The 67,953-nt window shown below is 51.0% G+C and overlaps 13 protein-coding genes across 13 annotated transcripts, besides 1 other annotated feature; 10 read left to right on the plus strand and 3 right to left on the minus strand.

The window, feature by feature from the left end:
• Positions 1-3,548: 3,548 nt before the first annotated feature.
• ETH_00020455 (uncharacterized protein) lies at positions 3,549-4,710 on the plus strand (the record flags this gene model as incomplete). Its single annotated transcript, XM_013377644.1, has 4 exons — positions 3,549-3,619; positions 4,009-4,147; positions 4,321-4,509; positions 4,615-4,710. The coding sequence occupies 4 exons, from the start codon at positions 3,549-3,551 to the stop codon at positions 4,708-4,710; spliced, it is 495 nt and encodes a 164-aa protein (XP_013233098.1).
• A 523-nt stretch (positions 4,711-5,233) lies between these two features.
• ETH_00020460 (uncharacterized protein) lies at positions 5,234-9,955 on the minus strand (the record flags this gene model as incomplete). The annotated part of the gene is made up of 4 exons (XM_013377645.1): positions 5,234-6,646; positions 7,061-7,274; positions 7,438-9,251; positions 9,359-9,955. 4 exons carry the CDS (start codon positions 9,953-9,955, stop codon positions 5,234-5,236), a joined length of 4,038 nt encoding a protein of 1,345 aa, XP_013233099.1.
• A 3,352-nt stretch (positions 9,956-13,307) lies between these two features.
• Positions 13,308-18,821: a repeat region.
• A 4,542-nt stretch (positions 18,822-23,363) lies between these two features.
• ETH_00020490 (uncharacterized protein) lies at positions 23,364-29,344 on the plus strand (the record flags this gene model as incomplete). The annotated part of the gene is made up of 6 exons (XM_013377646.1): positions 23,364-24,146; positions 24,335-24,607; positions 24,754-26,770; positions 27,021-27,317; positions 27,524-27,730; positions 27,903-29,344. The coding sequence occupies 6 exons, from the start codon at positions 23,364-23,366 to the stop codon at positions 29,342-29,344; spliced, it is 5,019 nt and encodes a 1,672-aa protein (XP_013233100.1).
• Positions 29,345-30,028: 684 nt separating this feature from the next.
• ETH_00020495 (uncharacterized protein) lies at positions 30,029-30,876 on the minus strand (the record flags this gene model as incomplete). The annotated part of the gene is made up of 2 exons (XM_013377647.1): positions 30,029-30,360; positions 30,585-30,876. The coding sequence occupies 2 exons, from the start codon at positions 30,874-30,876 to the stop codon at positions 30,029-30,031; spliced, it is 624 nt and encodes a 207-aa protein (XP_013233101.1).
• An 816-nt stretch (positions 30,877-31,692) lies between these two features.
• On the plus strand, positions 31,693-32,614 carry ETH_00020500 (ribosomal protein L34, putative; the record flags this gene model as incomplete). Its single annotated transcript, XM_013377648.1, has 3 exons — positions 31,693-31,851; positions 32,269-32,372; positions 32,491-32,614. The coding sequence occupies 3 exons, from the start codon at positions 31,693-31,695 to the stop codon at positions 32,612-32,614; spliced, it is 387 nt and encodes a 128-aa protein (XP_013233102.1).
• A 929-nt stretch (positions 32,615-33,543) lies between these two features.
• Positions 33,544-35,320, plus strand: ETH_00020505 (ribosomal RNA large subunit methyltransferase J, putative; the record flags this gene model as incomplete). The annotated part of the gene is made up of 5 exons (XM_013377649.1): positions 33,544-33,786; positions 34,126-34,356; positions 34,594-34,785; positions 34,908-35,020; positions 35,200-35,320. 5 exons carry the CDS (start codon positions 33,544-33,546, stop codon positions 35,318-35,320), a joined length of 900 nt encoding a protein of 299 aa, XP_013233103.1.
• Positions 35,321-37,035: 1,715 nt separating this feature from the next.
• Positions 37,036-38,240, plus strand: ETH_00020510 (mRNA cleavage factor-like protein, putative; the record flags this gene model as incomplete). The annotated part of the gene is made up of 2 exons (XM_013377650.1): positions 37,036-37,719; positions 37,872-38,240. 2 exons carry the CDS (start codon positions 37,036-37,038, stop codon positions 38,238-38,240), a joined length of 1,053 nt encoding a protein of 350 aa, XP_013233104.1.
• A 1,287-nt stretch (positions 38,241-39,527) lies between these two features.
• Positions 39,528-40,811, plus strand: ETH_00020515 (uncharacterized protein; the record flags this gene model as incomplete). Its single annotated transcript, XM_013377651.1, has 4 exons — positions 39,528-39,716; positions 40,051-40,167; positions 40,291-40,482; positions 40,650-40,811. 4 exons carry the CDS (start codon positions 39,528-39,530, stop codon positions 40,809-40,811), a joined length of 660 nt encoding a protein of 219 aa, XP_013233105.1.
• A 5,244-nt stretch (positions 40,812-46,055) lies between these two features.
• On the plus strand, positions 46,056-47,848 carry ETH_00020520 (uncharacterized protein; the record flags this gene model as incomplete). Its single annotated transcript, XM_013377652.1, has 2 exons — positions 46,056-47,133; positions 47,403-47,848. 2 exons carry the CDS (start codon positions 46,056-46,058, stop codon positions 47,846-47,848), a joined length of 1,524 nt encoding a protein of 507 aa, XP_013233106.1.
• Positions 47,849-48,938: 1,090 nt separating this feature from the next.
• Positions 48,939-52,059, plus strand: ETH_00020525 (WD domain, G-beta repeat-containing protein, putative; the record flags this gene model as incomplete). Its single annotated transcript, XM_013377653.1, has 9 exons — positions 48,939-49,051; positions 49,366-49,489; positions 49,630-49,719; positions 49,961-50,049; positions 50,410-50,513; positions 50,631-51,051; positions 51,317-51,464; positions 51,574-51,694; positions 51,872-52,059. The coding sequence occupies 9 exons, from the start codon at positions 48,939-48,941 to the stop codon at positions 52,057-52,059; spliced, it is 1,398 nt and encodes a 465-aa protein (XP_013233107.1).
• Positions 52,060-58,322: 6,263 nt separating this feature from the next.
• Positions 58,323-59,904, plus strand: ETH_00020530 (glycoprotease family domain-containing protein, putative; the record flags this gene model as incomplete). Its single annotated transcript, XM_013377654.1, has 2 exons — positions 58,323-59,420; positions 59,635-59,904. The coding sequence occupies 2 exons, from the start codon at positions 58,323-58,325 to the stop codon at positions 59,902-59,904; spliced, it is 1,368 nt and encodes a 455-aa protein (XP_013233108.1).
• Positions 59,905-63,193: 3,289 nt separating this feature from the next.
• ETH_00020535 (vacuolar ATP synthase 16 kDa proteolipid subunit, putative) lies at positions 63,194-64,686 on the minus strand (the record flags this gene model as incomplete). The annotated part of the gene is made up of 6 exons (XM_013377655.1): positions 63,194-63,261; positions 63,375-63,458; positions 63,624-63,707; positions 63,859-63,891; positions 64,043-64,201; positions 64,602-64,686. The coding sequence occupies 6 exons, from the start codon at positions 64,684-64,686 to the stop codon at positions 63,194-63,196; spliced, it is 513 nt and encodes a 170-aa protein (XP_013233109.1).
• Positions 64,687-65,302: 616 nt separating this feature from the next.
• On the plus strand, positions 65,303-67,626 carry ETH_00020540 (tricarboxylate carrier, putative; the record flags this gene model as incomplete). Its single annotated transcript, XM_013377656.1, has 4 exons — positions 65,303-65,630; positions 65,842-65,992; positions 66,358-66,529; positions 67,450-67,626. The coding sequence occupies 4 exons, from the start codon at positions 65,303-65,305 to the stop codon at positions 67,624-67,626; spliced, it is 828 nt and encodes a 275-aa protein (XP_013233110.1).
• Positions 67,627-67,953: the final 327 nt, after the last annotated feature.

Below are 67,953 nucleotides of genomic sequence, written 5' to 3' on the forward strand. Positions count from 1 at the left end.
GGGGCTTCGTGTTTGCTCAATACGGGCATAATGAGAGAGAAAGACACCAACGATAAGTCCATGAACAGGACCCAAACTGGATCCCAAAATGGGTTCCTTTTGTAAATCATTGTCGAACAGGCGTTGGCTGTGCAAACCTTTTGCGTGGAGCAGTGTCATAAAGCGACCAAAGAATCGCTCGATGCGGAATGCTTGGGGAGTCCACTGTTGGTGCAGCGGTCGCGACAGAGTTCGCAACGCCTGCATCTCAAGGTGAGTTACTAAAAGGGGTTAAAACCAGGATTTGAAAAGTGTAATAATTTTGAGCAGCTGGTTACCTAATTTTGTTGCCTGGAACCGTGGTGGTGTTCTCGAGTCACTTTTGGACGATGGCGTTGCCGCTTTCTTTGCTCCACCATATACAATTGTTTACGTGCCTGCTCCCGGTAAACGTTACTATTGAATAAGGATGTGTGCCTATACTACGGCATACATGGGAAGTTGTGTTCACTGCGGTTTCAAATTCGTCACAGAGAAACCAGCCAGACTGCTCCGACCGTTACTCATCCCGTGTCGCTGCTGGAGTCATATCAGTGTATGTTTACTCACCGACCTGCCTCGCATCGCTCCAAGCCCCGACTCTACTTGATATGATTGTAGAGTCCTTAAGCAAAATGGCCTGCTTGATTCCAAGAGCGAAGCTGTTGACAGGAAGTGGCACTCATGAGCCGCTTGCGGGCGGTCATACTCGCTATCAAGACCTCCCTTACATATTATCTTCCACCAGGACCCTCCATTCCAGTGTGCCATCTGGACACCAATTGTGCAGCCAATTCAGCATCAACTGAGCCATACGTTCTGTTTACCTTTTTCAGAGAGACTGGTAAACTGAACGCCTGAATCACGAGTTGGAACAAATGCTCCGCATATATATTCAGTTAGATAAACAGAACTGGGGGCTTCTTTCAGCCAGTGAAGTAGTATAGTACTCGGCTCACTCTGGTGGCCGTACTACGTATGTTTCAGCCTCCATCTAATGCTTATGAAAATATAAACGCTAAGACCCGATTTTTTACTCTCCGGAAAAAAAAGAGTCCAAAAATCCCAAATTATGTCCCTCAACGCTTGAGTAATCAAAAGGGGACCTCTGGGATAGATCTGAATATCTGAGAGCCTTCCGATGGGCCAGCGCCCTTGCGACATCTCGCCCGGGCCAGTGCTGGACCTAGGGCACCCACTACGGGGTCTGCAGCCCTCATGTAACCTATCCAACAAGCCTCTTACTCTGTGCTATCATTGACCTCTTACAGCCACGTGGAGGACTCATTGTAGTGCCCTTGCATTACGAGTAACCTGCAAACCAATAAATCACTCTTTAATTATATGAGGATTTTGGGACTGGAACTGAGGCTGTAGTGCACACCAGCGCAGCGTGTTCAAGAAATGGCCTCCATGGTCACAGAATTACTGTAAGAAGACGAAGGAATTATGCAAGGGTACTTGGTCCTTTGGTTATCAGGCCCAGTGAAGCGTGCAAAGATATGCTTAAAGAGCGAGCAACCTTAATCCCGCTGCTCTGTTTTTTTCACTGTATATCCGTCATGTTTGCTCTGGAGCCACCATCCATTGACACCACCATCCCAGTATCGCGGGCTCCCGAGCACGGGAGTCCGCAGTATGGCAATGCAGCGCTCCTTTTGAAACCGCATCGGCTGTTTGTTCCAAAACACTTTCCAGGCAAGCACGCTGGCCTGCATGTACATTCGCATAATGCATAATATACCAAGGCTGTAATGAGTAGCACTACATGATTGTACCAGTACAACTCCATGAGCTTGCAGCATTTATTACTCTACAAATGAAACACTATTAAAAATTATATAGCTAGAAAAACTTAGCTTTTGCCGCAGACTTAGCCCAGGTTGTTCGTCTGGAAAGAAAGGAACTGGATAGCTGTGTCACCGGTGCAGCGTTGGGGGGATGTGGCTGACAGTGGAGCCGCACCGTTCATCTCAGAAGTAACACACATGAAATTGCATACCAAAACACCAGTGCTGTTCGAAGTGGCGCATTGGTTGAAATGACGACTTTTCGAGCCACTAGTTCTTCTAAGGTGTCGAAGAGCCCTTGACCATAATAAGTTCGCTAGTGGACTTTGTAAATCTCTTTCACTAAAATTCTGCCCAATTTGGATGCCTTTAATTTCTCTTAATCGCCATTTCAATGAATAACAGCTTTTCACAGGGATTTTCCCAATTGTGTGCAACCGTCGCCCGTTCGTGTTACTGAGTTGGTGCTTTTCTTCTGTCCTTTGAAACACCCATCCCAACCACATTATTGGTATCTGTGGAGCCAATATACAATAAATAGCAGCGATCAGAGCATGCACTCAGAGCATACTCGCTCACTTGCCCTCTTCGCAGAGGGGAGCACACCAAAACTACCCCCTTTTCACTTGGCTGCATCCCCCCGTATTAATATGCCCGTTACATGCAGCGTCATGTCTTGTCTCAATCGACTGCCTTTTGGCGCTAAAAGTGCTGCGAAAAGTTTTTGCCCTCCAGTTGCTCACATGAAGTCGTGTACAACCAGTGTCCGATCAGATCAGAGTTAAGGTGATTTTCACGACCGTCACCGGTTAGCCACAAACATCCACAGCTACGTTACAAATCCTTTACTTTGTTACATGTTGCGGTCTGCATTATGGATAGGATAGGGCTATCTGCAAAGCCATCTCTTTTAGGCAGAGGGCACCTTGTGGGCCTTCCTGTTGCCCGTTTGCGAGTAGATCTCCAAGGACCTCCAAGCTCTACCAAAGTGTACTGCATAGTTTCATATGTTGTTTAATGCTATAGAAAATGAGAGAAGCAAAATGTTGCAACGTTGAACCCGTGGTTCCGCAGCTATCCTCGTGCCACAGCAGGCCAGCGGGACCTTCAGCCCTAGTAGCAGCGTCCGTAAGCCACCTAGATGCCGTCATGACCGAGAAAAAGGTCAAAATGTCGATTTTTTTCCACTGAGGAGCGCGCAGCATTCGTTCTTTTGGGGGCTACAGAATAGAGACTCGGGCCATGATGAAACCGCGTTTCTACCCGTTTGTTCAGGGCGTATTCCAACTGTTTATGCACAGGAGTAGCAACTTTACGCCTGACCACAATATTTGTGAGAAAAGCGAGCAAAAAGTGCCTCCACACAGCATCCGAGACACTTTATGTGGAAGTTGCTGTAATGGAATTCCATCATGTGAAAGCCGGAGTCGCCTCTCTACCACTAATATTACCAGAGGTGAGCCGCCCATTCGTAGTCGGCACATGCAGCGATATGACTTCAGTTATCAACCAAAATGCTAGTTTGCACTTATTGCAGAATTTCATGCCAACATACCACAATGAAGCGGAAGGCGAAAATTAGAAGGGCTGCATGCCCATAGGTAAACTAGGGCACCACTGGCGTGGCTTGCGTTTCGTTGTTTTCTAATTGCGTTTTGATGAGAATGTTTCGTGGAAAGTTCATTTGTCATAAATATCGTTTTTTGCAGTAGACACCCTCCTACTGGTCGTGGTGCCGTGATGGGGAAAAACAGGGGCTTCAAGCCCCAGGGTCTCCAGTTAAATCCCATAAAACGCGTTGCGAGTGGCGGGTGAGCACTAAATGACTATATGTACATATTCTTCACATCAACCAAACCGGGAGTACCCTCAAAGTTGCCCAGCATCCTTGCTTCGGATGGTGACTAGTCCGCGACTCTATCTGTATTCTTTCTGTTGGCCGTTACCACAGAGCAGGTAGCGGGCCTAGCCCAAAAGGTTAATAGAGGGGGGATTCAATATCCACGCAGGAAACTATCTGACAAATTGCTAACATTCACTTTCGGGTGTACGAGCATGTGGAGCAGCCCACGCGCTTCAGAAGCCTACGCGTGCTGACTACACCTTGAGATGGCTTCAGGGACGCTACGAGTCATTTACATGTGCCATTTGGTCAAGCTGATTACGCGGTTATCTCGCGGCACCACTGTGTTCTGTTCAGGCCGTCGCTTCTTGAGAAACTAGGAAGAAATTCGCGGCCAACATGGGACCAGCTGCATAAGATGCTAAAGAAGAAGGAAGCATCAAATAGCGAGTTCCTAGAAAAGTATGAAAATGAATGCTTCAGTAGAGAACTACAGGTACGTCACGCGTTGTTGGAGGGATGTTTTGTTATCCGCCGACAGCATCTCCGTTGCTTCCTATTATTTCGTATATGAGGCCCCCAAGTGCTGCGGGCGAGGCTGTGCGGAACGACTCTGAACCCAGGAATTGATTTGTACACCTAAGAATTTCCACGGCTCTGTCTGCGTAGAATTTTCGGAATGCGAAGATTGAAGAACAGGAGCGGCAGCACTTGGAAGCAGTAAAGAAGGAGGCTAAGAAGAGACAGCGCCGAGACAGCTCCAGCAGTGACAGCAGTTCAAGCAATTCCGAAAAATCCCACAAAAAAAAGCGCAAGAGAGAAAAAGACAAGAAAAAGAAGCAGAAGAAGCAAAAGAAGGTAAGGTGCACTCCTGCACAGCGCGTTCTCTGCAGGGCCAGGTAGTTCTGTGCCGGTGATACGTACTTCATGCTCCACGTGCTTCGTGTGGATGGCTACCTGCAGGCTAAGACGGCAAAGCATTCCGAAGAAAGCACGGCTGAAAGCGTGACTCACAACCCCTTCCGCCTTTCTACTTTCTTCGGGATGGAAAAAGAATAACAAAACACGGCATCCAATCAATACGTGTACAGGCTAGTCTGTAGCGCAGTGAAAGGTCATGCATGTTGGTAACCGCCATACCAGCAGACTTATTTGCTCTGTGGCTTGATTTCAAGAGGCCTTTGGAGCGGGAGCCAGTGTGAAGGTGCCGCGCTGGTTCGTTAGCAGCTGAACAGCAGATCCCTCAAATGCCCCGTCTGCCAGAGCCTCCTAACAGCGGTGGATGTGCTGCCTAATCTTCAAAACCGGAAACTTCAAGGCTGTCCAGCAGGTGTCTTCAAGAAGCGGGTAGTTCGCAATTTTTTTGGTAGCTGGTTGCCTTTTCCCCATGCCGCCTAGAGCGGCACGCGTAGCTAGCGATGTGGAGATGTCAACTATTCTCCTCGCATGACCTGGACGATTACGTAATTTTTGACTCAAACTTGGCCGCTCCTACAGCTAAAGGATTCTATACACACGGGCTGCACGACTTGCTGTACACCAAAACAGTTTCATAGCATGGGAGCACCCCATTTTCGATTGGTTAGGGCACATTTAGACTCATGCATTTTGCATCTATTCTGGGTGGTGTCTTCCTTCCGCTGCACTGCGGAGAGGCCGCCTGCAAGTGATGATCAATGACTGGATGCTGCGTAACCCCCTGTTTAACGTGCATCGGAAGGGAACACACTGCAAAATTTTGCACTGCCACTTGTGAGCTTCCGAGATTGGAGGTGAAGGCATGCAGGTGTGCTTTAAGCGGAGTGTACAGCGCCTGTTGGGGTTGATGGGCACATTGCTGCAGCAGCTGCTGTCTGTGAGTGCGTTGTCTGTTGACGTGGTCCCGAAGCTGTTGCCCTCTTTGAAGCACAGTGGCGCTTTGCGGCATGAACACACGAAGCTGCTGAGCCTCCAAAGCGGTCTGCAAAGTATTACCATCGCGTACCCGTTGGAGCACATTGGCACGTTGTGGCTTTCCAGAAGGCTGCCCTATGCAGTGTTGGCATACTACTGAAGCGTCCCGCGGCCCACTTGCAAGGGATGCAGAACACTGTTGCAACGGCGGCTCTCTCTCCAACCGAGAACTTGGAAGCGGCCGTAAAGGCGTATTAGCAGCACTACCGTGGACCTCATTAACTGGCTGGGGACATTGCGGGCTACTAGAGCTCTTCTGATCCACTGGTGAACGATCCTGTTTCTCTATGCAGTCATCAGGTTGGCTGCTAATGCTGGCTGTATGCCTTGGCAGGTCTTGTGACAAGCGCTGCAGGGGAGCGAAGGCTGCACCTTCAGCAGGGGGGTGGCGTCGGACTTCTGCCGTTCGTCCCAGTGGCTCTTTTCCGTCTATTCCTTTTAATGTATCACGCATCCCCTGAAGTTTCCTTAGGGCCCACGTGCCGAGCTGTGGTATGGGCGCCAGTTGCGCTAGCCCAGCAGAACTTTCTTCACGAGAAAGACTCTCTTCTGTTGTGGCATGCTTCAGGATGCCGACTAGCTGTTGGTCAACCAGCAATAGCTGGTGCTCAAGATCCTTTGTTCTCTCCTTATTCGCAGTTAGTTCGTTTTGCAATCTCGCTTGCACTTCTTCAGCGCGGACTTTCGCTGCCGCATGCTCGGCAACGAGCATCTGTAGATGAAGCCGTTCTCGATGATAGTTGTCGATTTCTTTCTGAAGTTGCCGCTTCTCGGCATCTTCCACAGAAGACGAGTCGGAGTTTTTCCTTTTACAGCCTTGCTCCTTAAGCTCCTCTTTCAATTCAGTGACCTGCTGACAGAGGGCGCTGAGCTCCTTATTATGGTTCTCTTGCTCCTCAACAGAACGCCGTTCAAGGTGCCGACACCAATTGTCTCTCGCCTGCACTTGTTGCTGCAGCCGTTCGACGAGCTCTACCAGCTCCTTGACTTCCTGCTTATCGTCGTTACCTCGATAATCATTGTCTTGATGCCTCTTTTGTTCCTGCAAATGGTGCACAACACGAAAAGAGTAGGGCAGACGTAGAAGGAACAAAATACGGGCACCGTAGCTGACACTAAAAACAGATGGCCAAAGTATGCTATGGTAGAAAGTAGGGTTGTGTTCACTTCAGCACGCTCAGTGTTTCATATGATAACAGTTGATGATTCCATTATCTGTGCCCCGTTGGTGGATTTGAAGCAACGGCCATGTAAAAGCCCACTGAGCCACTGGGCCTTTGCGGTGGTGCCCGCGGACTTTTTGTCTTGCAGCACGCAGAGCTACCTCTGGCCGTAAAAGCTGAAAACAAGTATCCTGTCTACGAACGATATAGCAAGCGCAACCGCCACGTGGCTTAACAATTTGGCCGTATGGCCCAAGTGCTGTGCGTCGCCATGTAAATTGTATTTAGTTTACCTCGTTTGTTGATCTGCACAGCAGTTCCTGTTTTGTCTTGAATTGACAATTTATTGCATGAGCTCTGAATGCTAGCCAACCACGCTGAAGAAGATGATGATATTGTGAAGTTCCACGGGAAGCACCAGGAAAAATAGCTGCCAAACGCAGCAACGCTATAATACGCCGTTGGCGTTGTAGCAGGGCCTTTTGTGCCCAGATCCTTAAAACAAATCTGCGGAGTCAATCAGCAACAGTTGGACGCACAAGGGGTCATCCACTACAGAATAGGGAGGCAAATGCCGAGAGGACAAAACTGACACAAAGACACAAATGAAGCAAAGAAGGGGCCTGCGAACTACGTCAAGGCGCATCAACAGACTCATCGGTCCGCTCACTTTCTCGTAAGTGTCTTTTCCCGGCTGGCAGACGCAGCGGCTAACCACTTGAAAACTTTCGCTCTGGAGGGGACTTTCCGCAAATCATGAGGGTTCTGTATTATTTGCATGGAACTACCTGATGAAGGGCTTTTCGAATCAGCTGGCTTTTCTGAATGAGCACGATGAGTTGTTGGGTCCGGTCGCTCTACTTCTTTAGTTGGGACTGCGCATAAGCTATTGTCTCCGGCTGCACGGAAATGCAGGGCTTTACAATATTCCTTCTGCAATTCTGGTTCAAAGGTATCTCCTCTGAAGGACGGGATGCTCTGCGCGTGATCAGTCTGTCTGTGTAGAAACGACTGGTAATTTGAATGAGTTTGTTGATGACTCTCTTCTTGCGACTGCCGATGGCGTCTCTGGTTTAAGAGCAGCTGAGCACGGGTCATCAGACAATCAAGTCTTCGAATGCTCGTTGACAAGGTGCTCTTGCGGTCATCCAAGATGGAGGAGCCAAGGCGGGCAGCGCAATCTACCACAGCAGGGCGATTAACCAGCAGGCAACTGGCTGCAACATGGTTTGCGGTAGCTGCTCCAGCTTTGTGGTTTTCTTCTCCACGGACAGAAACGCTGTCATCTGGAGAGACCTCAAACTCACCAGTTTGCTGAGCAAGTTGACGGTCCGTCACTGCTGTGGAGGGAGAGTCCCTGCGGTGCTGCAAATCTGATATTTGCACCAGACCTAGTTCATGTGGCTGTCCACTCAGGAAGCAATCATTTTGCTGTCGGCTAGTCTGGTTGGCAGTCATAACACCACACGTACTCGAAGGCCTTTGGTTGTTCTTCATGCTTAGCCCTGAAAGTAGCTTTTGGGGTTGCTGTAGCTTCCGCGAAACAGAACTGCGTGAACTCCGATCCCTTTCACCCCTTGCCGCGGCGGCGATTGCTGATGCAGCCAAAACTGCCGCTACAGAAAGCTCCTGTTGGCGTCGTTGATGGCGTCGCCATTGGCCGTCCTTTGATTGCAGGTTTGATGCAACACTGTCGGTTGACTTAGTGAAGTTGGTTGTGCAACGCTGCCCACAGCTTGGTGGCGACAAGTGTTGTGTATCCCGCCTCTCACTCTTCAGTTGGAGAACATCTGAATTATGAGAAGCCATTCCAGGGCTAGGTGGTGAATCGTCATCGCAAGGTTGAAGAGCACATGAGTTATGAGCCTGTCCTCGCTTGGCAGCGGATGCAGCTTCATTGCCCAGGGCAGTTCCTGTCCCCAGAGTCTCTCCTTCCCCGCCTGAGTATTCAACACCGTGAATGCTTTGCTTGCTCACTTCACTTTCTTGATACTGGAGAGGGGTTATAGATCTCTGTAAGGCTGTGGAAGCCACTGAAGGAGCTACTGGGGAAGCCAGTTTAGCCCCCGAGGCATGTAAGGAAGACCCGCCGCTGCTGTTTAGACGAAATAGCATCACGTTACACCGGTTGGCTCCGGTCGTGTTGAAAGTGAGTCCAGCTATGAAAGCTTTCTCCAATAAATCCAGAGAAGTCACTGGGCTCAAGACGGCAGCAAGTTCCCGCTCTCCTTTAGCACAAATTTCGACATTGAATGCATCATCCTCGTTTGATGTGGGCGAGGGGATTGTCACAGGGAGCCTCAGCTTGACTTCGTGCTGCTGTTCTGTGATGTGAACGCAATGCAGAGGGACGTGAAGAACACCAAGCAAATCATCGGGGCTTGGCGGCTCTGTTGAGGGATTCTTTGTCTGGTTGCTGCTTCCGCAGTAATGAGTAGAAATGGCGGAAGTTGCCGAGTTACGGAATACCCCTACAGCCAAAACCTGAGAGACAGAGTAATGAGTTCAGCATTCAGTTTGCTAAGGGATGTTTTAATCTTGAGAACTTACTGCAGTTGAGATTTTTGCGCGACGACAAACAGACAGCTTACAAAGTACGACTTCAATCCATCGCATTTGTGTGAGCCTTCATCTTCGCAACCTTCGTCCCTTCCACCCGCATGCTTTTCAAGAACAGGTACGCCGTCAATGACCAGCGGCCCCTGCCCCCAAGCGCTAGACACAAGCGTTGGCGGCGGCAAGGGGCGAGAGGCATTATCTGATGAACAAAAAAGGGCCCGTTCACTGGCGCAAGAGCCATGAGCCACTTCTTGAGCGAAGTTATATTTGTAAACTGCACAGTATAGAGATGGCATTCCGTAAGAACCTGTGTTGCCACGCCATCTTGCTGGGCCAGTAATCACTCCCCGCATAACGCGCGTTTTGACGGTACCCTCAGAATCCAGCTGAAATGCTGATGAAGAAGGTTGAGGCCGCCCCCTTGCAACGTAGTCATCTATGTGTTGCACTGCGTAATGAAGGTCCTCCAAATGAACGCCCCATTGACGGCTGTGTGAAGACGCGCTGCAGCGGTAATGCGGGGTTGATGGACGCAGAGGCGTCGGAGCTGGCGTGTCTCTTGCAAATCTGAGCGGAGCCTCTGACATTGCCCGCTGAGAGCGCAGGCTCGAAGGCAGATGCCGAGCCATTGAGCGATGGGCGGTGGAGTGCTCGGCACCGGAGTGACCAATGAAATCACGATTTAACTTTCATCATACAGATGGTCTCTCGGTTCCACAGACCACTTGCTTTAGCACCTCTGGTAATTAATGGCGGTGTTCGGTTTCTCGGTGAATTCTAGGAGGCAACACACCCATGACCACTGGGCCAAAAGGCCCAGAGACCAATCCGCCAAAAAACTGTACTCTAGCTGGAGCTTGAAGAATTCCCCTCAAAGCAGTTTGTGTTTGCGCCTTACAGGCTCTTTGTTCCAGGAGACAGTCGTGCTACCAGTTACGCTCCTGAGTCAACACAGCTTCGCAGGGGTGGTTATGAGCAAGCAGTGGAGGACAGGCTGCCGTCCTCATTCTAATGGCCTTCATGAGAAGCAAAAGTCATTCTATATATTGTGGAAACAAGAAGACAAACAAAAGGTCTCCTGTGCCCCCATGAACAGTGTGCCTTCAAATGTGCGCCGTTCTCAGGCGGCCTCATGACCATTCGGCCCCTCTGTAGGAAGCACTGCAGAAAGGAAACGAGAAGTCTTCTAGTTCTACGCCTGCATCAACGTGTAATATTCAACAACACATCAATGCCTATTGCGTATTTCTACCGTAGAACTTCTTTGATGGCCTAGGCTCTCCGACCACCCGCTTCCTTCTGTACCCTGTTGTGCTTGCTATCAGATGCTCCATAGTTTCCAACGCCACAAGGGGACCGGAAGAAGCATGTATAGAAAACGTTATCCTTTCAAGCTGAGAGGGGTCATATGAAGTATTCGTGTGGAGGCTTCAACCATTCTTGCCCCAAATTTATCGTCGCGCTTGTGAGAGAACGAAATAGAGGATCCACACGGCCTCATCCTCCTTCAAAGCAAGTAACTGAAAGCTCTTGGTAGAACTTGTCCAAGGAGGCATTTACGCACCTATTTTAACTGTATCTGATGAGGGCAACATCCATTCCAGTACTCATGATAAAGTGCGGAGGCTTACTGTTCGCCCAGATCAGAAGGGACCTTAAAATTCCCGGAAATTTCAAGTGCACATCATACTAAAGTCCTCAGTATATTGTCGATTTGCGTACTAAATCATATTTGTCATCACAAAGACTTTTTAGTTCAGGCCAGAACACGTGGGACTCGCAAGGAAATTCATCTCCTCGCAGCCCACTGCATTGTCAGGGCTTGCAGAAGAGTATGCTTAGAAGTTCCTCTACAGTACAAGATTCCACAGAGAACTTGAGAAGGCTTACTGAGCTTCTTTCATGGCGTTCGTCACGGCTCAGGACCCGAGTTCTTGGCCTGGGTAGTGGTGCTCGATTGAGCCAATAAAGGCTAACGTGTTGTATGGTCCACACCGTCGTTGTATCTCCTTTTGAGGATGTCAAAAAATGACAACTATAAGCAAAGCAAAGGAGGATCTATGTTGCTCTTCTTTCCGTTTCGGCACCAATGTGGAAAAAGTGCAGCAAAACAGCCAATAGGCGCCGGCATTCCAACCCTGAGCAAAATGTCCTCACCTTTGAAGATAAACTACTCAGCTTACCTACCCATGAAAGAATGTCGGAAAAAGCAAACAAGACAGCTTGGATAATTAAGATTGAAGAATACAACAACCACGTCGTACTTTTTCACCGCATTAGTCGCACACCCACTTGTTTTTCACCGTGCAACAAGATCTACACCACGGAAGGATTACATAATTCTTGAAACGAACCAGACTCACCAATGTCATCGATGCCTTCTACTTGCCTTCTACCAACAATATTCATGTAAAAGCAGCCCCTGTACTGCTGTGCACTTGGGGGCTATCGCATGGCATTCGGAAAACTAAGCACAGTGACATCGCAAAACACTAGAGGATTTACTTGCGAAAACAGAAGTTTTAGTTTTGTGCGCACTTCAGGACCAAACTGTTGCTTCTTATCGTAGAACCAGTTGGTGCAAGCAGCATGCTTGAAAATGTACGGAGAGGGATCTTGTCATACCCTAAGGTAAATTAATCGGCAATTTTTAACAACACAAACTCCTCAAGAGCTTGTCGAAGAAGCAAAAGTATTAGATTCGTTGACAAGTGCGGGTGACCTTGGTCGTTGATTCGATGACGCTGTGGGAGACAACCCGGGCTGTACTGTGGCTGTGATCAGTTCAGCATCAGTCACCATCGACACGTTCCCTTGTATGACTGGACGCAAGGGCGGCTAAAGTGTAGTGCGCAGGCACTACAATAGAGCTTGTAGGTGACCTTAAGAAGACAGCTAGCTCGCGACATCTAAGAGGTTAAGTTGCTAAGACGCTGATCGAGCGCGGAAACTTCTTACTAGTAACAAAGATAAGCAATTTATCAGCAAAATAGCATGCATAAACTAGAAGTGTCTGTGAATACCCTAAAACTGGGGTTGGGGATAACGCTGGCACCGGTGCGGGTCACAGCTCAACCGGGCCAAGAAAGCAAGAACTACGAGTGTGCGACTGTCAGGAAAATCGGATTGAGAATGCGAAGGATAACTACTTTTGTTGACACATTGGTATTTGTATAACGAAATATGCGTCTAATGTAGAGGGCACTTTATTTGTGGGTCACGTAGCAACGTAACAAGTGAGACCACTTATCCAGGGACATGACCAACGCCAAGAGTTCTTGGTTGTAGATCGAATATTTCTGCTGGGTGGGGCTCATGACTTGGCTGAGGAAACCGATGGGCCTCCCGTTTTGTTCCAGAACCGTTCCAATTGTATAACCGGAGGCGCCCGAAAATCGATTTCAGAACTTGAGAGATGACTGTTATTATTGCTATTTTGATATTTGTCATAGGGCACCCTATTCTTGGCCCAGGCAGCAGCGTAGCCACAGCTGCAGGTGCTGTGGCCTACGTTGCGGGGCTGATCCGGGAAGAAATTTTCTTCCGAACCTGAGAGTAGAAACTGTGGTGCACAGGCACTTCAACAGGGCTTGCTGGTGACCTATAGAAGATAGCTAGCTAGCGACCTACAAGGGGTCGCCACACTGGAGGAGGACAGACCCTCCTACTAGGGTCAAAGTAAGGCAATTTGTCTGCGAATTAACATGCATACGCTAGAGGTGCCTGAAAATGCGTGGAGGCTGGGGCTGGCGATAGCGCCGGCACCAGTGCAGGCCTCCTCCCCACAGGGCCTACGAGGCGAGAACCAAGAGTGGAAGGGATTTTCAAGATAACAGATTTTGGAAAACTAAAAATAACTGTATTTCGATATATATAAGCTACTGTTTCAAGGAAATGGGCCAACCTTAGATGCCGAGCATAGGCCCTGCTCGAGGGGCAGCTAGCAGCAGCGTAGTCGCAGCAGTAGGCGCTGTGCACTACAGTGGCCGCATGGGCATAAGGAGGCGTCCCCGCAGGTGATACCTATGACCAATATTATGCCAGGGGCCAGTCGCTTCGTCACGTGGGACCAATTCCAGTCCGCTATGAGTGTGATAAGAACTGTTATAGGGGTGACCGTGGAATCCGGCGCAACGATTCCCATACTACCAGAAGACGGCAGCACTCTGCAGGCCTTTCTGCTGCGCATCGAGCGCCGGTACACCCAGATGGGATTGGAGCCGCGCGAGTGAGGAAATGCACTTATTGACCACCTTGTGGGCCCGGCTCTAACGTGTTGGATGCATCTACGGAGAGCTATCGACCTAAGCGACTGGGCGACAGTACAGCGCAGGCTTTTGCAGCGGCTTGACAAAGCAATGTCGCAGAGTCAATTATTAACGGAGTTGGCTAAAGTACGGTGGAATGGTAACCCGAAGGAATACACGGAGCGGTTCGCGGCTGTAGCTGAGCGTTGTTTGGGTGTTGCCCCCGACGAACTCGCTGACTATTACTGCACCGGGCTACCGACAGACTTCCATCTTCTAATAACCAATAACGGACAGGTGAAATGTCAATCATGGGAACAAGCGGCGACAACTGCAACACGGCTCTACGAGCTCAAGCAGAGTGTGCTGGAACTCCGAGAAAGGACCAGTCGAGTCATTAGGGCTGCTATCCAAGCTAATGGACCCCGTGGGCGCCAGGAAATTGAAAATCGCCTTGGGGGAACCCACATGAACTGCTCTGAGTGTCAGGGGCGCGGACATCCGGCACGTGTCTGTCCCAGCAAAGGGGAACGTACCAAAGGTGAAATATGCAAGAAATGTGGTGGTGTGGGACACTATGCTCGGGACTGTCCTACGTATGAACGAGGCCGGCCCGAGCCGGCGGACAAGAGCAGTAGGGAGCCCACCCGTCCTAGCATTGGGAAGACGGAACGATTGAACATGCGGGCCTAGGCGTGGTTGGATACGAGCGTTCTAGGCTGCGTAGCCATGGCAAAGGGATGATGTGTGCGGTAGCGACAGGCCCTAGTCTCATTCCAGTCTTCCTTGAGTGGAGAAACCAACTCCTCAGCACTGCAGAAAGAACTTCTACGAGCGATGGGCACGCGGAAGGGACTCAGCCGCTTTCGGAAACGCGGCGGGAGTCTGGGTCAGCGTCGATCCCGAGTGAAGAGACTCCGGAAGCGACGACGGATAGCAGCAGGAAGTCTGCTGAGGCAACAGAAGGCGGCTATAGGTCAGACGCGACAGAGATTGTGCCACACTAGTGGAGGGAGACTTGTACGAAAGAGTCTTACGACCAAGGGGGAGCGTTGTGTTGTGTGGGTGCGACGGCGGTACTTTGCGTTGAGCTCGCAGAGAGTCCTTGTGAGGCCCTCTTGGACACTGGGGCTTCGAGAAGTTTCATTAGTCCTAAAACAGTCGAACGGCTGCAGCTGAAAGTGCGGAGACTTCCAAAAGAGCAGAGGTTCACCGTAGCTACAGGTGAACAACTACGCATTGATTGGGTTGTGACGGGATTGACGATGTGGTGCGGACATGCACGTTTTTCCGGGGACATTTTACTGGGACCCGTTACCTATGACTTAGTCTTGGGTTTAGATTGGCTGACGGAACACAAGGTGGCCTGGTATTTTCAGTCTGACAAACTCCGAACCTATGTGAATGGCCAGTGGTGCGAGTTACCGGTCGTTCGGACTGGAGAAGCAAAGCTGCAAGGTGACAGTCCGACCGTAGTCCACCCAAGGACCGCAGCGGAGCAAGCATATGAGATATTGGCCAAACAAGTGGCGGGCATGTCAGCCGAGGAGGCAGCTATATTCCTACGCCCGCCTCCAAGGAGGTATAAGTCCCACGCGAAGACTAAGGCGAAGACGCGGATAACCTCGCTCGTTCGTCAGGCGGCGGCTGACACAAAGGATCTCAGGGCTCCATTGCACGGTTTGCATCTCATACTGGCTTTGCCCGAAGCCGGTTCGGCGGTGCCCCTAAGGCTCTCGGATGAATGGCAAGGCGCGCTTTGTTGCGCATTAATTGGGAATCAACCCACGTCCTCCGGCTGGCGTAGTCCTTTGGCCTCAACCGCCTCGGTGGCAGCGGAGAGTGACGAGGAGTCTCCGTGGCCTATGGCAAAACTCGAGCACACACTGTTCGACGGATGGATAAATTCGACAGAGGCGCAGGATATTCCATGTGAGATTGCCCAGGTGTTGCACGAGTATCGAGCGGTTTTTCCCGAAAACTTACCTAAGGGATTACCGCCGAAGCGCCCTCATGATCACCATATTCTACTTGTGCCTGGAAAACTTCCAGCGAAATCTGCAATATACCGTATGACCCCAGATCAGCTCACATTCCACAAACAGGAGATAGCTAAATTATCGGACAGTGGTTGGATCGGACCGACCTATTCCCCTATTTGCTCTCCTACGATCATGGTGGACAAACGTGATGATGGCTCCGGGGAGCGGAAGATGAGTATGGCTGTCAATTACCAGGCTGTAAATACCCTTACAATAGCCCCTGATTTTCCACTACCTCCCATTCAAACCACTCTAGAGATGCTGGGAGGCGCCAAGTATTTCTCCACCTTGGATCTTGAAGCAGGATTCCATCAAATATGTATGGCTAAGGAAGACCGGTGGAAGACGGCTTTCCGGTCCGTTCTCGGACTATTCGAGCACCGAGTAATGCCCTTCGGCCTTAAGGGTGCTCCCGCTTCGTTCCAGTCCAACATTAATGCCTATCTACAACCTTTATTGGGACAGGGCGTTATTGCGTACGTAGATGATGTACTTATCTATAGTTCCGATCTCTCTGGGCACATTTCTCTCCTGCGACAAGTCCTAAGCGTTTTTCTTAGACATCAGTTCTACCCAAAATTCCGCAAATGCAAGTTTGCAAGGCAAACAATTACATATTTGGGTTATACCATTTCTGCTGCGGGGATCAAACCTGCAGAAGATAAAATCGAAGCCATCCGGCATTGACCAGAGGTGCTGGAGAACGAAACGCAAGTGCGCCAGTTCCTCGGTACCATAAATTACTGTCGCATGCTCATGGGACCGGACTATGCAGACGTTGCCTGGCCGCTGGTTGATCTTGCGCGTAAAGACGTCAGTTTCGAATGGACAGAGCTTCACACGCAAGCGGTGCGGCAGCTCAAATAGCGCTTAATCGACTTCACTACATTACAAGTCCCTGACACCTCGAAACCCTTCGAGTTATACACAGATGCCTCTGGTTATGCGATCGGAGCAGTTCTGGAACAAGACGGCAAACCCATCGGCTTCCTCAGCCAAGTCATGAACCCCACGCAACAGACATACTCGATCTACGATCAGGAATTCTTGGCGTTGGTCATGGCACTGGACAAGTGGTCGCACTTGCTCCGTGTCTCCAAGGTAACAGCTTACACTGATCATCAAGCTCTCACCCATCTCCAACGACTCCAAGCATCGAAGCCTCTGCGCGGACGCACCACCCGGTGGCTAGACTTTCTTGCGGAGTTCCCGGATTTGCACATCACTTATGTTCAAGGAGCGCGCAATCAAGTTGCTGATGTCTTGTCTCGTCGTCCCGGTCTTCCTAACACCTGCTCGCACCACTGATGCTCGCAATAGGACATGTGAGCGCGGCTCCCCGCTCTCGTGGGCGGCCTGCCAACTACAGGGAGCTCGCCGGAATTCGTTCGCGACGACCTAGACGACGTAGCCTGCCGTCCGCACCTTCACCTGCGCCGCCGGAACCCAACCCAGAGGCGGAACATCCTACACTCACAGCGAAGACACCAGCTGACCCTCCTGATGTGCGCCAATGGCCTCAAGCTTACTCGAAGTGTCCCGTTTTTCGCGTTCCCTACAATGCCGCAGCAAAACAACCAGGAGAAACTCTGCAAATCGAGTTTCGTGATCGCCAATTCACCTTTCGCTACGTAGAGCCTTACCTGCACATTCGCGTTCATGGGCTGTGGCGCATCTGCGTCCCACAATTCCCTGAATTCCTTACTCAAGTTCTGCATTCGCATTACGACCATGTCACAGCCGGCCATCGCGGCCAGAAAAAGACCTCCGCGGCTCTCAGCAAGCACTACTACTGGCCAGGAATGCGCGCCTACACTACTGCTTATGTTGAGTCATGCACTCACTGTCGAGCGTCAAAGTCCCTTAGCCAGAAACCTGCAGGGGCTTCTTCAACAGTTGCTCATCCCTTCTCGTCGGTGGGCGCAAGTGACTCTTGACTTTATCACAGATCTCCGCCTTACATCGACAGGGCACGACTCGATTCTTGTCAAGGTCGACTCCCTCAGCAAGATGGTTCATTTCGTTCCTGCAAAGAAGTCATTCACAGCAGCAGACACCGTGGAGCTTCTCGCAGACCGTCTCGCCCGCTATCACGGCTTTCCAGAGGTGCTCATATCGGACCGCGACCCTCGCTTCCAGTCGGCTCTCTGGAACCAACTCTGTAGCCGCTTTAACACCAAGCGGTGCATGTCCTTGTCCTACCATCCCCAAAGCGACGGTCAAACTGAACGGGTTAACTGCACACTGGAGCAGATGCTTCGTACCAATACCAAATATGACGAACGCGAGTGAGAGCGTTTGCTTCCGGCCTTGGGACTTGCTTACAACACAACAAGTCATTCATTCACTGGGCTCTATCCCTTCGAGGTCATGACTGGCGAGAACCCGTTGACTGCTGCGAACCTTGATACGGTAGACGCGTTAGCACCTACGCTCACTACTCCGATGACTAAGATTTTCCGGCAGCTCTGCGACGGAGCACAGAGTCACATCCTGAAGGCAAAATGGCAGCAGAAGTACTGCGCAGACAAAAAGCGCGGAGCAGGGAGTATGCAGTGGGAGACAAGGTCTGGCTAAGTAGCAAGCACTTACCGCCTTTCAACAGCTGCCCTAAGTTCGAGCCCCATTACCGCGGACCCTTTGAAGTCATAGAACGCATAGGGACCGTCGCTTACCGTCTCGCTCTGCCTCCTACCTATGAATGCCACAACGTTTTCCACGTTTCGCAGCTAGTTCCCCACCGTCCCCGCCCTCCCGATTTAATTCTCCCGGAAACCGACGCCGCCTGGCCTCCTATCCGCGATGCACCAGGCAATTAAACAGAGGAATATGCAGTCGATTATATTTTGGACCAACGCGGCCCGGGAGATGCAGCCCAGTACCTCGTGAAGTGGCGCGGGACCCCTGAAGATCAAGCCACATGGGAGCCCGCTCACCACCTTACAGACTGCCCGGCTTTGCTTCCCGCTTGGCACCGCCGCCAACGAATACGTCTTCAGGCTCAAAACAATCTTGGTCCTTCCGAGGCGTAGAAGTTTGGGCCCATCACCTTCCGCCGTCTGCAGGACGCGCAAAATTCAACGAGGAGGGGGGAGGGGGCGCTGCGCACCGCATGCGCTCACGGCGTTAACTTCAGAAGAGAATAGAGATTGAAAAAGCGAAAACAATGTGTTTTGGGTAGGTCTGTTCAGTCCGGCAAGGGGGAAAGTTGTAGTGCACAGGCACTACAATAGGGTTTGCTGGTGACGTATAGAAGATAGCTAGCTAGCGACCTACAAGAGGTCGTAACACTGAACGAGGACAGGACCCTCTTACTAGGATCGAAGTAAGGCAATTTGTCTGCGAATTAACATGCATACACTAGAGGTGCCTGAAAATGCGTGGACACTGGGGCTGGAGATAGCACCGGCACCAGTGCAGGCCTCCTCCCCACAGGGCCTAGGCGAGAACCAAGAGTGGAAGGGATTTTCAAGATAACAGATTTTGGAAAACTAAAAATAACTGTATTTTGTTGTATTTGGGCAACTTTTTCAAGGAAATGGACCGAAGTTAGACTCTTATCATAGGCCCCTGCTCGAGGGGGCAGGTAGCAGCGTACCCGCAGCAGTAGGTGCTGTGCACTACAACAACCCTGAACTCTGGTATCCAATGAAATCTTCTTTATTACTGACGCATCTCTCGCGCGACGTATACTAATTTATTAGAAAGTCCGTTTGTTTCAAGTTCTGGAGACCACATTTCTTATATATGCCGTTCCTTATCGTTCTTGCTTTGTTCGTCCGGTCAGGATGTGACGCGCACCGGTGCCGGCGCTGTCGGCAGCCCAAGAAACGTGTTAGGACGGCCTGCCTGGTCTGTGGGTTGTAGAGACAAAATACGAAGCTTAGAGAATTTGCAGGCATTTCTAGTTTGTACATGTTAATTTGTTAATAAATTGCATTTCTATTTCACAAGTAAGAGGTTACAGCGCTCAATCCGCGTCTCAACCTCTTAACCGCCTATAGGTCATTAGTTAGCTATCCTCTTTAGGTCACAAGCCCCACTGTAGTGCCTGCGCACTACAGCACCGGTGCCGGCGCTATCGCCAGCCCCAGTCTCCAAGTATTTACAGGCACCTCTAGTGTATGCACGTTAATTCGCAGACGCATTGCCTTACTTCGGTCCTATTAAGAGGGTCCTGTCCTCTTCCAGTGTTACGACCTCCTGTAGGTCCTCGCTAGCTACCTTCTACAGGTCACCAGCTGCCCTATTGTAGTGCCTGTGCACTACATCAATCGTTGGATATCACCGCACCTCTTCCACATTCTCCATCTGCGTCAGACGTATGAACGCTTCCTTGGTAGTGTTTCACTTGAAGCCAACGATTCAGTTGCAGCTCCCTGTGAAAAGCATTCTTTCGCGTTCTTGAGCTGCTCATTTTAAGCGAGGTGCCCTTTACGTCGAATCGATGACTGCATCTTCCACTCTGGATCGGCCCACAAAGCCTTTGAAATGGTCGTTGTTTAGAGAGTGTGTTTGACGTCGACCCCATGCGCTTCGATGGGCTGAGCAGCGCCGACACCTGACGTTTTGCCGTTGTGTACGTGAAATTATGTATGTACATTTCACCACGCGAATCAAGTTGCTAAACGCTCTTCCGACGCCTAGTAATGCAGATTCAGCGATTGCATGCTACCGGAACGGCTCCATTGCGCAGCCGAGCCTGGTTTCTCAGCTGCGTATTCTTCTATGGGTAACTAAATTAGATGCATCTAGGCTTGGTCAGGAGCACCTACTGACACACCCAGCTACCTTTGTTTCGTGGAAGAAAACGCATTGAGCGTATGTGGACGTTTTCGACGACGTCAAAATGTGACAGGACTCTTCCGACAGTTGACAGTGCAGTATATGGAGCGACCGTCTCCAGGCCAAGTACGCTGCCAGCACCAAACCCCAGCGTTGAATCAAACTGGACAGGGTTTAGGAGCTCTTGAAACTCTCCCTTTTTAATGTATTGTTTCCCAGTTGCACATCAGACTTCTCAGGGCCGTTTCATTCTGCTTTTTAAAGGAACGCTCACTCCCCGAAGCAATGTAGCAATACACCTTGTTTTTTGACGCGAATCAATGGCGGTACGTGGAGGAGCGGGAAGCTCTAGTGAAGTGAACGGATCGCCTTCGAGAAGATTTTTTAAAGCTTTATTACAAACTTTTGTAGCACTTTTTTATTCTGTATCGTCGGAATGGGACTAAAGAAGGGGCTGCTTCACATTCTTTCGTTGCCTACGGACACCCTGCCTGTAGTGCGCTGCTCTACAATGTAGCTAAAAAGGGTCATATAGTTGCAAAAGGCTGATATACTAAGTCAAGAAATAAGCATGCAGAGGGACTTAGTTTCCGGGAGATAAGGCCCAGTGTGCTCTGCAATTTGGTCCGAGAGTTGAGGCTAGAAGAGGGCTGAAGCTGTAGTGCGCCACATGCCCAAGCGGCGAATTAGACAAGTGGGAAAAAAGAAACTGTATCCCCGAAAATGACGAATTACAATGATGCAACCTTCTTCACTGTTTAGAAATCCTTTTAGTTGGGACTAAGCGGTGTGAGCCTAGGCAGCCAGAGCAGGTGAGACAAGTGCGATCCGAGCTACGCTTAGCTACACTGCCAGTCTTCCCTAGCTAACGTGGGCCAATTACATGCACCGCGGAAAAATAATTCGAAGCGTGAGATATTTATTCGGCTACAGTTAAAAAGGTGGGGCTGCTGATGGCAGGTCACGGGTCCTGAGCAAGTTCGGGGAATTAACGCTAGAGTCCTAAGCATTCACCTGGATCATCCTCTCCAGCATAACTGGCCATTAATTCAACGTCACAGTGTTTCGTCATACTAGTATCTGCATCATCAATTGCTTTATAGATTTCTAGTGGGCATGGTTTATCAGCTGCACCAGTTACATGCTGATGGCCAAACGGAATAAGTAAGCTTCTTGCACATACTGTGAATGTTGACACGGCCTCAGACTCTCCCCATGCCGGAAATATTGCCATTAGCCACATAATTTGTAAGGCTCAAACGCGTAAGATACTACAACAGCGAGCTAGTGTAGTAACTAAGTACTACCGCGACACACTTGTACGGGCGTTGTTTGCACCGCTGCACTGTTCGAGAAAGGCAGACAACTGCTCCTGTCTCAAGAACAACCCTTCCAATCGAAATAAATAGGGAGCATGAGTCAAGCTAAGTGTCTCACTAGCAACCAGTCCGATGGTAACACTTAGTGTGGGTATAAGCCACACAACGAGGCTTTGCCCCACTACATAGTCCGAAGTAGCGAATGATGAAGATAATCTCCAGGAAGAACCGTTAGATAGGCAAAGCGCAGTATTCAGAAAACTTGAAAAATACAGCCGAATAAAAGTTCATTAGTGCGAAGAACTTAGGCATTGGAAAATTCTATTAGTGCCGTAGTCACCACCCCCCAGCAGCAGCATACGCTGCCTGTGACTGAACATGAGCCACTGTTTTTCCGGTGATTGATTATCATTGGGGATCTTTTCTTTTTCATGAGCACTTTTTCATATAGGACAATTTCTAGTTGAGGACACCAGGATTGTGGCAGCTCGTTTTCAGCGTAATCCCACGAGCATCGAAGCGGTTCCCACTCGCCGGAGCATCGCCCGCTTGCGCAAGGTTTGCTGGATTGTTGCCGTGAGGGGTTAGGTTCACCATAACGTTCTGGTGTTGAGATAGTATGAGAATGCACTGCTTGTTTTGATCTGTGGGATTCTCCATAGTGCTTTCGTCCTCCTTCTGTTCAGCTCCTGTGGCTGCCTGCCCCTCACAGAGTCAACAGGGAGATCTGAAGTGTCCTCTGGGCTCCTACAGGCTTCTGTTGCAACCCCAGTCAGTGAATTTTCAAGTATTCTCTTTATGCTTTATTACTGAGGGGTTTACTCTCTGCTTCCTCTCCTTTTGTAGACTCTGGAGTCTGCACCAGTAACCTGCATGCGTTTTCTAGTTGCGCGGGCCCACGTTGCCCGATGCAATAAGCTCTACAAAAGCTCCCACGGGGTTCTCACTACGTCTTCTTCCATGCTCAGTTTCGCGTGAGGTGACAAACTGCTGTTTCGAGATACCTTTGAGGACCATTGTGGCTCGAGACAGATCTTTCTTGTGTACTTGACTAGCGGCGCTTCAAGGCAGCAGGTGGCTACAGAGGAGCTTGAGGTGTTTTTAAAGGTACTGGGCAGTAACTGCACCAAACATTTAGCCTGCTTCAATGCGCAGCCTCTTCTGGCCCCGTTGAGGTGCCTATAGGCTACATGAGCTGTCGTCTGCCACGTTCTAGCTCTTGCCGCACATTAGAAAAGTTTTCGTGGTTCATACGTAATCGGAGAAAGGCCATAAGTGAGCCATATGGGAATTTTGTTTCGGGACGTGGGGTTCATCGGGAGTCCGCCCTCTTGACGTCCGTTTGTTGTGCATATGCCGCAAAGCAGTTGATCCAAGTGAAGGTGTTACCAGCTGGGAGGGTTGTGTCGCGTACTTAATACATTTGATAATATTCGTTTTCCTGCGCGTGCAAGGGCAAGTCAGAGCAGGATTTATTTCCGAAGCCTCAACAGGCGCATCAGGTGGCGCTGTCGTCTTGACAGTTCGCGTGTCTTTTCGGTACAAGGCAAAGTACCACTGACTAGGTGTGTTGGATTTTCTGGAGTGCAAGAACAGGGGAAGGCGATGAACTAGGAACGGAGGGAAGTGTCAGAAACTACACCTATGCGCGAATCGGTCCGTGCCGCCCCTGCGGCCGGCAACGAACCAAAATGCAACAGCCCGCGGAGTGCTGTTTCTGCTCCAGAATTCGTGGATGTCAGCCCGCTGATGCGGTCGTGCATTTTTGGGTTCAATACTCATGTAGCAGAGCTTCCTTGTTCGGCCACGGATGTCAGGGCTACAGACTCCACCCTTCTGGGACCCTTCAAAACAGAAGCAGCGAACGAAATTGCCTTACGGCGAGAGCTTTTCGCTCAGCTGCCAGAGGATTTCGGGCGGAACAGTTCGTCAGGCGACAGCACCGGCCCTAGTGGGCGCAAGTCCCACTCTTTGGCGCTGCATGAAGATGTTCCTTCTTGGGCACAGGATGACGGCTCGCGGCTGCATGTTGACGGTGTAATTCCTTTGGAGCTGCGCGCAAAACTGGCGGCTTTGAACCATGAAGTTTCTACTAGCCAGGGAGAAAGTAAGGAATCTCGGGTTCCAACGAAGCTTGCGGCGTGCAAGAAGGGACGCAGTACCACCCGCAAGGCGACACCTGGGCCGATTGCTGGATTTAGTTTGGAGTTGGCGGAAGACGCTGGATGCAACAGCGTGGCGAATGGCGCAGCTCTCACGTCGCCAGCTAGTGAAGCAGGAGGCAGGACGCCTGTTGCTACTGCTTCAAGTGAAAATAGGCTGGCGAAGGACTCAGAGTCTTCCAGAGCATCGAAAGAACATGGCTGTGGGCCGGATAAAGACGAGCTATTGCATGCATTGGGCTTGGTGCTGGATAAGCTAGGGGAGGTAAGCCACTGCAACAGTTTCTTCCTCATTCAGGCATTGAGCTTGCAGACGGCGGAGCTTTTGAAGTCAGTATCAACGGCAAAGTAAACTCTATCCACAAGCGATGGGTTTTATGGCCATTTGCCATTTTTGTGCAGAACAGTGTTGGAGATTCACGTGGCCTTCCTGTCGGTGGCTCCTGTTTACAGGCTTCACCAGTAAGAGTATCTTGCTCTGAGGAGGCAAATCGCAGTAGGACTCTCCAAGCAAGTGACATCGAAGCAGTGCTTGACGCGTCGGATGCTGGAAATGGCAACTCGGCAGGAAACGGATTTTTCTTTCGCGACTCATGCTTCTCGCTGCCCCACGCTGCTAATGCTTCATTCGAGCAAGTGGAGGATATATCTGAACCTTTGCAAAGCTCAGTTTCACTCCGGGAGAAGCTAAACAGTACGGGACATGGAGCTAACGGTGCTATTCGGGTAGGCAAGCGCAGTGAAAATGCGGACAAGCTCAGACGTAGTTCAGTGGTTGGCTGCTAATGTTGAAGAAGCGTAGTTACTCATCTCCGTGCTCCCTTGCCATTGCTAGCTCACGCTTGTGAGCTCGCTTCTGTCCTGTGCTGCAGCTTCCACTGGATGCCGGAGGCGTGTTTGCAGACGTCCAGTTGACAGTGTTATCAATGCTCGAGGATCTGCATGCTGCGATTTGCTGCTGTGCAGCAGCCTCAAGTCCAGACTCTTGTAGATGCTGCGTTGGTGCGTCCGACTTGTTGAGAAGTAATTGGCAAAAGAATGCTTCATTGGGCGCAGTGCTAAAAAGTACAGGTTTTGTTGGGAAGGCAGGGCCTGCAAAAGAAGGCACGGGAGATCCTTCTCAGCAGGACATAGCTTTACGTGACAGAAGCCCTTCACCCGTCCCGATGAAAAGGGCGCTTCAGGTTGTTTCTGAATCTGCAACCGTCAGCTCTGCGGGAGAGTGTCCAGGCTCGGGCAGATGCGCAGAGCCCTCACGTACCCCTGAGGGCTTACGTTTGGGCTCTCCGGGTTGCCAAGATTCAACTTTGTCAAGCTGTTCCAAGGATTCAGCGGTGCGTTGTGTGGAGCCTCCAATTCTCTCCCGGTCTTCCCCGTCTCTAAGTGGTGAAGTTGGCGACGCGCTGGCCGTCCAAGGCAGTATGCATTCGTCTCCATATGGTGGTGAAACGGCGCAAGGGCAACTCTGCAGCGGGACGCCGATTAAAAGTACCGAAAGCGGCGCCACCTTTACGTCTCCTACAGAATCCCCAGTTTGTCCAGATGTAGCTGTTGTACCGGATAACAACCCACCAAATGGGTCAGATGGTACTTACGGTGCTAACTCAGCCACTAAATTTGGCTTTGATCCTTCTCATCCCAGTAAAGAGGAGTCAGAGGAGTCGCTGCACCCCCTTTTCAGACATCACGCTGCAGTGGTTACGTGCGCTGACCGATTTGCGGAGCTCCTTCCATATTCCCATATCTTCCGGGACTGCGTTGGGACCTACCGCATGCCGTCTACTTTACCTTCATCAGCACGCCACTTGCTCGTGCAGGAGTTAAGAATGCTCCGCAATGACCCGGACAGGCTTTTGATGCGCAACTCATTTCAGTGGACAGAAGCGCCTGGAGCAGTCTCGTGCTTAGCTGAGTTGAAAGGTGGACCTGCTGCCGATGCTCTGCACTCTGATCGTGCGTCGCGCGGGGAGGATACAGGGACAGGCTTTTCCTGCCAAAGCTTCAGAGGAGGGCGTGCGGAGATTAGTGCAACTGCGACTGAGGAAAAAGGCGCCTTTTTATCCCAGGCCACTTTGGCGGCTTCCGACACCAGCATCAGACGCTGCAGTGTCTCGTGGGCACCTCCGCTACCCCTGCTGGACCCTGCTGTTCTTTTGTGCGCCTCGGGAACTGAGCTAGCTGCGCAGAAGTCAGCAGTGTTGAGGATTCTGAGAATGCTGCGTTCGTTGGCGCCGTCGTGGGCTGCACGCGATGACAACTTTGGGTTCCACTTCAATACTGCGATTACAGCGAGATCACTGGATTCCTTGGAGCTGCAAAGCTATCGCGTAGTTCTGCAGTGTTTGTCTCCTTTTGATGCGCGGGAATGGTCACGCGACCAGCTTATGGAAGTCCTCAGTGATCTAGACTGCATTCGTCTTGCTTATAGGCGTCGCCAGAGCCTGAAGGCGAGCGTTGCACGCGTCCAGCGGTTGCTGGAGCAGCCCGATGCGGATCCTCCAGGGGGCATATGGCACGGAACTGAAGGTGCAGCTGGTGCACGACAACGATGGGAGCACAGCAGCAGCACTTCACTTAATACAGGAGATATGGGGAACACGCATTGTCCACCGCGTGTTGTTGTTCGCGGGGTTCGCGATGCACACAATGGACAGCTTGTCACAAATGCTCCTAGTCTAGGAGGACCTGTTTGCCCTCCCGGACTTACACCATTGACGACTCGGATGCAGCATCTTTGCTCGGCGAAGGAACAGCGCAACGCTGCGCAGCAGCAGACACTCCAACAACTGTCCCCTACCGGAACTGGGGGCAAGGCTTCTCCCAGAACGCTTGGGTTTGAGGGCACTTGGTCGGGTGACCGAGAAGGCGCATCATTGGCAGATGGAGATGGTAAGTTGGTTTCGCTACAGATTAATGTGCGTTTACGTGCTGTGCCTAACTATTCAGATAAGCATAATTGCTTGAAAAGCCATCTAGGGCGAGGAAAAATAAGGATAAAAGATTTAGAAAGTAGCGGACCGAAAGCGAAAATAATATGTCGAATTACATTTCCAGGCAGTCTAGCATTGGCTTGAATCAGTTCCTGCATACAACTCGCTGTAGGTTTGCATGAGCCGTACCTGGCGCGGTGCTGATGCAGCTGAATTGCACGGGATCCCTGCTGGAGGGGGGAACTCTGTGGCTGAAGGCTCTGGTGTTCCTGCCAGTCTTTCACGGAGGAATCAGTCACCCACAAGCACAGCAGCCGGTGGACGACGCAACGCCACTGGATCTGACAACTGTTTTGTAAGCAGTGGGAAAGCAGGGAACAGCAATTCGAGCGACTGTCCGGAGCGGCAGCAATATGCCGTTCGTGCAGCAGAGCTCCCCAAGGTCAAGGGAGTTTTCATCGGCAAAAAGCATACTTGCTGGGTTGCGCAGTGGAATGATGCCAACGGTCTGTCTCGTTGCACCCTTCAGCCCCTCTCGTTTTGTCAGCGCTTACTAGCATCCTGTGATCAGGGATTGCATGGCTGCTGTCGCGCACTCATTTTTAGCGGCAGTAGTATCGCGAGAGCTCGCACAGAAGACACGAACACTATCTTCTTCGCACTACAGGACTATGCATCGCTGCTGATTCGTCTCCCACTTTTTCCGTCGCAGGCCAGCCTAGGCAAAGCTGCTTCAATATAAAACAGCACGGTTTCGAAAAGGCCCGTCGGTTGGCGGTTCAGGCAAGACAGACTCTCATGGGCATGGCAACGTCGAAGCCCGTGAACAACGTTCAAGTGGAAGCACAGCGAGCTGCGGGACAACCTGTGCTGCCACAAACTGGCCGGGAAACGCCTTCGATGCCGACGAGACTTCCGGGTAGGCTTTATTGGACAAGAAATTTGGTGTCGCTGCTTGTTTTGCGTCGATTTTTAGAACTTTGTCGGAAAAGATGCTCCTGAAACGTCGCTGCAGGCCCGTTGGAAAGTAAGTCATTTCCATTCACAGCAGGAACATAATTGCAGCTGCTTCTGAATGCGCTTTGCGCCAGATTTACTCTTCATGGGGGACGCCACTACGGCAATTGCGGAGGCGCTTGGGAGCCGCGGTATACAGACCCCCACTGCAGTGCTGCCGCAACCATGTGTGAAAACCAAGCTCGACGGTCTTGCCTTATCAAGTGAAGGAGCCGAAGCTCAAGCAGGCCATGACCCAATTGTTGCTGGAAACGCCTACACAGCTCGAAGCGCTAGCCCTACGCAGACAAAAACAGGAACATCCGGGACAGTAACTCCAAGGAACTCCCCACGTGGGGCACTTCACCGACCGACAGCTACGGGTCCAAGCGACAGTATGGCCACGGCTTTTCCACAAAAGCCCACAATGCAACGACAGGTGCCAGTCACAACACAGCCATCACTTCCTGCTGCGGCTACGAGCGGGTCGACTGCAAAGCAGCAAGCCTTACTGCAGCATCAGCTACAGCAACAGCTTGAGGACCAGCTTCAACAGCTGCAACAGCTTCAACAGCAGTTGCTGCAGCAGTCATCGGTTGCTCAGGAGGCGCAAAGCAGGACGGCGCCTGTTCTGGGGCCGCGTGCTCCTTCAGCCTCAGGATATTTGGGATTAGCTGACAGCTCGTCATCGACACTGGCACTGGTGAGCTCATTGTTGGGGGATTCGGCCCCAGCGTCTCTCCGGCTCCCAGCGTTCAGTGACCCCTCACGAGCTATTCCCGTGCTTCACTCTTCAGAAGGGCAGCAGCGGCAGGCAACACAGAAATCTGGGAATGCTGATCTGTTGAGCGAGTTACCAGTGACCCCGCAGCCTGTCAAAGTTTCTCGCGGAGGTCCCGGGGTTCTCGGGCTCCCAGGCGATGGCGGAGGGGCACTTAGTGCCTCATTTGGTCCCGCTGATTCGCTGGAAGAAGACAGCTTGCATGCATGTTCAAAGAGGAAGCAACGACTGATATGTGCCACGAAACCGGGTAAGCGCACGTTGGCGTCGTTGGCAAGAGAGTTCCCTTCTGTTGGTGGAGTCACATACAATGTTAAGGGTGCATGCTGGGAAGTGGCTGTCAAAGGACGGGACGCTGCTAAAATTTTTAGCACCCGAAAATTTGGAGGCCTAGAAGCAGCGTATGGAGCAGCAGTTATGTGGAAGCGTAAGGTGGACCGAGGCGAGGAGGGTGCTGATGACGTGGATGGACCTGACCAGCCGGAAGGTCATCCAGATGACGAATATCTCGAGGATGCCGAGGGGCTTGGAGGAAGTGCCTCATTAACGAAGTGGGAAACTGGCTTGGAAGCGGAAGAACCGCTTAAGAAGCGCACGGCTTGCGCAAGGCCCGAAGCTTTAGTAAATTCACTTGGGGTTGCCATGCAACAACAGCAGTTCGGCTCGGCAGTAGTCCCGCCGTCAGTTCGCATCGCATCTGCACCGGATGAAAGTCATGTAGTTCAGCAACTGCTGTCGAGGGCACCCAGCATTTGACTGCACGTGTGTTCACAAGCTCGTGCAGTTGGCTTGTCAAAACCACGCCGCCAGCCATGATTGTCAAGAGCGCCACTCGCAGAAATGTTTGAATCAATGTGTGCTTTCACGAGCAAGGGTGACAGCCTTGAGAAACTGCGGTGCCGCGCTGTCGCCGGGTGCGCTGCTAGTATTTATCAAGGGAAGTAGAAAGTGGCAGCATGACTTTTAAGCCTCACAACTGTACTGACGTATTCCATCTCGTGACTTTTCGCCATATCTGCACTTCCTAGAATGATTCGAGCTGCGGTGCCCTCAATGACACTGCGGCGCCCTGAATGCCTCTGCGGCTGAGGCAGCCTCAAGAAGGCTATCGCCTTCCAACACCTGCGTGACAATCCCTCCTGTTTGTAAAAAGGAGCTAAAGAAATTGGAGTTCGTTTCATGGCAACCCACGCACGGGAATGCAAATGTAGCTTTCAACAATGGAGTGCGCCGAGGAACAGAAACGTCAGGGGCAGTCGCTGCATAGGTGACTTGTATATCCTCCGGAAACCTGTTGTGCTGCCAAACGCTGTGTGCAGAATCAACGATACTCCATTAATATTAGTGTCATCGTGCTTGCAACTGCATCATGATAGCATCCTATAGCTACCAGCGTTCGCTTGGAAGTGCACTGATCGACGCCACCCGCCATGGCTATCCCTAACGAAGAGACAGCCGGCGGAATATCCACAAAACCGCACGCTGGCCGTACGGTATGTAACTTAACGAATACCACATATATGCAAGCCACTGAATACACACGAAAAATACAATCACAAGCCCAACTTTTAAGTAGACGCTCGACAGCAAAGTAGCCACTAGACTGCCCACAAAGATGCAGCTCGTCACAAGGCGCGATTTGTCAGCCATATTCCTAAATTGTTGAATTGGCCCTACTAGGAAGGAGGTCCCTGCTAGTCCAATTATGTTGCCAATGGTGTATGTGACGGCAAACTTGTTGTTTTTGCCTAGCAGCATGTCATTGAAGGCGCCTGAAGCGTATGACACCAAGCATTAGCTCGCAGTCACACGCCAGACAGGTATACCACAGATGCGGAGAACTACACATTTGTACAGAATTCGGACTTGTGTACCATGTGCCAGCCTTCGTTTGACAAATTTCACAATACAGCTATTCAAGAGAGGTGACGTTACGGTACCCTCTCTCCGCACCAAGGTCACTGCGAAGTCGAAATCCACCTGCGACATAACTTACCCATTGAAACTGCCGAGAGAATCAGCCCCCCAAGAAAGCAGGTAAGCCAGCCAAGGATTCTCTCAGTGCTATTCAATGGCTCACAGCAGCACCAACTGTCTTCGTCATCATCATCCACGTCTGTGCCATCTGCAAACAGCGGTCCGTTTGTAAACCACGACGTAGCGCTCCTAGCACTGGTACGGCGATCCTCCCATGCCGCATCTGACGGAGGGTGCAACTGTTCCAATCCAGACTTCAAGAGTCTATCGTGAGGAAGGGGGTGCCGTGAAAGAGGGAGTAACGATGACATTGACGCAGCTGCGCTTGACTCAAGTATTCCTAATCAGTTATCAAGGTGACCCTGGAACGAAAAAAGCTAATGAAAACGGAATCCGCGGTCGACGCAAGCAATTTCGGTGAAGCCGGAAAACAAAACACGCCCGGTAAAGAAAAACTTCAGATGGCACTAGCTCCTCCTACCGCCGACTTCGTAAGCGAGATGCCATTGGCAGTTTAAGTGATAATGATCTGCCATTGGGTGCCGGGTGTGGACAGCCGTGGCAGCTGCAGTTGTTCCGCTAATCGCTCAAAGTGTGTGCCTGGAGAAGACTCTACGAGCTTCATCCAGCTAGACACAAGAGTCATAGCTGCGCTTTTTGATGCATTTCAAAGGCCATAGAAGAGCGAAGGACAAGCAAACTGGAGCTGCGTCTGCAGAACGCACCGCAGACCCCAGATCCCCGAAAGCCAGTCAAGAACATGTAACAACGGGAACGGCCCTACCAAGTTCCTTATGCAGTCAGCATTCAGCAGCTTGCCAGTCTGTTTCTTATTACAGTTGCCAAGTTTTCGAGTCAACAGCTCGCCGCAGCATTTGGGGCTGTGGGTTGGCATGCTGCGCAAGCGTGATGCAGCGTGGGGCTCCTGTGACGAGCAGTTTCTGTTTGCTGCGGTGGAAGCTGTTCTGCATCCAGAACATTCCGATGGACGTCTTAGACCATTGCATTACGTGGGCTGCGGGTACCTCAACAATTCCTAAATAGCGTCTGCCGTCGCAGTGCAGGATCAGGCCGCCGTGCCCACGCCGCGACTACGCAGCCCCCACTTCTTTCTTTCGTAGCTGAAGATGTCCACTCGTCTGGTTTTCCGCCGTCACAATCATTACAACACCGCTTCCAATCGAGTGAGGCGCGTCAAGACCCCAGGCGCGAAGGTCGTATACCTCAATGTACGCAAGCAGGCTTCTCGCCAAAGGTGTGGGGGATGCGGGAGGCTCCTTCCTGGGGTAAGAATCACGGTTCAGCTGCTCTTATTATACAAATTTTAGTGTACGTTGAACTAAATGGCCCAATTTTTGTTCGTCCAAGGCCGCTACCGTGGCTGCTATGATCGCGGGTTGCATACAGAGCATCTTGTCAGGTTTTCGGCTCATTTTTTTCTAATGCTTCGTATATAATGACTTCGACACACCACGACGCTCCGTAGGAGTTGTGTGGTGGTGATGCGTTGGTGCTGTTGTGGCACTGAGCACTACTCAATTCCGTGTTCATTGGTTATGGGTGCGTCTTCCCATATTGGGTTGATAGGCGCAAATTTGAGTGGCATTGCGAGCGCTGTAGTGTTTTTGTGGCACATAAGTTATTTATGGGTTGTTTTGTTCCAGCAATTTGCGACTGAGCTCGTTTGGCTGTGCGGTGCGCAGATACCGGCCCGTCGGCCTCCCCAATTTAGGCTTTTGAAGAAGCGTGAAAGAACTGTCAACCGCGCCTATGGTGGCACGCGCTGCCATTCCTGCGTGCGCGAGAAGTAAGTTTTCCATGTGAACTTAACGTGCGAGCAAGCCGTAAGTCCATTTGGCCAGCAAAGTCAGAAATTCTCCCCCTAATTTGTGTTTGTTTCTCCTTGCGTGTTTGTTGGGACAAAGGGTTCTTCGCGCCTTCCTTGTAGAGGAGCAAAAATGCGTGAAGCAAGTCTTGCAAGTCAAAGAGAGGCAGAAAAGGGACGAGGTGAAAACTGAGAACAAAAAGAGCAAGAAAAGGACCAAGTAACCGCTCATAGTCACGTTGTGGATTGTTGCGAAGCGCCTTTTGAGGGACCCGCCAACGAAACTGTTTTTGAATGCAACCTGTCCTGAACGGTTGCCGGTCTCTGAATCATGCATCAATTACTTTACATGCCTTAAGTATCGTCAGGGCGTCAGGCCTTGCTGGAGCGTAGATCCAGCGGGCGTAGTATGGAGGCAAGGTGTCGGCCTACTGAAAAGCTGTTGAGTGTAACGAGCAGTGTCATGTGTTAAGTCTTCGCTAGTCCTGAGTAAGCAGCTCAGTGATACGGTTAGGTGTTCCCAGAGTGATGAGTGCTGTGCACTCACTACCTTGGCACTCAGTCATGTATTGAGACTAAGTCTTCGCTAGTACTGAGTAAGCAACTCAATAATACGGTTGGGCTTTTTCACAGTGATGAGTACTGTGCATCACCGTGGCACTGAAAATGGTGGCTGTCGGGGTGCAGAAGCAGAGGGTTTACCGAGGACTGCAATAACTGTACGCGAAAAGGTGCCGGCTTGGCAGTTGAGATCTTCGAAACGCTTGGCTGGCCCTGTTTCACTCTATTTCACAGCGGGCTCTCGGCATTGTTGGGCGTCTTGCGCTTCTGGGAGAAACGCCGGCTGTCGGGCGCTGAATGTTCCGAAGGAAGTTACGGGACTGCTGCATGTGGAGGGCACTCACGGAGGGAGCCTTTTCCGGGGGGATGGGGTATTGCAGTTTCATTTTATCGTAGTATTTACGGTATTCTATTTGCACACAACGAGCTCCAACTCTAGATTGAAGTGGGGCACGCCAACCGACCTCCACGCCTTCCGCATGGGGCCGCATCTGTCTCCGCCTCTAGCATATCTTGTCCCTTTACACTCATTACGAGGCCTGATAAATGTTACTGCATATAGACATTGCAGAAAGATTTCACTGTGCTCAGCATGAGCCTTACCAAGCTCGGCTCGATGCCCAATACAGTTGTTTTCCAAAGGCCTTCCCTATCTTGCGTTCAATGGTCGAGAACGAGATGGGTAGCCAGGAATGTGGACGCTAGTCTCTCGACACTAGGTGGTGTTCGGAGGCTGGCTACTGCCATCCCTTCAATACGGAACCATCGATCGCAACACAGCTCTGAGTGGATCAGACGCCACATTACAGACCCCTATGTTCAGCGTGCACAAGAGGCAAGTTAAACGCCACTGCCGTAGCTTTCAACGTTTTTGACGTATCTGTGATGCCCTTGCCGTCTTGGGACCCTGCTAGGCTTGATCGTACCAAATACGACATGGCCCAGAAGGTGCATGCCTGCGTGCATCGGTTCGTCGCAGAACTCACGAAAACTTGAAGAGGAGTACCCATTGCCTCTCATATTGGAAGTTTCTCGTTGCATGATATGTGTGTAGTCTTTTTGCTCATGGGATTGTGAGAGGCTCACGCCGATTGCCTACGGGCTCTGTGGTCCGGATGGAACATGACGTAAATTTGGGCCGAGCCAGTTCACAGCTTCTTCCTTTGCGACTCAGTGCGACTATCGGAGCCGATCAGCTTTCAAGTTGGAGCAGCTTGATGATGAATATCTCTTTTTGCGCAAAGATCGCATCGTCCTCGACCTTGGATGCTGCCCTGGAGGGTGGTGCCAGGTGGCTGCGAAGCGTTGCCTTGTAGGCCAAGAAGCAACTGGCAGGATTAGTAGTTTTGCTCCCTCACCTTCAACTTCACGCGTTATTGGCGTTGATATTGCCAGGATGGACCCTGTAAGCCTTCCACGAGTGCAGCACCTCTGGTGAATTACAGTACCTCTGGTGGATCCTGACCGTAAAATTAGCATTCCTTCTTTGATCGCATGAGATGAGGGTCCTATTTGTACTGGCAGGCACATTGCGCATAGTTGAGGGAAAACGTAAGTGGCGTGACATGCTCGTGTTATGCGTTTCAGAGCTCGCCAAAATACGCATGTGAACGGCTAGTTGGTAGCTTCGTGTGTTTCGCAGCTTCCAAATGTGCAGTTCATACAGGGGAGAGTGGGCGACGCCAAAACGCTCCACGCAGTCCTGCAAGAACTTCGAGATCAGAAGGCAGATGTCGTGCTCAGCGATATGGCCCCCGCTTGCACTGGGATTCGGCACGACGACCATTACAACTCAGTGGAGCTTTGTCTCTATGCCGCTGACTTCATGGAACAAGTGGGCATTTGTAATCACAGAGAGAACACGCGAAATCATCTTCCATATGATCTTCAAGATGGGGAAGTTTTGGACACGTAAGTAGCCTCCACAACTACTTTCACCTTTTCTTTGCTGCGCAGGTGCTTTGTCTCGGAGGTACTTTCATAGTCAAGATATTTATGGGTAGCGAGACGGGCAACTACAAGACATATCTCAAAAGCAGATTTACACAAGTCAACTCAGCCAAACCGCGGTGAGGCTCTGTCTAGCGTAGTGTAGAGTGACTATGTCCGAAGCGACTACGTAGAAAATGGCATTTTTGTAGGTTATCTGTGACCAATCAATAAGGAATCGATGTGAAAATTTGCCTGATGTCGTTCGCGTGAGCTCGTCTGCTAGAGCGCCACCGTCACGCTATGTGTTGTTGATCAGGGCTTCCCGCCAGGAATCGCGGGAAATGTACTTCGTCTGCACTGGTTTTAAGGGCCGCGACAAAATATCACAAGAGGTCCAAATCAAAGGATCATTCTCTGCGCGCGAGGGCTATGCATAGCGAGTTTTATACTGAAAACTACGAAAGCTGCTTTCAGCATCATAATCTGGAGCCAAAGTATCCTGTGGTAATTTTTCACCACCCCCTTGATACCGCCGCAGCGAACGAGGTTGTTACCTGCGGTTTAATTGGTGTTAGCGGTTAGCCAGTGGGTACCGGCTATGCATTCACACTGTATATCGCGTTCCTGCAACCGATTCTAGATCCGAGTCAACCCAAACTAGCCCCAAAAGACTGGAACGGATTGCATATATCTCGCATGCAAAGACTCAGTGCCGGTGGCCGTGTTTTACATAGCCGTCGCCTGGCACTGACTGCGGGCCTTGAGTGCTTCCCAGGTGCTCTCAGCAGGGCAACTTCGCCCCGTGGCAATTTCGGGCAAACTTGTGGACGCACAGTTTTGCTTCCCTCTAGGTTTAGTGTGGCAGTTGCGTCCTCTTTTAAGTTGCCCCTGAGCAATGCCCGTGAACGTTCGGCTGTTGCTGTTGATTAGTTCCGCGGAGATGGGGGCTCTTTTCACGTTGTCGCAATGAGCAAATCTGACGAGGTGATGCATTATTCACCACCTTGCCTTTCGCGTGCGTTCGCCGGCGTGCTGCTACGGTGAATTGTCAGGCAAGCGCAGGCCTACAAGGTTCGCGGCCCTCTGTACATCTGATTGCCCCACTGTTCGTGATGACACTTTGTACCTTTGGTACAACGCGTCTGCACTTTCGACCACTTGAAAGTAAGCCGCCAAGTGCGCAAGAGTGGCAGGGTTCTCCTGGGCAACAATAGTAGCCTGACTGTTGACGGCATCAACTGTTTCCTCCAAAGCCTTGAGAGTAGGGCGCGGAGTCGAGCTCTGCACTTTAGGTTCAACGCCAGGTTGAGAGGCGACAGATCCAGTAACCGGTAAAGGGTTGTGAAGTTGCCGATACGCAAGGCGATGCAATGACTCACGAAAAAGCGCCGCCAGCCCTGCCATTGCTCGAGATGCCGAACTAAGTAGTGTCCAACGAAATAGATATTGGATGAATTCAATCGGCGCACCTAAAATACGCAAGCCGGCTGCAGTGAGAGACTTACAACAAAAATGGTCTCAAGCAATAGAACATGCGCAAAGACCAAGGGAATAACACAGGTACCTTCCAAAGCGTCCGTTACTTTGGGGGCCTCGCTGCGAAACTCTCTCACCGCAGCTGTAGGAATAATAACAAAAAGGAGAAAAACTGAAAACGCGTCGGAGAGTGCTGAGAATCTATCCCGTTTGAGCTTTATCTGAGCACCAAGACCAGAGCATGCATGTGTCGTTTGCAGCTCCCCCTGGTAATATGTCAACCGCTTGTCAACATCACAGCATCAAATGGGGCCAGAATTCGGGATTTTTATTGTTATTTCGTGCTGTGTGTTTACACAGCCCAACTCATAGTGTCATATCTTCTTGAGGCAGTTAGACCTCTCGAACTTCTCGGCGCTCGCCCGCGAAGTCAGCTCCCTAACGAGTTGTGCGAAAAATCCGGAACATTTGCACCCATACGGTGGTTTAAAATGTTTACTACATGATAATGAACCAGACTGGAGTGAGAACTTCCCGATGGGCACATCTTTGGTCAGTCGGACTTGGCTGCCCGTGAGGAGCTGAGTATAGTTTTTAGAACCTCTTGCAGCGTCACGGGCAAGGCTTCGAATGTCTGCCTGTACGTCCTTCAAAGTGTAGCAGCTGTAGGCTCAAAATGCAGATGACGGTGGGCGAGGGCGCAGTGCCAGGAGTTAGTGGAGCTGCAGATGTTTCGCAACGGACGCTCTCAGTTGTCGAAGGCCCTGCGGATTCAGAATACGACAGGGATCCTTTATACGGTCCCTCAGCAGAGTCTGCAAAGACAGAGCAAAAGCAGGTGATCCCTAGACCAGTAAACAAGACGGCAGCGCCGAGGGATATAGAGCCAGAATGGGCGGTCTTCCCAGAATCCAATTACTCGTTTGAATCCGACAGCACACTTGGCAACAAATGGGGGTCGGGTTCGCCAGAAGAGCGTTTCAAGAAGCGCCAAGAGGCGTACTTGCGTGAGGGCACAAGAAGGTCAGTAGCAGCAGTTTTTCTGGTCCACTGCGCAGAATATCCTCACGTGTTGTTGTTACTAGATCAGCAACAGCAGAAACACAGCCTCATTATGTTCAAGTACAAAACCTGGCAGAAACCGAAAGAGGTGCTGCAGCAAAAACTGTCGAAGTATCTTATAAAGCCTGAACAAAACTCTAAGAGGAAATGGGTGGCGCAGCAACTCTCCACAGACGGTCCTGACTTGGAAGTAGGAGAGTTTCTTGGCGAGTGGTGGAGAGGCGAGTTTGACGACGATTTAGTCCCTTACTTGCCTCCCCACGTCACCCGTCCAAAGGAGAGAGTCCGTGTGCATCAGGTAAGGGGAAAGGTGCTCACGATTTAGTGAAAAGCGAAACAACGTAGCAGCCCGTTTCTTTTTGTTGCTCTAAGTCTAAACTTACATGCCTGAGTCTCTGCAGTGGCAGCTTTGACTTTTTCCAGGTGCCGTTGCTGCTATTTGAGGCGCAGGTGCAGCTCCCCCATCGCTGCTCATTCCGCATTCCCGTCGGTTTCTGCTTAACCGTCGTTCCCATCTTCGAGCTTTCTCCCCAACGCGTTGGGCTTGCCATTGGCGGGTTGTCTCACCTTATTGCCCGTTTTAGCATCCGGCTTATGGTTCCAACTTTGGACAAATATGAAGCAGATACCTCACTTGAGCACAAAGGTGAGGCTGGGCTCGACGATTTAGGCACTAGTTTTGATATACATGAGCTAGAGGAGCAGCCAGACGTTGCAGGCGGCCACAGTGAAGCGAAGCCAGCACTGGAAAATGATGGAGAACTCGAAATGCTGCCGCCAGAGCTACAGCATCTTGCAGAACTTGAAGAAGCAGAATGAAATGTTTTACTGTATACATGCTAGCCGCATTCCATCACAGCTGAACTTCCCGACGCTTTCACCGCGTTCTTGCAGCCCACACTCATCGAGGTCACAATGGCTTACACCATGGAAGCTCTGTACGAGTTGTTGGAGGGGTCAGGCTGTAGGACCTGTGTAATCATGAACTACTCGCTGGCAGCTACGCTTAGTGGACGGCCTTGCTTACTTATGGCAGAGGGCAAGCCACGAGAATTTTTCATAGAGCCTGCACGATGCGCCAAACAATGTGCTAGATTATTAGTGTACTTAATGTCCTTTATTTTGTTGTCCTGCTGAGCAATATTTTTGGACGAAAGGCAGACCGCACGCCTTCAACGCTGTGCTGCACAAGAGGTTCCGACGACATGGGTGCTTCTCTGCTGAGTACGAAGGAGTTTCACTTCGTTGCCCTCTGCAGAGCTGTCCCTACAGTGGATTGCCTATGTTGTATTGCCTCATTTTGAGACATCTCGGGCATTTCATTTGGAGCCAGCACCAATTTGACCGCTGGACACGAGGGGCCCGACCAAGGTGTTGTGGCGAATTGGGAGACTCCCACGGGGGCGCTGCGCTGCAGTGAGCCTTAATGTGGAATGCCCTTTCTTGGTTTACTTATATGTAAATTAAAATCAATCTTCTCTCTTATATAGTCTTATGTGAGGTGGAAGCGCCGTGCCAGTGCAAAGGGCACCACCGAGCATGGGCAGTTTTCGTTGTACCCATGTCTCTTCTATTGTTTCAAGTGACGTTGAAGCGGACTTTTTGCCGCTTCCTCCTCATGAAAAGGCGAATAAATCGGAATTTCTTATCCCAGACTCCCTTTTCTTTAAGCTTTGGCTCTAAAACAGCTACTCAAACTGAGCTGAGGAGCGGACGGCTGCCGTCCCGCGTGTCTAGATGCTCCTGGACGGAACATGTCTGTGAGAGAAAAGATCACTAAAGGCACTGAAACACATAAAATGCCTCTCTGGTGATCGAAGTCATCATTGGAATCGTGCCGTACGCCGGACAGGCCGTTAGCAATTGACCATCTTCATAAAGGGTTGGGGATCCTGTCCCATTTTCCATCCAGACCTTAGTGGGCAGCGGACGATTACCCTACGAAACATTGGCCGTAGCTAGTTTTTGGTATATAGAGACACTAGTAATAGCCCAAGGAAGCTACAGTGGCGACGCCATCACTTTCCAAGTTATTCAAGGAAGAAACGCGTGCTAGGTCTAGAAGTGCAGGTATCACACATAATTTCAAGGAGCAGTGTTTCGTCAATGACTGCGAGGGCCGACGAAACTAGAGCGGCGTTCATCAACGTTCTCAAAGAGTTCCCAATTGGTGATCCTACAAGGAGCAGCCAACATGGGGAAGTTACTGAGGAAGTGGTGCGGGCTGCTATCCTCCAAAACCTCATTCCCAATCTTCGATGTCCTAAAATACCAGTTCGCCTGAGTCATAAAAACGTGTGGAATATCTATTCTCCCCAACACATCTTTCCTTTCATGTTGTCATTCTTATTACGCTGACAGGATAGAATTATTGGGAAGCGGGTATGGAGAATTTACGGGCTTGTCTCTGCAAACAACTATGTTTGCTTTCCTAGCATCCGGAATGCGCAAAAAACGTTGGGGATAATAGCAAACTATGTCCGTCTGTGGTTCCCTGATCTAGAGGTCACTCAGAATGGATTGCTGGTTCATTGAGGCTTGCTGAGCTAGCCGCCAAAAGAACCTTCGGCCGCCCCCAAGTATTTGTTTTTGAATTCCCTGTAACGTATGGCTTTCTGTATAACCTCAGGTGTACATCCAGTTTAAACCAATGGCCAACAGATTTTTCGTTATGCACTTCGACTTGAGAACCGCAAAGGACTTACCTTTGCGGATCACTCTCACAAACATTGTTAAACTACCGAAGGTCTGCTTCTTCCGTTTGTTCGTGGCCAGGTTGCCTATTGGGGTATAGTATTTGCCTATCTTGCATCATGCGCCTTCAATCTGGTACCGATACCATTGTGGAAGCAATCCTGCGGCTGCGCAGGTGCGGGCTCGGGTGATACAATATCCTCTTTTGCCTCCATCTCGCTGGGTTCAGATCTGCGTTCACGTGCCCAGCATGATAGGACAGTTTACGAAGCTCACTCCCACAGGCAACACCCTTGTTTCAGTTCAAATATGCTCCTGTCTCTATCTCCGCGGGCTTTTCACCTCAGACAATCTGTACACCATGAACGTGAGCCAACTCCTGCGCATGCTCTCCCAGCCGACACTTTGATCCACGGGAGTTCAAGAGAATAAAGCAAAGCGCGGGGTTTGGCGGTGCAGGCGGCGTCCTTCATTTTGCCGTTTGATACCTTCTGAGTGGATCATTTTCTGTTCCTGCCCTGGTATATCATGCAGGACATTCCCAAGGTTCTCCGCATAAAAGACACTTCTGCGCTAAGACCCCAGGAACTGCTTCCATGGGTCTACGTGCCCGTCGGCTGTCGCTCCCCCGAGTGCAATCAAATCAGCTGCAGCAGCACAGATCGCAGCACGCCGGAGCCTCTCCATGGTATCTGACCCTATTAGCTTGTAGCCTTTTCACGGCACAATTTCAAGGGCGTTTATCGTTCAAAAGCATAATCAACGCAGCGAAGCATTCGCATTGGTGATACATAAAACTACTGCAGATGTGTTTGGAATCATAACTATCTTAGACGGAGACCGTTTGGAGACCACATTGGTTCCAGTTAGCCCTTCAAACGAAGCCACATGGGACGACAAGGAGCATGCTGAAGGAAAAAGCATAATCAGAGCATCCACAGAGAACGGCTTCGCTCAGCTACAGATTGGGGACCGGGGCCCGGCTGAAGATTCATTTGAAGTTCGGGCGCTGCTGCAGGTAAACATTCACTGTTTAGAGTTCCAGTGAGTTCAACTCCGACCGGCCGAGGCAAAGTCCAAGCTCCACTAACAAAATGACATCAGCTGCAGAATGTGAAAAGGGACTGGACTCACGAACGCATCGGCGTCGTAACTTTCTTGGCAGTTTTCCATTTGCCAGGCAACTGATGAGTATCGTTACCATATTCAAATGCACTGCATTCCCAGGTTGAGCAGGTCAGTGGACTTTGCCGTCCGGCACAGTTGAGAAAGTGTGGAGCCATGTGGATCAGCGACATGCGTATTCTGAGCTGCCACTCGTCAATTCTTGTATCTAGGAACCTACGAAAAAGTCAGTACCTTCAGTCTTAGCGCAGATCTTTATAAAATGCTGCCGGCGCCACTTTATGGCTCCTATCTTCCTAAAGGACCGCGTGTAAAAGCGGAGGAAGTTTTTCTCTGGGTTTTGGAATTTGCAGACACTTCCAGGTGTCTACTGGGCCATAATGGTTTCATAGAATTCCTTGAAGTTGCCGTCGAGGCCCAGTTGGCGGCAACGGTGGAAAATACTTCGCAGCAGCCTTCTATACGGTGTGAAGTACAATAGAAGCTGGTCGACCCACCCATGAAGTCCTGTTTGAGCTCAGCGACGGATGCAATCGACCTCTGCCAACTGCTTTTTCAGGCCGCCACTAACATTTATAGACAATGTTCCCGCTGTGTGTCTCAGGATCTGGAAGCTCCCTACTCCTGAGAGTGACAGTGAAGATGTCCGCTGTTCGGCAGTAAGACATAAATTTTCCCTCCACTGCCAGAAAAGCTTCCAAGTCATACAGTCGTCCTAGCTGCTTGTAGAAGCTGTGCAGTCTCACGCCTAGTGGCATTTTAGCAGCGTCAAGGTATAATACGATGGCCGCTAGGGACCCAGCATACGCACAATATTCTTATGAAAGCGTGAGTTAACTAATTAGCTTATGAAGAGCGTATTCAAATGCGACGTGCAATCTTGTTTCTGATACTTTTTGCAACACAGCGACGGGAATTTAGCCGTCAAGAACATTTAGTGCGTAGAGTCGTTTGTCTCTTGAAAGTGCGCCCTCCTGTTGGATGTAGTGCACTGCATGTTTCCACTTTGACTCGCACTATTTCTGCGAAACTTCTACACGCAGCTTTTTGTTGGCAGAGCCCTGTTTCTCTTGCAGATCATTCAGTCAGCAACACTCCGCAGAATTACTTTGTTGCGATTAGATCCAAGAGGGCGATATATGGTGGTAATTGGCTTTCTCTTCAACTGCTTTAGCACATTTCGGACATAGCAGATCATAAACAGCCCAGTGATATGGCTTGAATTTAAGACAACTCCACAGAAATGTGATTCAATTTGCTTGTACCCCTTCAGCTTGTTGGTTTAGACCGTCTAAGTCGCCAGCAGCTCCAAGTATGGGAGCTTCATGGCTTGTTAACGACTGGACGCCCAAATCTCCTTGCCCGCCAAGTGTCCGATTTCCAGGTCATTTTGTACTTCTTGTTTGCACAGTGCAACCAAAGCTGTCACTTTCTTACCCCGCACCAGCTCCAAATGAAACGTAGGCTGTGCCAAAACCTTCTGTTCGATGTGCACTGCCTTCCGCACCTGTGAAAGCCGCGCTTTTGCTGAGTGTTTGTGAACAAACCAGATAGAGGCATTGCGCATTTCTCCCTTAGAAGAACTTCGACTCGTAAGCTGTGGGAGGGAAAATATTCGCTTCTGGCGCATTAAGGCAAGAAACACACTTAATTAGACACTTCTTAATGCTCCTGTGTACCTTAACTGGAGCTACTGGCAACAGGCATCCTAAGTAGTTTTCTCGTGTACTAAGGCATCAAATGTTTGAAAAACAAAACAAACAAAAGGCCTGCGAAATCTCGGCAGGCAACAAATAAGTGCAAACCTCTTGCCTACGTTAGACAGGGAAATGTCGGACACTAGAAGTTCCTCCATCCATTCGAGCGTGTCTACCGTGATTTCCGTGCTCAACATATTGGTATATTGACTTAGTCCCATTTCCATCATCACTCAGTATACGGTTAGGTGGATCGGACCCTCCATGGCGTATTCAAACGTGTGGTTGCGTATCTTACAGAATGCACACTTGCCAGGTTGCAACGTGACCCTAGATGGTCTTGGTAGGGAAAACCTTTTTACAGATCTTGCTTTCGTGTTGCCAGATCAAGTAGTGGCACATGATACAAGTAAGTGTTTGAGGTCTTGTATTGGTTTACTTCGCAAAACCTACTTCTAGAGGCGATTGCCCCTATGGAGCGAAACACTTGCGAACCGAAAAGAAGGAGGCAAAATTGCGGGGAAACACTTGAATGTGTCGGTAGTGGCATCTCTGTTGAGCTGCGCGGGTTTGCAGAAGATGATTCGAAGCCTTTGGCAAGACTGTTGGTCTCATCCACCTGCGGAAGTCTCCTTGAGGCATGATTTTGAGCCAGTCAACATGAACTGTAGTGCTTGGTTTTGTGTCTCGATAGAATTGTCCAAATTACTTTGACGCTTTGCTTGATGTGAATTACGAACTGCTGAAAGTATCGGGTACATCTGCGCTGTCCACAGATCGACTACTTCACGCGAGCCTTGAAGCGTGTCTTCACCTTGCACCAAAGCCCTATTTGGGCCCTGTCAACGGGCCCAGGATTTTGTGTAACGGCTTCTGCAGACAAGACAGTGAAGTGAGCGAAAATCTCTTCAGTTTCTTGATGCGGCTGGTCTGATTTTCCAAAAGAAGGCATGAGTTATGCATCTGTCTTCGTAACATCATCTGGCAAGGATCAAATATCAGTAAGAGAAGTAGCATGGGTTGATTATCTGATGATGTGTATGTTTCCTTCAAAGGGTTTGGCCATTAAATTTCATGACAGCGTACTTCTCTGCCGCACACAGCTCGGAATATGTAGGCGTTGAAACGTCGCCCGTTGGCCAGCAGGTACTTTGCACTTGTGGCGACGGCGCGGTGGAGCTTTTGAACCTCGCAACTCAGCAGCATCTTCCGGTCAGCCGTGCGCACCCAGCATGCGTACTGAACGCGTCAATAAGCGGTATGTGTTTTGCCAGTCTCCCTACAGTTTTGCATTTGCTTGGCTTTACACGTCGTGACGACTTGTACACTCCTCCTTTTTAACGTCTGCTTGTAGAAAGCTTCCAGTGCTCTTTGGGGTTTTTTTCACCTTGGATTCACAGCAACACTTTGCCACGCAGCTGTGATTCATGCGCAGCATCTCTTAGAGAGCTATACACAGTGTGCGAAGACGGTCTCGTTCGGGTCTGGACCCTTCCTGAGCTTAGTCAAGTGAGCCTTATCTTCAGACGGTGCGCGCTTGGTTAATCGTGGGATAGTACTGCAACTGCAAAAGAAACCCACTAGCTTAGAAAGGAGCAGGACAGCCACTTCGGGTAAAACGAAGATGCTGTTCCCATCAAGCCTCGGATTGTTTGCGGTTGTTTGCGTGCCGTCTGCCAACAACGTACGCAGACATTTGAAATGGAGAGTCCGCAGGATCCACCCCTTTGTGTGGCAGCCCATCCAACACAGCGCGCGCTTGCCTTAGGATTTAAAAGCGGAGCAGTGCGAGTGCTTGCGGTTGAAGGACCGGCCATTTGGATGGAGGCTAACCATCATAAGCATCCAGTTACGGGGATCTGGTTTGTTCATTCGCCTTCGGCGGCAACGGATCTCGTGGAGTGCTGTACTCGTCATGGCTCCACTTTTGAACACCACCATAAAGAGAGTTGCTTTGCTCGCGTTGCACCGACAGCAGAAGGCGAGGTCTCTAGGCAGTGTTTTCTGGTAATTTCACTCGATGCAGTCGGATGTAAGTACTAATAATGCATGCTGGATGATCATTTGGTGTAGAGAGCCTGAAGGATTTGCGCACTGCAGTGCTTGGGATTAAGGACAGAATACTGTCGTGTCACGGGAAAAATCCTGCATATGAGGGGCGACGCTGATAGTCTTTACGCTGCTTATTGATTCCATCGTGCAGGTGTGTGTATCTTTTCACAACTTCATGAATTCGCACTCATCAGAAAGCTAGAGAATCCTCGGGCCGAAATTCCCCCAGATGGTGTTCCAGCTCTTGCGTTTGCTAGCGACGGATCCAAAGCTGCTCGTTATTTCTCACCTCAAGCGCTTTGCATATTCGCTCTTCCGAAATTCGTCTTTGAAGCAGAGCTCTGCCCATTCCCAACACCGTGCGAGTCTTTGCACATTACTGCTTTTTCTTTCTCTGCTGTTGGGCATGACTTGTGCATATGCGGGAGTGACTCCAGAATGCGCCTTTTCTCGCTTAAAGTACAGGTGGGCTACACGCTGACGTGCTTGAGTGCCCAGTTCGTTGCATTCCTTTCTAAGTAACTCCAGCAGGATTTCAGTCACCACTAGCTCACCTACGCGGCATTCCGCAACACACTAGATACGGTTCCGTGGAGACTGTTTTAGTTGTGTGAATTCCTACAAAGACATTGTCTACTTCTGACAGCATACCATTGGAAAGGGACAAATCGGGAGGCCGTTCGCAAAAGCGTTCTGTTTGAATACCTGCAGGATGGTACCACGACCTTGCAACAGTGCCGAGAAGTAGCTCTTATCAGCGGACCAATTAGTGTCGGATGGATCTCATCGGTAAACACTGGAGCAAGTGGCATCCAGCCAATTGCTTTGACTTGCGGGGAAGATAGTCTCATCAAGGTGCATCCAATATTCGGTAATTGTCAGCTCACTTTATCCTCAAAATCTCTCTGTGGGCAAAGCCGTCTCTCCATGCCATGTTGCACTTGTTTCAACCTGCCTTTTTCCATCCAGTGGAAAACCGTCGGCTGAGCTTATGGCCTCGTCGTGTCTTCAATAGGTATGGAACTTGGCTCGCCTTAACTCTCTCCATGCAAACGCAACGAGCCAGATGCCAGAGGTCAATGAGTGGAATGGAGTAGGAGGGCCAGGAGATGCTCTGATTCCAAGCACCAGTCATACAACTACAGGGAAGTCGCCGCAAAACAAAGGTGGTTCATTTGTTGCAACCGACGGTCTAGCAGCTGAGTTTCCTCAGTTTCAATCATTCGCAGGCCACAACAAGCCACCTTTCATGCTGCAGCTTTTGGGAGACTACTTGGTTTCTATTAGTACAACGGAAACAATCACTTGGAGAGTTGGTTCCTCACTGCTGAACGCAGTAGCAGATCTCGCGCCTTTAGGTGGCATTGGTCTGCTGCAGCCGTTTAAAGAGAGACCGGCTTCGTCAACTCATATGGTGGCCGATTCCAATTCAAAAAACGAAGAGAAAGATATGCCACAAGACACTCATTGTGAGCAAAGTGCGCTACCACAACCCCAGGAGCCACCGCGAGCTCATCCGCAGCCGTTGAACCACCCTTCGCAGCTGCCACTACAAGCAGCACAAGAAACACTTTGTCCAATAGCAGCCCCATGCTCCTCAAGCGAAGCCACTGTGCCTCCTCCGTCGTTCTCCCGAGGGGGAGGCAATGAGCTGCCTCGTTGTGCCACGCCGAATCTTGCCAGCGCTTCAGCCGCAGGCGGTTCTGTTGCTGAAGCTGCTCCTGCTGCTGTCTCTGGAAATACCGAGGCCCCAGCCTCCGCCGCATCTCCAGTGGTGGCTAGTCCTGCTCAGACAAAACAGACTGAAGAAAAAGCTCCTGCTCTTGCCGATGCGGTGAGGAGAGGATCACAGACTGGGCTGTGCACAGTTTCACCTGACTTACGGGGCAAGCTACCGGAAAGTGGAGAAAGTGACAAATTAGGAAACCAGGATGCTCCGAATGCCGAAATTTTCCCCGGGATTCTTGAGTGGTGTGCACATATTGAGGCCAGCTTAGAGTCTGGAAGACTGTTGGCTGTGTCACAACAGCAACAGGAGCCAACAACTCAACTAAGTAGCATTGCAGACGGCGCCGTCGCACGCCATGTAATTGGCACTGCGGTAGCAGACTGCCGCACTGGCTGCCTGTGGAGGCCTTTAAAAGGTAGGCTCCGCTGTCAATTACTTTACCGAGACCAAAAGGCAGGATTACTTTCTTTGACAGCTTTGTGACATCAGGAGTAGCTTGGATACATCCTTTTAGGAAAACTGAACAAGAGTGCCACAGTAGAAGTCGGCTTGCGGCGTTGCTGGATCAACATGCAGGCCGACAGCAATTAGCTGCTAGACTTCGAGAACACGCATTGCAACTGCCCGTCAGTTGCAAAGTAGCGTTCCCATGTTGAGACTTTGTTGACAGTACTTTCCACTTAGGTGTCCTGGCTCACGCTGTTGGCCGATGGGTTCTGATAGAAAGGCTCTCCACCCCTTCACCATCTCAGGACGGCAAGTGTCTTGGCCTTCTTCCTGCATTGTTGGAGCGCACAGCATTTGCACGCCCTCAGCAGCAAGAACTGTCGACAGAATCCCCCAGGCGAAGAGGAGCATCACTTCAGAGGCAACAACGGCAGTTGGAGCTGCTACGACAGTGCGGTGCAGTGGCACACATGCCCCGAATCTCGGTCTTGAGGCATCCAATAGTTGGACGCACGATATCATTCTCCATCGACATCAAGGCCCGCGTAGCCGCTACCATCAGCGGTGAGGTATTTTCATGGCTTCTGGACCCTTTCCAACGACTCCCTGATTCCATCATTTCAGTACACCGCAATCGCAAGAGCGTAGCGCATACATACGATTTTTCTGAGGAAATCGCCTAAGATGATTTTGGTGCTAATATTTTTGTTGAAATTGTGCTGCTGTGTCAGTTCTCACGTTGCCAGAGGCATGCACTCCCGATGGATGCCCGAGCAACACCAATGAAAGCCGCCGATGCAACCTCTGTGGTTCCAGCAGAACTGACGAGGCTGCATGTAGTTGTGAGGGACACAGTGGCAGTTGCTTGGGTCTCTGTATTTGGAAGGCGGAGGGCAGTGGTGAGCTGCTTGGCGCTGCGCGGCTGCCACGTGCATATGGCGAGGCTGTCGGACTCTACTTCAATAGACAGAGCCTGCACTCCAGTTCCTCTATTCAAGATGAAGAGGATTTCCCGGGAGTCTTGTTCTGTGGATCTGATTTGGTTGTCACTGCGGGTAACTCATCACAATGTTCGGCAAAAAAATGCTCGCCGCCTGGGTATCGTTTTGTCAAGTTTACACTGCGCAGCTCTAAGGGGTGGCCTTTGTGTGCTAGATTTAGCTCATGAGCTTCATCTTTGCTTCGTACAGGGGGTGTCGATGGAAGTCGGCTGGATATTTGGCGTGTATCTGATTTCATATCATCGTCGAAGAACTTCTCAAGCATGCATACAAAGAAAGAGGCCTTGCATGCAGATTCTAACTGCGGGAACGCCACATTAGGCACTTGCTGCGAATGTCGCGGCAGCTGCTGCCTTAACAAAGAGCAGATGCTGCCTTTTGGGCATCTCATGAACTGCTCCACTCCGGCAGTTGGAGTGGATGTTGGGGTCCGACTAAAGAGGTTATTGAGCGCCGCATCCGCTGACGAGAGAGAGGTTGTTTTCGTGGGTTCCCGTTCGGTTACCTTGTGGAGAATTGTTCGCATTGATGGCGCTCATGCACGGCCCTGCGAGGGTGTGTTGTAACGTTCACATTAAATGTACCGCTAGACTAATTTACCGTCCTTTTCTCGGGAGCACGACGGGAAGGGCACGAAAATTGTTCTGCATCATTCGACTCTCGCGCAAAGCCGACGGCCGCTGCGCTGTGTCTGGACTGCTTCTGCTATCTTGTGGCATTATGTTTTTAACAGCGACGCTTGATTCTGATGAGCTTCAACTTCAATTTCAGCATGCCCGGCAACCTCGCCGGATGCTTGATGACCCACTGGAGAACTACACCGCAGCCTGCCTCACTCGTCGAGGAAAAGGGAGTCCCCGGCTTCTTCTGGTCGCTTCAGACCGGGTCAGTCTTCTACTTTGAAATAATGAGTTGTTACACATCTAGAGAGCTCGCAACTTGTTATTATGGATGTAGCATTACACTGGGCGGTACTGCAGGGCTTGGTGTATGCCCACGACTATGAAGCCAACGTGCTCGTCTTTGAACTCGTTCTGGGAAACTTTCCAATAAGTAAGACGGCATCATAGTGAACGTTGCTTGTGGAGCTGGAGGCAAACGGCACGCGCAGTCGCAGTTTTGCTACGCTCTTAATACCACATCACCCAATCACTAGCTTACCGGATGGTCTTCTTCTATCTGTTGTTATGTTTGTGTAGGCTCAATAACTTGTGGAAAGGCAATGTATTTAGCTTACAGCACGAGCTGCACTGCTGGGCGGACAACAGTGGATCTCCTCCGAGTCTTAGAGATGTGCGTGTGACCCCTGATGTTTTCATGCCGGTTAGCGTTGGGAGCAATATGAGCATTCAGAATCTGTTTAGCTCCTTACACATACATTGTTACTATACTGAACGCTAAGATGTTCAGAAACAGAAGTCTCTCGTGAGGATTGCTGTAGGCGGCAAGCGCTTGGCTTACAGTCAGTGGACATGACACAACAGGCAGCTCTGCAGCCTGTCAAGCTGGACGCACCAATAAAGAGCATACAACTCGATGAAGAGGCACAAGAGGTCAGTGGTTTGGCATTATATGCTCTAGAATAACATGGGTATTCACGCAAGCGTTGGGCTGAAGTCCTCCATATGTGCTGTGCATTGCTAGTACAGGGAATCGCCACCACAGCAGCAAATACTATTTGGTGAGTCTAACTGGCCGTAAAGCACTATATAAAGTATAGCAACAAGGCTACAAAACGCCCCAAGGTAACCGCGCAAATTATTGCACAGGCATGAATTGTGCTTGTGTCATTAGGTATCTTCATTGGGACCAGCGTGCGCAAGTGCGCTTGCACTCGAGCCACACTCTCCCCATCAGCCATCTAGCCGTATCTTACCAGGTGAGTGAGCCTTCAGTGCAGAGGACCGGACTGATTTATGGACTGCATAGAAGACAGTGAGACGACTAGGAAAGAATAGAGCTTGCCGGGCTGTCTGCCGCATCTGGTTTCAGGCGAGTGCAGCAGCTGCAACTAATAGGAATACAAAGACTGCACGTCCTCACGCGTCGTCGAAGCCTAGACTTGATACCGTCGACGCAAAGACAGAAAGCGACTATCCAGTGATCGCTAGTGCTGATGTTGGAGGCTCTTTAAGAATATGGAGCCGTTGGCCCCTTCCACAGCAGTTGGCAGATTTCTCTTTGCAACATTCTTGCACAGCCCTAGCCTTTCTGTGGCCCATGCTGCTGTTGGGCTGTTTTAGCGACGGTTCGCTGAGGCTTTTTGACTCGAAGGCATTCTCCATGATAGGTCGACTGCAGCTTGCAGCGCCTCAAGACCCGCCGGTGGCTATCGCTTGCCTTGGAGGTGAGGGCGCCCCTTATTTGAAGCTCTGAGTTCTTCTTTCTCACCAATTTTGCTGACCAGACTAAGAGGGCATTTTGATAGGGCTATGGATTGTTGGCTTCTGGAACCCCTTTGCAGACCGTCATGCGCTGCTTGCGACGGCCTCCGGAGAACTCCTGTCTCTCGTCCTTGATTTGTCCTTCAAGGAACGGGCAGATGGCAAGAACCCAACGCGGCCACAGATTAAGCACGCGAGTGTTTCGAAAATAGCGAACACCATCACCGCTTGTTTTGGACCAACCTTCACTTTGCAACAATCCATGCCTTTTGGAAGCAGTTGCAGCAGCGCTGACTGCACTTGCTGTTCGCTAGAAGCGTCGGCAACGAAAAAAATTTTTACTGTGGTGGAAAGCCTTGTGGGCCAGCAGCCTGCCGCAGGCATGAGCGGTATGGATAGCCGAGTCGGTTTCGCGCTGTGCCTGTCGGGTGGATACTGCTCTGTTGGGGCTTACACAAGAGCTTGTCCTGATAACAAATGGATACTGTGCACAAAGACATGGTAACTACCTCTCACTTCTGGTTGAGCCACATATGAGTTTTCTCTAATTTAGTGTCGGTGGAGCCCTTGATCAGCGTTGAGAGGAAGGGCAAACAAGCAGGAGGAGCCACTATGCGAAAGCAAAAAGCACAGCTATCCCCGTGGGGAGAGCTGTGCTTTTTGGCCTATCTTGCGTGCACTCCCGTGGGGAGCGCGCGCAAGATAGGCCATACTGCTCTTTTATGACTTTGCCCCTGCAAACGCTTGTCATCTGTTTTTTTTCCAGTTTCGGAGTCCGCTTCCTTCCAGACAGCAACACCTCTGGCTCTTCATCAATTCATTCAGCCGCTTCCCGGGCATGTTTCACCGACAGCAACACGCTAATTGTTGCTAGGGGGGATTTGGTGTTTTGCGTAGACTGCCAGGCACAGCAGGTGGGTGCAGCCCTTAGTAGAATGGCGACCTGTAAACCTGTTCTTACCTGGCAATTCCCGCGTGTCATGTAGGTTGTGCTTGCAACTTCATCTCATCTGCACCGCTCAGGTAACGCGCCAGATGAATATTCACGAGGCTCTTGGCCAGCCCTCTTGCCGAGCCACTATACCCGTTTCGGTGGCAGCAATTTGCTGCCTACGGCAGGGCAGGGCGGTTATGGTAACGGAACGTAAGTGCAGCTCTTTTGTAGTTTCTAGAGCTCGAAAGAGCAGCACCAATGCCAAGTCTAAATGCTGGTTAAAACTCCGTTGTAGCGACGCTTTGCTTTTCACACCTCAAAATCAACACTTCACCTACTATGTCGGGTCTTTTATAGCTTAGAAATAGCATTTTTCTGCTGCTTCAGGAGGAGAGGCACTGCTGCTGGAGGTGGCAACGTGGTGCATGGCCAGCCTTGCCCATCACGGCATTCACCCGCATTTGCCAAGGGCCCATGGAAGGGCTGGTGGAAATCCTATATGCATCGCTGCATACAGTGAAGACGAGTTTGTGTTGTCTTGTGATTGCTCTATCAGCATGGTCCACGTGTTTTAAACTAAAGATCTTTTGCTCAACTCCGCCACTGCCAAACTAACTACTTCGAATGCATATTCTAAAGGCTCCTGAAAACAGCATCTTGTGCCTTGCCGTATCCCCAGTTTCGATCTCTACCTTCGTGAATGGCATCTTAGCAAAATTGTCTGCCGCCTATGGACGTGAGTTGCTCACTGTGCTCTTTAAAGCGGCCAACATGTGTTACTGTCAGTAAGAAAGCCTAGAGCGGCTGCACTGAAAGCATGTTTGCTCGCTTCAATCTCAATCCAAGTATCTTTTAACCGTCTGACTAGTTTTCCAGCCATGTGTCTAAGCTCTATTTCACATCTGCCAGCCTCAACAGGTTCAGCCACAGTCAAGTTCGACTGCAGCTCTGATAGTAGAACTAGCTGATCTTGAAAAGTGAAACATTTTTGAAATTCGTTCTCCGCCGCTGAGAGCGGACTTCACATGCGAGACTTGTTGATACTGTACATTGTATACAAAGTGCCGAGGGCCACAAAAAGCGACACAGGGGCCATGGCTACTCGCACGGAAGTGGAAATCGAAGGCAGCTGTTCCTGCAGCTGTTCAGCCACTCCCTGTAGCGCTTCTTTGACTTCTGCTGCAGCTGAAGGGAATATATATCATTAAACAGTTGAGAAAATGCGCAGGAAAGGCGCATAGGAAAACATAGAGGCCCGTACATGGCAGCTTGGCTTCCGGCCAGTGTATACTCCACTGTAGCCCTGCGCCTGAAACTCGAAAATAAGAGCCCTAGCAGTTTTGCTGCCACCGACAGCTGCTGCAGCTGCTGCAGCTGCTGCAGTTGCTGCAGCTGCTGCAGCGCAGATTCTACTCAGAGTCATTCCCCTCACCTGTGGCCCCAGCTGTGGCGGAGCCCCGCAGCTCTCCTATTTGGGCCAGGGGCGGCAAACTCTGGGGTGGCATTTGAAGTGAAAAGACGCAGAGTCCGCGTGGCAGTGTAATTTCTTACTCCTCCAGTTTCTCTTACAATATCCCTCCAGATGGCAGCCACTGGGAAAGCGGGGACTGAGCAGCAGGGGGGAAGCAGCAACAGCAGCAGCAGCAGAATAAGAAAAACAGAATCTGAACAAACAAACTGCTGCCTGGCCTGGCCAGGCCCACTCTGCTCTCTCAAGTCGAAGTCTATGAGCTTCGACAAGTCGGGAGTTGGGTGTTCAGGAGAGCGGCGTTTAATCCCTTTGGCCCTCCTGGCCCTTTCCTCTTCTCCCCAAATATCAATTTCGCAGGCCACGCCTGCCCAGGAGTTGGCTGTGAGTGTTTCCCCCATTAGCAGCCACTAGATGAGCCAGCCCACCCTTGTAGCCCGGACTAGAAGCAGCAATTGCATTTGTTTTCGACTTAAAGAAAGGCAGTTGAGGCCACCTCCACTTACTTGCATGCGCAAACACCCGAAGACAAACACTCGCCCTCCCCGTTGCACATGCCATTCAGCCCCGACCCTGGGCATAGCACCTGCAGCAGCAGCAGCAGCAGCAGGAATTGTGGGGTTTCTGCAGCAGTTTCAGGGGCATTTTGACGCACGCGGTAGCAGGAGTTTCCGTGGAATCGAGGGTAGCATTTACAGAGTCCGTTAAGGCAAATTCCGGAGAAGTTGCACTTTCGGGGACAGTCGAAAACCTGCAGAGGAGCAGCAAATCCAGAGAAGAAGTCCTGAGAAGCTGCTGCTGCAGCTGCTGCTGCAGCTGCTGCTGCAGCAACTGACCTCCCCGCAGTCGTGAGAAGCCCAGCCCGGGTGACAGAGGCAGGAAGCTGTTGCACAAGTGCCCCTGCCGGAGCAGACAGCCCCCCCGCCGCAGGACTTGGAAGCAATTACGGATTTGCTGCTGCCACTGAGACTTTGCTGCAGAAAAACTCACGGAGACGCTGAAGGCAACGACACTTGAATAGTCTTCTGCTGCCAGCTTGCGCCCGCAGAAGAGCAGCACCTTGCCCCCTCAGGTTCCCGAAAATTTCACAAGTCCAAAACGTTAAGAAACTCCTCTCAACTCGCCTTTTAAAATGACAGCCCCGTGGCGCTCGCGAGGGGCAAACTTCGGGTCCCCAGCGGACAAGACAGTCCAGCTGTAAGTCTTTGCATCTAATTGCCAAACGTCACTGAGAGGAAAGCGGGAAATTCAGAAGGAATAAATCAATTAACTTGAAAAGGAGGGCCTGCTGCCTCTCTGCTGCTCACTTGTAGCAGCGCTGGACTGTCCGCCGCGAGTCGCAGCCTCCAGCGACAATTATCTGCAGTAGCAGCAGCGAGAGTGGACCACTGGTCACGGGGAATGCCGCAGCATATTAACAGCAAACTGCAGCAGCAGCTAGCTAGCTAGCTAGCCAACTGGCTAGCTAGCCAACTGGCTAGCTAGCCGGCGGGGTCGCCACCTGGCTAGCTAGCTGGCTAGCTTCCAGCCTAGCTACCGCAGCACAACTGCCAGCAGCTTGCTGCAGCTTGCTGCAGCTAGCTGCAGCAAGCACTTCCCTTACGTCGCTCCCGTTTCGCAGCGCGGAGTGGCCTGGCGAAAACTCATCTCCCAAACTCCGAAACTCAAAATTCAACTAAGTACCTTCCCGGGGGGGGGGCTGGCGGCCCCTGACAGGCGCCCGCAGCCACTTGTCCTCAGCCAAACTGTACACCCACCTGCGCGCGCTGAGCAGCAGCAAAAACAGTTTTGAAGAAGAAGTTTCTCACAAGTCGCTCGTGCGAAGACCTGCACAAGGTGCGGAGACACCCCAGCCGCTGGGCGCGCTCCCAGGTGTACAGACAGCAGCGGCACTTACCTTCTGCGCCGTAACCCCCGAAAAGAAACAAGTGGCCGCTCAGATAAGTTAGTGTGGCCCCTTCTCTGGGGCTGGGGATGTCTCCTGAGCCTGAGACAAAACCTCATGAGTTGGCAAAGACTTGAATTCAAGTTTTGCATTTTGCTCACTCCGACTCAGCGCGTGGAAGCGGACGGGGAACTGCTCGGGGCTCAAGTTTTCCAACTCCTGAAGAAGCAGCAGTTTCGAAGAAAAGATAATTTTTGCAAAACAGTTTTCTCACGGAGTCCAAGTCGATGATCCAAAGGTCGTTAAGAAAGCGCCCGGACTGTTTGCAAGTTGAGTTTTAATGAACAGCAAAACTGGCCAACTGCATGCGCCGAAAACACTCAAGACAAAACGCTTTCTTGCCTCGTTGTAGCCGCCAAATATGTAGACTTTCTCGCCGTCTGAGGCAGCAGCGTGGCCACTGCGGGGCTCTGCACTCCCCCGCATGCAAAGGCCAGTTGAAGAGCTTAAGTGGAAGGGCTCACCGGGGCGGAAGTTCTCGGGGCCAACGCCTATGTACCACTTGCGCCAAGTGGCATCTGAAGGGGCTCTGGGCTAAGCAAGCACTGCGGGGCCTCTGCTGCGCTGCAGTACCGAATTTGTAAACGTCGTTGAATGTCCCCTCGCTCGACTCTCCGCCAAAAAGAAATAAAAAGCCTCGAGCTCCACTCAAAGAGGCCCCGCCCCGGGCCGACGGGGCGTCGCCCCGCACCCGCAGAAACTCCCAAGAGCTCGTTGAAGTGTGAAACGCGTACAGCTCGTCCGAGCAGAGTTCTGCGCGGAGACAGCACAATTGTTTGTTCTAATTGGCGAAAGCAGAGAAAAAGGAACCAGAAACTTAAAGCATTGGGCTCAGGGGCTTGCGAAGTGCCACGCAAACTGAGCCTTTTTCGCTGGCCAGCAATGCGGCCACTCACCCTCAACTGTGCAGCCTCCAAACACGTAAGGCACGTCGAAAAGAGCAGCAGCAGCCACTCCGTGCCGGCCTAAACGTAAATTCAATTCGTGCTGCTGGGCTTTGGAGGCAGAAGCGAAAACTGAACGGACCGGGGGGGCCGAGCCTTGAAGATTCGGAAACAAGAGAAAACTCCAGCGCATGCGCAGCTGGCGCAAGCAAAAGTAATAATGCAATATTATGCTTCATAGCTGACGTTCGATGAATCCGTTGGGTTCGTTTGGTTCCTTTTGGCGAAAGAAAATGTAGAGCTCTTCATTTGGTTGCAGTGCCGTTGGGGTGTATGCTCAGCTCGCAGGTGTAGTTGAATGCACCTTGCCTCCGCTGCATAGTTGTAGGAAAGCTACTTGAATCTAATAGCTAACAGTTTCATTATTTTCTCCTCTGCTTAAAGGTGAATTGTTTCGCTATGCTCCGTTTGTCTTGAGTCGCAACTATCAGTTCTACGTAGCCAGCAAATGAATTTGCATATGTCAGTCATCAGTTTCACGAGGACAGGGGTTGCCTGAGCCGCTATGAAGTGACTCAGAACAGAAACGAGCTCACTCCATATACACTAGAGCTTGTGTTGTTGCTTACAAGAGCAGGTGGACTCATTTGCTCACATCTAAAGCAGGGCTTCTGCAACAAAGTGCTCAGTTCAAGAATTCAGCGTAGTATCGCGATGGCATTCAGCACCGCCTGGCACAACGAGGCTAATCTGTTCAGTGACTGCGTGTCAGTGGCGTTCTTTGCAAATTCCTGTGCCATTTTTTGCACCGAGATATCGCTGCAGTGCCTCACTTGAAGGCGGCCGCTGACTTGGGGCTCCCCGGTAGCAGCAGAAGATGGTGCATGCAACTAAGTGGAAGCTACACGAAAAGATTTGATTGCATATTTGATTTGATTTGGTTTCTACAAGGATGAGTGTGTAAGAATGCTGGAGGCTGCTGCTGCACAGGGCACACCAGCTTGGCCCCCATCCGAAAGATCTAACACATCACATAGCTTCTTTCGACTCAGATAGTGTTTCTTCACCTCGATATTCAAGAAAAACCAATTTAACTAGAATGAACAAAAGGCAACAGCAAGCAGCCAGGCTGCTCCTCGTCCGAAGCCCTGTCAGAGATCCTGCTACCATTCACTTCAAAACGTAACAAAATAAACAACCGAAGCGTTCCCACACCGGGACTCGAACCCGGGTCGCTCGGGTGAAAGCCGAGTATCCTAACCACCTAGACTATATGGGATAGGGTGAACACTCGGAAGCCGCCTCCCAATTTAGCAGCATTTCACTGAGGGAAAATTTGCAAAGGAAAAGAATAAAATCCAAAAGCTGAAACACTAAGCCAAGGAAATCCGAGAAAAGCAGAGTTTCCGGGATGCCTCAACTCCTTGGAAGTGAACACCCACTCTTTCACTCGGTGGCCAAAAGGCCCTGAACTGCATGGATTGCGAGGATGAAGACATTTTTTTATGCCAAGAAAAGTTTATTTGACGTCCAAAACCTTCCCACACCGGGACTCGAACCCGGGTCGCTCGGGTGAAAGCCGAGTATCCTAACCACCTAGACTATATGGGATGGGAGAGATCACCACGCCATCGCTGATTTTCCCTCGTCCACACCGATCACCAACAAATGAGCCAGCCAAGGGATTTTTCATGCAGTTTCAACTTCAACAAGCGACTCCACAATAGCGTGACAGCAGAGGATCAAGAGAAAGGAGTAGAGGGTAAAGTTGTTCCCACACCGGGACTCGAACCCGGGTCGCTCGGGTGAAAGCCGAGTATCCTAACCACCTAGACTATATGGGATGTCAAGGGTCACTAAAGCGCTGCCGACTAGCAGAAGGGGGCCCACCAGAAATATTCTTCTTTTCCGAAAGGAAGGTGACTCTATTCTATTGATATATGAGGGTTGTACAAAGAGAAATATTCCCACACCGGGACTCGAACCCGGGTCGCTCGGGTGAAAGCCGAGTATCCTAACCACCTAGACTATATGGGACTGGCGGGGGTTGTTGTAGAGCTCTGAGAAACACGAAAGAGGCCTTGTTGGCAACCTTTTGTGTTCTTTCTCTGTCTTAATCTTTATTGAAAGAAATCGAATTGTTCATTCATTTCGAATTGTGATTTCGCTCCGTATCCAATGGCAACCAGCCTCATGGATAGGAAAAGCCCCAATTCAAGTTTGCTGCCAATTCTGGATCTTCCTCAGGGTCCATGCTCTGTAGATTCTTCTTACTGTTACTGCAATCGGAACTCTTGGCTTGGGTTCCTTAGTCAGTGAGGCGGGGGTTTCAAAGATTTTCGGAAGTTGGTGAGGTTCTCTGTAAGGAACTTGAGATAAGCCGTTGGAAAGGCCGGTTTCCTCGAGGCTGGCCCAGCGCTTGTTTGCATGAGCATGTCGATGTTGCGCTTCCTTCGAGTGATCTGAAACCAGCGTTTGTTGCAGTTACTTGCCCTTCCCGGGCCTCGGGAGATTCCGGAAAAGGCGGGGAGAATCGCAAAGATGGTTCCCACGTCGAGCAAGCCCGAGGATGAAGGCTCGCCAGGAGCTGCGAAAGAAAGGCTGATTGTGCTGGGGATAGAAAGCAGCGCGAACAAAGTGGGCGTGGGCGTAGTGGACAGCTCGGGGAACATCCTGGCGAACCCCCGGGCCACTTTCATCACCCCCCCGGGCACAGGATTTCTCCCGCGGGAAACAGCAGCGCACCACCAGGCAAATGTGACGCAGCTGATTCGCAAGGCGATGGACGAGGCGGGGGTTTCGCCCGCCATGATCACATGCATTGCCTACACAGCGGGCCCCGGGATGGGGGCCCCCCTGGCTGTGGGGGCCCTCTCTGCGAGGACTTTGGCTCTGCTGTGGAACAAGCCCCTTGTGCCTGTTAACCACTGCATTGCGCACATCGAGATGGGACGCCTGGTGACGGGCTGCAGCAACCCCACTGTGTTGTATGTGTCCGGGGGAAACACACAAGTGATTGGCTACAGCGAAGGCCGCTACAGGATCTTGGGGGAAACTCTGGACATGGCAATTGGCAACTGCATAGACAGAGTGGCGCGGCTGCTGCACCTGCCCAACGACCCCGCGCCCGGCTTCCAAGTCGAGCAAATGGCCCTCAAGTTCGAAAAGCTGTATCGGGCCACTCACCCCGAAGCTGCTGCTCCCCCTTTGCTGCCTCTCAGCTACAATGTAAAGGGCATGGACGTCGCCTTCAGCGGGGTGTTAACTAAGGCGGAAGAGGCCGTTCATCTCATGCTCGAGCTCCGCGCGAGAAAGCCTTGCTCCAGCGACGCCCAGTCTAGACAGAATGCTGCTGCTGCTGCTGCTGGTGATGATCCCGCAGTAGAGTCTCAGAGCGCTGCGGCTGACAGCAGACGGCCGGAAGTGGCCGAAGAAATGGCCAAGCGGATGAGGACAAAGCGCAGTGGCGGGCAGCTGCGCAAGAGGGGAAATCCCAGTCGAGAAAGCGCAGACAGCAGCATCCCCGAGGAGCTTCTCACTCCGGAATCCATTTGTTATTCCTTGCAAGAATATCTTTTTGGAATGCTGGTTGAAATTACGGAGCGAGCGATGGCGCTTTCGCACAGTTCAGATGTGCTGGTAAGCAGCGGCAGTCCACATCGCAGTGCACTCTGTCGTCTCGAACAGAAGCCTGAAACAATTTGTTAAGGAGTTCTGCAGTTGCAAATAAGTAGATCAAATAATATATTTCAGCCTTGGAAAGACTTTATTTCTTGCTGCTGCCCTATGACTCTGAGGAAGTCTTTGGTGCTGCTGCAGCTTTCCAGGCTGTTGCTGCGGGCTGCTGCTGCAGGTAGTGGGCGGCGTCGGGTGCAACTTGCGGCTGCAGCAAATGCTGCGGGAAATGGCCCGGCAGCGGGGCTGCTCGATGGGCGGAATGGACGAAAGATACTGCATTGACAACGGGGCCATGATTGCCTACGTGGGTCTTCTGATGTACCAGTGCGGCCAGACAGTGCAGCCCAGCAGGAGTTTCTACAGGCAAAGGTTTCGCACGGACCAGGTGGAGGTCACCTGGAGAGCAAACGAAGCTGAAAAGACTTCGCCGCAAAAGCTGAACTGACAAGCGCCAGCAGCTGCCAACATCATTACAAGTAAAATCCTTTTCGGGGGCTGATCAGCTGCATTTAAAGCACAAATAGGCGCAGCAGGAAGCGGAAAGGGAAGCGCCGCCTCCAGGCTTTCTGCTGATGCTTTACTCTCTTTAGATTCTTGAATAAAAGTCAGTTGGAGCATTTGAACTTTCCTCGGAAGACTCGATCCGCTTTCACGAGGTCGAGACTTCATTTCAATTTGATTCGAATAGTTCAAGAAATTTATTTTTTGTCCAGATGTGAAGTTAGTTTATCCCTCTGAAGTTCTCTATTTAATTCACTCCTCAGGCCATTCATCCTAATAGAATGCTCAGTCGCTGCTGCTGCTGCTGCTGTGGGCTTTGAAAGCAGCGCTGCTTCTTGTGATTACGTTTACAAATTATTCGTTTTGAGCTACAGTTTTCTTTTCGCCTGTTTGTTGTATCTTCTTTCCACTTCCCTCTATTCGTGAAGTATCACAAATACTCTTTTTGCAAACTTCCAAGTTTATCCTGCCGAAGCTGCACCAACTTGGGCAGCTGGTGCCACTGGCTGCTCCACCTTTGCTGCAGCTCCTCCAGAAGGCCAGGTGCAGCAGCTAGCTGCAGCTAGTGACTGTAACAGTCCCCAGCTGCTGCCAGCTAGCAGTAAGTGGAACGACGGGTGGCTGCAGCTAGGTGCTGCAACACCCCACAAATGCTATTCACAGTGTCACAGCTAGATGAGCCAAAGAAGAAAGCAGTCTTGCATGCATTTTTCAAGTTGCTGCAGTGTTGAGAAGGCCCATGGCATTATGAAGGTAGGCTGCTGCGCCCTTGTTGTAGAATTCATGTCAGCAGCAACTGAGGCCAGAAGCAGATTGGACGTTAACTCTATGAGCCGTATAAAAGGATTTAGATTTAGTTTAGATGTACTTCTTCAGGACACTTTTTTTTTGTTATTCCTTAGAGCTTTGCGAAACACTGAACACTTGGATGTAGCTGTCGGCCTATGGCTTTAAATTTTAGGGCAGCACTTAATTAGAGAGCAGCAAGAGCCTCATATGGCATTTGCATCCCTGCTTACTTTCCTTTTGAGGAAAACCCGCAAGAAGATTTAGTGGCATTTGCTTATTTGTTTCGTTGGTGCTGCTACAGTTGCTGCTTTTGCTGCCTAGGCTGCGCACACCAGAAGCAACTGCTGCAGTTGCGTCTGCTGCTGCTGCATTGTGGCCTGCCACGGTTGCTATCTAATGCTTCCGGCAAATCTCCATCAAGGCAGCTCTGGCAGTGGAGGGCAATCTTCATCTGCATTTGAAAGCAGCAGCAGCAGGCTGCTGCTGCTTCGGGAGCAGCAGGCTGCTGCTGCTTCAGCGATAGCAGCGTCTGCAGGTAAAGTTGCTTTGCTGTACTTCAGGCCATCAGCACTCAACCAGAACGCCAGCTAGTGGCGCTGTCTTCTAACTCAACTCAGACTCCAGACTTGAACCTCCAGGGGCCTTCAGTCTTGGACGCGGCAGACAGTACTGGTAGGGGGCTGAAAATGAAGTAAAGAAATAATTTTCCGTGTTCAGATCTGGACAGGCCGCGCCTCCCAAGGCGCAGCCATGATTCACTTGAAATAAATTATGCAATAGAGATAAATTTAAGCCAATTTCTGTCGGCTCTCGTCAGCATAAAATGGTGAAACTGTGCTTCACGTCTCACCTTTCCTACTAACGTCCCATCACTTGATGCCTCTGTTCTTAATCTATACTTAATCTTTCCTCCAGCTTTATCATCTACTCAAATACTTATGCTTTTGACCACTGATGCACCATAAAGAGCTGTGACTGTCGCCGTAGAACGGGCACTGTGCAAATGGCATTCAAGTCCGGTGAGTCACCTGCAGAGCAAGCCCCGATAACCTGCAGCTGTGTAGTCTTTGCAGAGTTTTCGTCCCCTTTGTTCCCCAATAAACTCTGCATTTGCAGAGGTATTTCGGGGGAGTGTAAAGAGAGAAGCAGCAGGTACTGCTCCCCTTGAGCATGCTGCTGCTGCTGCCGCTGCTGCTGCTGCTATTGTTGTGAAGGATTAGCTGCAGATGGGGTGAGAAAGCCTACTTGCGGTGTTGTGCAAAGATGACAAGCATGCAAAATACTACTTGGCTTGCCCCTTCAATCAAGGGATGAGAGTTGGGCTCAGCTGCTCAAAAAGTGAAGGCGCATTTGAAATGCAATTCGAGTAGACAAAAGCTACGTAGGTAGCCAGAAGTTAATTGATAAAAGGAAGCAGATGAATTAATGCTTATCCCATTTCTAATAGTTTTCGTTCCATCGACTCTTGTTGGCCTGAGCCCTGCAGACATCAACATGAACTTTTTCATCTTAGACGGCGAAGAAACACTAAAATGAAGCGCGGAAAGCGCATTAACATTTCCCCAAAATAAAGAATATAATTTCTTAACTGCGAATTGCAATATTTTGCAACGAAGTCCGGTGTTCGCCACTTGTTCCGCACACTACAGAGTATTAGCAGCAATACAGAGTATTAGCAGCAACGCCAGGAATCCTCGCCAACCCCAAACACAAATTATTATTTTCTCATCTTTCCAACTCAAAACAGGCTTTTAATTATAGGCTCTTAACGTGGCATTCCTCAGCCGATATATACGGGCATTTCCTCTTTATGTCAGGCAAAACAACACAGCCGCAGCTGAGCAGTAAGAATGTGGACAAATCTTTTCATAAAAAGTGCTATTCTTAGACTAAATGTGTGAAGTTGTGGATCCACTAAGCTATAAGCCTCTGAACCCTAACTTCCAGACCTGCTGCACCGCCCCCGTCTTCACATACGGCTGCTGCAGCTGTTGCCGCTGCTGCCGCAGCAGCAGCTGCTGCTGCTGCGGGCCAGCCACGAGGGGCCCTGAAGGAAACGGCGCCCTTTAAAATGCGGCGTAGCCAGAAGTCAGTTTGGGCGAAATAGTTCAAGTCCGTCGCTTGCAGCGACAGCAGCTTCCCCACCGCAGCGCAGCACCCCAGAAGCGGGTGCAGCAGCGAAATGAAATGGTCTTTTGTTGCTGAAGACACGAACCTATGAAGTGGCAGCAGCAGCAGCGGCAGCAGCTGCCGTTTCTGTCTGTCTGCCGCGCATCTGCATGCGCGTTTCAGTGCAGCTTTTTTGAGAAGTCCAGCAGACGGAAATGCGAGAGCGTCGCACGTGGGCCTGCTGCTGCAGCTGCTGCACGCGGCGCCAGCCCGCCGCGCAAGACAGCAGCAGCAGCAGCAGCAGCAGCTGCCGTCTCTGGCTCCTCTGTCGGGGCTCATGCCTTGTAGCTCGTGCAGAGCCCGTCGACTTTGCGCGTGACAATGACCAGCGCAATAATCAGACCTGAACGAAAACCCCCGCGGCGCGGCCTCTGCCTCAGCAGCAAAACGCGAAAAGCCAAGCTCAAGCCGCAGCAAATGCCCCGAAAAGAAACTAATGGGAATATCAAAACTCACCGTAAAGGCCAATGGCCTCAGCGAAAATGAGAATAAGAGTAACACCGAAGAACAGCTTGGGCTGCTGGGCATTGGCGCGCACACCTGCGGATTCAAAAGTTGAACAGACACTCGAGAAAGCTACGGTGCAGAGTTCAGAAACGGGAAACTCGCACAAGACGCGGCGAGATCACCCGATTAAGAACGTTGTTTCTGCGATTTAACGATAAATATAAATGAAAATACACCATTGAAGTCAATTCGACTTACCCGCGTCTCCCACTATTCCAATTGCAAGACCTGCAGCCAGGGAGCTGAGACCCACGGCCAGCCCGCCAGCCAAATGGCCGAAGCCTGGAATCGCAGCAGAAGCAGCCACTGAGTCCCGCTTATGCTCCTTACTGTGTTTGTCTGGACATAATTGTTACGATTGATTTAGAAAGATTAAATTTGACTTTAATTTGAAGAAAGCGAAACGGGAAGCGGCAGCGGGTAGCCGCAGCACCTGCGTAAGCCGAGTAGACGTCCGGCGACCCCACTGCAGAAACACACGAACAAACCCGCAAAAGAACCGGCATAAATGAAAATAATGAAACTTAGAGGCTAAACTAGATGAAAAGAACTCCAAAAATGGTCTTTGGGGCCCCAGTTTGCGGGCTTTTGCAAGTTTCCGCGCAGCAGGAACTCACTGACAGACGAAATGACTATGGAAATGATGAGCCCGTAAATGCCCAAAATACCCGCCATAATGACCGGCAAAATGGAACGCATAATCAGATCTGGGCGCATCACTCCGACGCTGCTGACGCCCACGCCGCTCTTGGCAGTGCCGTAGGCCGCGCCGAGGTCTGCATGCAGCAGCAGCAGCAGTGCATGCAGCGAATTCGAGGGAAAGCAGCGGAAAAGGCCCGTCCCCTGGGCCGCCACAGCAGCAGCTCTTTCCCTTTCAACTGCCCCTGCTGCGCTGGCCACCCCCACGGCCAGACCCAGCCGAAACTAGCAAGAGAAGCTGCAGCAGCGCCCCTTCAGTTCTGCGCGCCGGGCCCCCGTGTCCAGCCCTGGAGCACCCGCTCAGGGCCAACAGAAAAGCAGCTGCGAAGGCTAGAAGGCAATTTCAAAAGGGAAACGGCCTCTGGGGTGATGTGTTGAGTCCGCAGAGTTGAACGAGCAGCCCTACACCCCTGCAGCCACCCCTCTGTCCGGCTCCCGGGGCGGCTCCGAACAACTCGACGCCGAACTTTAACCTACTTGCGAACACTATTGCCGAAGTAATCCCCATAAACCCGAAGAAGACCGAGTTGGGGTCGCATTGAAGAAATGCTGACCAAAACATCCTCGCGCGGCTCGGCTGCTGCTCAGGGTGGGGAAACCCGACGAAAAACCTCTTCCGCTGCCCTTTCAAGGCTTGCTTTATGTTCCTTTTCCGTTTTTATAATTCTCAATATCTTTAAATCGCCAAGCCAGCCGCAAAAACCTGCAAGATCAGCCGCCCGTTCCGCCGTTGATGATGGGACGGCAGCGAGAGCTTCTCGCATGACCACAGCCCCAACGGCGATAGAGCGTCGCCTGGCCTTTTCAAGATATATCTTAATGCATATTGCATTTCGCAATATTATCTCGAAGAAAACTCCTTTTTTCACTATTAAACTCAGAAATTGCAGGTTGTGGCCTTCGCCTTCGCGGTGTACACGCAGCGCCGCATGCCACGCAGTCTGCCCAGCCCTCTCCCTTTTATGCGCGTTATAGCTAATCATTTATTTTCGGGTCTTAAAGAGTGCAGTTTCCCTTTTCCTATTTACTAAGTATACGGTGACTCCGCAGCAGCGCCGCCTACGTAGCCAAGACATCCGCAGCGGGCGTGTGCAGAAGCAAGCCCAGCGGACCGCGCCTATTGAGCACATGTGTGCGAACTGCAGCCTCCCTTACACTTTATAAATCCCCGAAATAAAATGGAAACCGAATTGGCTCTTGAAAAAGCTCTTCAGGAGGCGGCGAGGCCCGAGAATACCTACTGGGGCCGCGTGCGTTCGTTTCGGGATTGCATGAATCCGCGTTTCATGTTTGCTTCGAAAGCTGAGATTGAAAAGGCCAAAGAAGTCAAGACTCTCGCGGACTCCGGCAAATGGAGAGAACTTCTGCAGCAAAACATTTCTCCAAAAGAACTCAAATACCAAATAGCCCTCACCAATGCTTCTGTCAGCAGCAGCACCGGAGATATCATTCCTCTCCCTCTCCGCCTCTCCGCCTTCGCCCCCGTCAACCTCCCCATCTGTGCCGGTGCGTTTATCTCCCCCCGCCGCAGCCGCAGCTAGCAGCAGCAGCAACAGCAGCAGCAGCAAGAACAACAGCAGCAGCAGCAGCAGCAACAGCAACAAAACCGGCAGCAGCAGCAGCAACAACAACAACAAAGCAACAGCAGTAGCAGAAACAGCAACACAATCAACAGCAGCAGCAGCAGCAGCAGGTACGTTGTTTTCTTGTTTCGCAGGCCTAATTTTCAGCGCGCCGACAGTGGGGAACAGCATTTTGTGGCAGTGGGTGAACCAGACTTATAACGCAGCTTTCAATTATGCAAATGGAAACAAAAGTGGAGAAGCAAATAAGCAGCAGCAGCAGCAAAACCTTCTCCGCGGCTACAGGTGACTCCTGCTGCTGCTGCAACAGACTCTCCACATTCAAATGCTGCTGCTGCAGCACAAGCTGCTGCTTCCAACTAACTCAACAAATCCAAGAGTCCCAAATTCAATTTCTAGAATAAAAGTTTCTCTCCTTAAATTACTTTTCTCACAAGAAGGCCCTGAAAGCCCTTCGGGAGCCGTGTTGCTGCTGCTGCTGCTGCTGCTGCTCGCTGCTTGCTGCCTGCTGCTGGCTTCTTGCTGCTTGCTGCCTGCTGTTTGCTGCTTGCTACCCGCTGCTTGCTTCTTTCTGCTTGCTGCTTGCTGCTTGCTGCTTGCTGCTTGATGGCTGCTGCTTGCTGCTTGCTGCTTGCTGTTTGCTGCTGCAGCGCAGCAGCTGTGGTGTCTGTGGGGCTGGCTGTGGGGCTGAATTCGTGGGTGCGGAGGCTGCGGGCCCCACAGTTGGTGCAGCAGCTGCTGCAGGGGGCAGTTCCCTTTGCTTCGGTTGCAGCAGCAAATGCTGCCAATTTGCTGCTGATGCGTTGGCAGGAGTGTTCGCAAGTAAGCAGTTTTTGAAATCTTTTCAGAGTTTTATTTCTGATTCAAAACTCCCCCACTTCCAGTTCCCCCACCCCTGAGGTGTACGTACACTCAGGGAATTCCCGTTTATTCCGAAAAAGGAAAACTTCTCGGAATTTCAAAACGAGCTGGACTAGAAGCTGTCATTCAAACTGCAATTTCCAGAGTTGGTGAGTTCCCTCCCACACAACTCTCTTCCCCAATCATTTTAAGCCTCCCCACCCACTCAGGGGCCCCTTGGATGCCCCTGGGGGGCCCCTGGAGGACCATTGGGGGCCCCTGGAGGGCCCCTGGGGGGCCCCTGGGGCGCCCCCTAGTGGGGGGAGGGTACAGCTGGGGAGGGCATTGGTGGGGCAGAATGGGGGTGAGGAAAGACGGGAAAGGGGAACACCCCACGAGTGGAAGGCAACAGTTGGCAGCAGCAGCAGCATCAGCAGCACAGCATCAGCAGCAGCAGCCGCAGCAGCAGCAGTAATAGCAGCTGGGCATTCCCCACGTTTCTAGGCAGTGCGGCCGCTTGCGTGTCAGCTGCTGAGGTGTACGTACACCTGCGGCTGCCGTGTGCTTTCTGGGTGTGCGTTCCTTCAGTGATGCCAATTCCGCTGCTGCTGCTTCCGGGCCCACTAATATCCTTTTTTAATGTTTTATTTCCGAAATTATGTTCAAATTCCTTTTTAAAGGTGCGGCGGATCTTTTTATTGGAGTCCTGAGCGGATCGCCGGGCTGGTTTCCTCTTGGGGGTTTGTCCCGAGCTGCTTCTGGCCATCCGATCTTGTGAATTTCTTCGACACTTTGCATTAAAAATGTCAGTTTTGTGTTTTAAATATTGCTTTTTGCATTTTAAATGTCTTTTGTTGCATTTTAAATGCCCTTTTTCGCACTTTTCTGCCGTTTCCGATCAGGTTTCCACACAGCTGAGCGTCGTCTACGGCTGTCTGAACTTGGGGCTGCCGCTCGCCGTTGGAATATTTCCTTCTTCCTGCACTATTTCCATTTCGGAACTCGAAAAGGAAATCCAGGAAAAAGCAGAAGAAGACGGAAAACCAATTCTCAAAGCAGTCTTCAATCGGGGGGTCTGAGGCTTCTTGCTGCTCGCGGGGCTCACCGACGCAGCAGCAGCCCGAAACAGCTCTCTTTAGCCCAGCAGCAGCAGCAGCAGCAGCAGCAGCAGCCGCAGCAGAGGGGCGGCCCCGACTGCGCGGCGAAGCTCCCCTTGGCCAGCTAGCTCCAACTTAAACTGCTGCTGCAACGCAGCTAGCCACAGGTAGCCGCAGCTAGCCACAGGTAGCGGCAGCTAGCCACAGCTGGCCACAGCTAGCCACAGGTAGCGGCAGCTAGCCGCAGGTAGCCGTCACAGGTAGCGGCAGCTAGCCACAGATAGTGGCAGCTAGCCGCAGCTAGCTGGA

This window comes from Eimeria tenella, genomic scaffold (genome assembly GCF_000499545.2).
Source record: "Eimeria tenella Houghton genomic scaffold, Eth_scaff6, whole genome shotgun sequence".
NCBI lineage: Eukaryota > Apicomplexa > Conoidasida > Eucoccidiorida > Eimeriidae > Eimeria > Eimeria tenella.